The sequence below is a fragment of the Nelumbo lutea genome, chromosome 1 (assembly GCF_056320005.1).
Source record: "Nelumbo lutea isolate HS-2025 chromosome 1, American lotus-T2T, whole genome shotgun sequence".
Lineage (NCBI taxonomy): Eukaryota > Viridiplantae > Streptophyta > Magnoliopsida > Proteales > Nelumbonaceae > Nelumbo > Nelumbo lutea.
This window is the reverse complement of record NC_142684.1, coordinates 31,891,461-31,945,707: the sequence shown is the minus strand read 5'-3', so window position 1 is coordinate 31,945,707 and position 54,247 is coordinate 31,891,461. Positions and strand designations below refer to the sequence as shown.

The 54,247-nt window shown below is 36.0% G+C and overlaps 2 protein-coding genes and 1 long non-coding RNA gene across 4 annotated transcripts; all 3 read right to left on the bottom strand.

Annotated features, from left to right (window-relative positions):
• Window positions 1-15,216: 15,216 nt before the first annotated feature.
• LOC148874174 (uncharacterized) lies at window positions 15,217-16,861 on the bottom strand. Its single transcript, XM_088966900.1, has 2 exons — window positions 15,986-16,861; window positions 15,217-15,704 (listed from the first exon to the last, which is right to left on the bottom strand). Exons 1-2 carry the CDS (start codon window positions 16,628-16,630, stop codon window positions 15,618-15,620), a joined length of 732 nt encoding a protein of 243 aa, XP_088823026.1. The 5' UTR covers window positions 16,631-16,861; the 3' UTR covers window positions 15,217-15,617.
• An 8,700-nt stretch (window positions 16,862-25,561) lies between these two features.
• LOC148874173 (uncharacterized) lies at window positions 25,562-27,708 on the bottom strand. The gene is made up of 2 exons (XR_016105892.1): window positions 27,585-27,708; window positions 25,562-25,761 (listed from the first exon to the last, which is right to left on the bottom strand). It is a non-coding gene; the product is annotated as an uncharacterized LOC148874173 (long non-coding RNA).
• Window positions 27,709-28,108: 400 nt separating this feature from the next.
• Window positions 28,109-41,916, bottom strand: LOC148874172 (uncharacterized). 2 transcript variants are annotated; one of them, XM_088966699.1, is made up of 11 exons: window positions 41,662-41,910; window positions 41,465-41,578; window positions 41,310-41,375; window positions 41,037-41,228; window positions 40,825-40,935; window positions 33,983-34,054; window positions 31,454-31,537; window positions 31,230-31,330; window positions 31,098-31,129; window positions 30,831-30,915; window positions 28,109-28,765 (listed from the first exon to the last, which is right to left on the bottom strand). In XM_088966699.1, the coding sequence occupies exons 1-11, from the start codon at window positions 41,737-41,739 to the stop codon at window positions 28,756-28,758; spliced, it is 945 nt and encodes a 314-aa protein (XP_088822825.1). In that variant the 5' UTR covers window positions 41,740-41,910; the 3' UTR covers window positions 28,109-28,755. The 2 variants fall into 2 exon arrangements, with proteins under 2 accessions (XP_088822825.1, XP_088822824.1); XM_088966698.1 differs by lacking the exon at window positions 31,098-31,129 and having other exon boundaries at window positions 41,662-41,916.
• Between the last annotated feature and the right edge of the window lie 12,331 nt (window positions 41,917-54,247).

Sequence of the window (54,247 nt, the reverse complement as noted above, 5' to 3'; positions counted from 1 at the left end):
TGTTTAAGATAGCTGTATTTCAGTGCCGAGTGCTAATGTGGCAAGTTAAACAAAACTGCAACGATAAAAACGCAGCTGCCAAATGGGTGGATTACTTGAGATAGCTAAGTCTGTAAGCAGGCAAATGGGTTTAGTCCAAGGGGAAATGGGAAAATACTTGACTACTACCCTGTTCGTTTTTGGGGAACCCACTTACCTAGGTAAGTATTTCTCAAGAAACACTTATATGGTAAGTGCATTTACCCATGTTCTTTTATTTCCCATGTAAATAAGACAATGACCATTTTAGTCATAGAAATATATTATTAAAAGGGAGAATTTTGTCCCAACCAAGTATTGGCAACTTTCCAGGTGGGAAAGTTATTTACCCACCTAGGAGATGGGTATAGCTTACCCAATAGGGAAAATGAATTTTTTGTGAACCTCATATAAATTTGAAAAAAATATGAGTATATCAATCAATGAGATTTTGAATCTGAATGGACCCTTATGTTTTAGGGTTTAAATCTGAAAATCAAGAGGCAGTAGGATGCATGTCCCCCAATGGAGTAGTAGCCAAATATTCCCATTAGTGGAGAAGCACCTCCTAAAGAGCCTGGTGGATGGACTGGATAGTCATGGCCAGCTCCTGCAAGATGGGTCCAGCAACTTGAGGCATCAACCCAAGTGCATATGTGCGGTATATATTATTTTGTCTTCTCTGGCTTTATAATAAATTGCCTATTGATAAAGAGTTTCATACAAGGTTTTAAAAATCAATCTGGAATCGGAACTGTTTCAGCCACCAGTTTCTGGTTTGACGGTTCAACTGTCCGGTTTGAATGGATGACTCATTTCAATTGAAAAAAGAAACTAAAAACTAAAAAAAGGCCAAAACTATCAAATGGGTTGAATGGGTCAATGTATCGCTGACCGAATCAACTGTTTTTGGCTAAAGATTGGTTAAAGGAAAAATGGAACTGGTTGCCTGAACAGTTCTTGGGGTAAACAGTTTGACCATCAGGTCAATGGCGGTTTGAAAACAATGGTTCCATATCTCCAAGCCTATTTCATTTCTATGGGTTGGCAATGTGTTTAGCTATATTATGCCAAGTTCTCATCAATTGTGATTACACCAATCGAATAACACTGTCGAAATTGTTCCTAGTACACCCCTACTCACATAGCACTATCATCTATAGGCGATCAAGAAAAAAAAAATGAACTGAACTGAAAATCTGGTTAATCAAACCGGTCAGTTTGATATTTTTAAAAAACTGAAGGTACCGGTTTAATGGTTTTGGTTAATTAATATAGAAAACCAATGGATAATCCAACCGACTGGTATACATATATTTTTATATTTTGTGTATATTTATTTTCTATATTATAAATTAATAAATATGCATTATATATATAAATATATTTATAATATATAATATATTATTTATTATTTAAAATATAATATATATTTTTAGTTTTTTATGATATATTTATATATTTTTTATAATATATATTGTAAATATAAAAGAACCAAAAAACTGACAAACTGAATTGGCCAATCAATTAACCGATCATCTTTAGTTTGATTTTGGTTACTAGTTTTCTAAAAATTGATAATAATCATTCGGTTTCAAAAATAACCCTACGATTGGATTAACCCCTACTATCACTGTGTATTGGGAATATGTCTCGCAAATGACAACGGAGATGTCCCCAATACGCAGGTGTAATGTTTTATAGGTAGATGTGAGACATCTTGTGGATAAAAGATCAGAGCCGATCAAATAGAACCCGGAATTGAAAACCTAACAGGAAGGGCTTTAAGCTTTTGATAACAATTGCCTTTAAAATCATAACAATGTGAAACAAAAACACTTTTAATTCATCCCTGAAGAAGAAAGTCGAGGTACCTATCAGGAAGGGCTTTCAGATGGTAGCTTTTGACTTTATAAGGTGGGCCCAGCCAAACAACCTATATATAATGTTTGTTGAAAAATCCCGAAAGCCCAAATATGGTGTGATTCAGCCTAAAGTGGCTTTATGTTCAAGCTAATCTTAGAGCCCCTTTGGGAAGGCTTCGGCTTTGATTAACTTAGCTATTAAAAAGTAGCTTCAGTGAAAAGTCAATTGGTTAGTAGAAATGAAGTGTATTAGGCTTTATGCGGTTTTTGTCAACCAGGCTTCCTGTGTAGGGCCTACCTTACAGATCCAAAAATAGCTGCACTAAATTTTTGCCGAATGGACAGGTAATAGCATTTTTAAAGTGGTTCAATAAAAGCAGCTCAATCAAACTTATTAGTGCTTTGTCCTTGTGGTCTTTTAATGTAGAAAACCTTGTACTAATCACTGCTTGACACTTCATTAGGGGTTGTTACTCTTCAAGTGAGTAATACAACATTACATTCACAGCTTTTTTTTAAGACAATTTTTTGCCCTAATATTAATAAAAGTAATTATTTAAAAAAAATAAAAAACAAGTTAACTTTTTTAAAAATAATATTAATTAAAGGTAAAAATACTGTTCATCTTCTTTCTCTTGCAATTCATTAACGCCGCCACCCGCCTCTGCGTTCACCTCCGACAACATTGGTAGAAGTGGGTGAAGGCAGAGGCAGCGGCGGCAGCGTTGGGTAGAGGAATGACCACCAGCGCCGCCGCCTCTGCCTCAGCCCACCTCCGGCAACATTGCCAGAGGCAGCGGTGGGCGGTGGCGCTGATGAATGGATTGCAAGAGGAAGAAGATGAACAATGTTTTTGCCCTTAATTGATATTATTTTTAAAAAATTAACTTATTTTTGAAATTTTTTTAAAAGTATTACTTTTATTGATATTAGGGCCCTAAAGTTACTCTTTTATGTTATAATCCCTTTTTTCTTTGATAATAGTGGGGTTCAAAATCACACCACTGCTGGACCAATTCATTCAGCCCACCGACTGGGCTACCCCTCAGTTAAATGCACAAACCCTGAAGCTTATCCAAAAGCAACCTAATGCTATGTTGTTCCAACACTGCTGATCAGATGAATTTTCTGGGTCCCGTGATTTTTAAACTGCGCTCACTCCTCTATTCATGAAGAGCCAAGGTAGCTCGACGAACAATAGCCATTCTTGACAGGCAAATCAGATACTTGGATTCGGTAGATCTGTACATCTTAATATAAAGTTGAATATTTTAGTACTTAAAAGGCTAGTATAAATATAAATATATAAAGTAAAAAACCTTATATTTTGTATGTATTTATATTATACATTAGGCTTAATTTAAAAAGATTATATGTAGAATACAAATACACACAAAATAATACTAAATATAAGGTTTTGCATGTTATATATTTGCATTTGTACTCAAACTGAGACTAATGTACAATATAAATACATACAGAGTACAGAATCTACAGATACAAATATATACAGCAAAACCTTATTTACTGCATTTTCATTGTACATGTTTATATTTGTACTATTTCCAAATTGAGCCTAAGAAATGCTGTATTTGTACTCCTTCCTTTACACTTTCCTGAATTCTTTGTATTCTTTTATATGGGTCATTTTCTTAGGTAAATATTTCTCTCCTCCAAAGAGGGTAAATCACTTCTCTAGGGACTTGACCAATTGTGGGATTAAAATGCTCTTACTAGCACAAAAAAAAAAAGGACTCTTTTGAGATACTATCTGCTAGAATTTTCTAACAAAAGAATTCTCAATGAGAAATTAGTATAATAGGTTGGGTTTGGATTGCTGATCTAATTGGGTTGACATACAACAGTTGCTGAGGGGAACTGACCTCCATCTTAGGATGACTTATCGGTTACTGATTTCCTTGATAATAGCCTAATTGGTGATAGTGAAAATGGACTTTATGTTATCCTTATTTTAGGGTTTTTTTTTTTTTTTTCTTCTGATCAGTGTTTCTTGTCGAGTTCAGATCCAGGTTGTTGTTACTTTCCGCATCTATACTTATTTAATTCAAAGTCCATAGTTTCTTGCCATATCTGTCTGTATGTATGTCTGTTTTGCACTGAGTCTGAGAGAAAGTTATTGCTACTTTCCACATGTACACCTATTTAAATCAAAATCCATTCTTTCTGTGTCTGTCTGTTTCCTCTTCAAACTCCTCTTCTTCCCACGTCATGTGCATGTGAATAAAGAAACAGAGAAAAAGGCGTAGAGATAAAGTCCCACCATTAATCCTTGATTTACGCATTCCACGATTGCAAATCTTGCTAATGCTATAAGATCTATAAATTGCTCTCAACTAAGTCTTATATACGTGCATGCATGTGAAGACATTTACAGGGAAGCTTCCGCTTATCTGCAGGTTGCAGTCATGCATCTGTGTATATATTGGGTTTGAGTGGAATGACGTCTATATCCAAGTTCACTTTTTAGACCTACCAAATCTCAAACTCGGTTCATGGTTCTACCGTTTTTAAGAAAAACAACAATCAAGTTTGAACTTCTTTTTCCCACTCAAAGTTGGTTTGGCTGTTAATCTGTGGGTTTTTCCTCAGATTTAAGGGTTTTCGATTCTAAGTGGTTTGTGTGCTTACATCCCCATCTCCATCGATAAAAGTTATTAATTTTTAATTGTATGGGTAGATAGAGGTGAGAATTCCATTTATTTGGTGTTTTATGTATATATATATATATATATGTATGATTAATCAAGTTTATCAAGTTTTTTATTCTAAAAGCTGAGATCAATAACTAATACCTAAAAATAGAATTTACAGAACTGAAATTTCTTAAAATTAAAAAAAAAACCAAAACCAAAATTTTTTATTCAATTTTAACCAAATAATGCTTGTCTAGTTGCCTCTAAGTACATCGTGGGTTTATAAATTTATTCAGTTTTTTCTTTTTTCCTTTTTTTCTCTATCAATTGAGAGTCAAGATAAGGCATTATTGGTGAAATTATTATATAATATCTATATGCATTGCTTATTGTTATCCAAAAAATATGTCTTGATCGCTTGTTATATTGTAATGTTTTGCTTTGTTTTTTGACATAGAAATGTTTAGTTTTATACGTACTATTTAAGTACTAGTAAGTGTGTGTATGCTTTATATGTTATGGTTTTAGATGATGATAATGGTAATAATAATATATCTAAAATTTTTTATAAAATTTATATATTATTTAATTATGACATCATAGGTTGGCCCATTTGATGACTTGTGTGGTTGAATTGCTTTGCCACATGACAAAAGAAGGTTTTATTTTTGGGTCATTTTTATAAATATGAGTTTTATATTATTAAAAGTATTAGATGTAAATCTAATTAAGAAAATTTATTTATGAGAAAAATACCTTAAATAGAGAGAGAACAAGATTTAATATCTCATATGGAAGGGTGGAAATGACACCATTTTTTAAAATATTAAAAGAAATATCCATTGCATTCTAAGAAAAAATAGGAAAGCTTGCCAAATGTTTTTTTTTTCTTAACATTTCGCTAAACCTACTCATATTATACCCTAAAATGTTAGACTTCTAAATGAATGTTGTATATGAGAGAGCCCCCTCTTGTAGGGCTATAAATGAATCAGATTTGGATGGAATTGAGAAGAATCCAAATCTGCAAATCTGATTATTGAAAACTTGCATCTGAATCAGATAAGCTATTGAAAGCTTGCATTTGAATCCAATCTGGGTTTGATTTTAATTTGACATTGCGCTCATTTATAAAATTAAAAATAAAAAGTTTATTACTTTTCAACATTTATATAAAATAAATTAATATAAATAATTCATATATAATATAATTTATAAAAATATAAGTTTTAAAATTTTAAGTATAATTATATAAACATTATATATTAAAACCAATAAATATTACAATATAATTGGATTTAGATTTTAATTCGTGATTGGACAGAGTTGAATTTGAATTTGATTCAACTATTAATCAGATGCAAATTGGAAAATCTGAATTATAGATGTGTTCAATTTTTTCTATATTTTTAAAATTTTTATGTGCGCAAAAATAATTCTGATATGTTGCACTTATTTGTTTTGTTTAATATGATAAATATACGATATTATGCACATGCTCAATTTTGTTTTGCAAAATTTGTGTATTTTTTGTCCTATTATCTTTTATTAATGTTTATTATTTAATTATGACATTAAAGGTCAACACTTGATCCAAAAGTAAAATTATTAATTTTCACCAAACAATAAAATAATTTCATTTTTGGTTAATTTTAGATTATTTATTTCATTTTCATTGTCAATAAAAATAATTTTCATTTATCACCCCTATTTTTTAATTTGATTAATAAAATTGTAATAAATATGCCCAAATTTTTTCACATTTTTTGTAATTTTCTATATTTATTTCTATTTTAAATTTTTTATTATCAAACTATGATTTCATGGATTAACCAATTTTATTCAGATGTTTAAATTGCTTAGCCACCACTTAGATGAAAGAATGGTTTAAATTGCTTAGTCATTTTATTAAATGCCAAAAATACCCCAAAAAATTCTCCCAAATTGCCAACTTCAACTTGAGACACTTGCAGCTTGTTCAAGTGTCTCAAATTGAAGTTGACAATTTGGGAGGCTTAATAACATTGCATTCAAGTTGAAAAACTGAACTAGCAGATCAGAGGCAGACTCCAAAGTGTGATTACCATGTTAGTTGGATCTTTGTTTTATAAATTTTATATTTTAGTATTTATTAAAATAACTGGTTCTACTCAAACCCCCTTTCAATTTGTTGGCTTTGATGAGTTCCAATCCCAATCACATTATGATAACACTGATGTCAGAATTGGTGTTAGCACTATTGAATATTACAACCAAAATGATGCTAGTGTCCTAGTGATTCTAACGCACCAAATAAAAAACAAATCAGCAATTGTTGGGAAAATCTTTACACTCAAAAAATTAGCAAGAAAGAGATTGAGACCTAAGAGCAATATGCAGTGGTGGCACTGGCCATTTAAGAAGACATATTCTAAAATATATTAAACAAACTCAAAATGAATCAATCCAAACCCAATTGATTTTGGGTCCAAATCATATACTAATTTTCATTATTCCCTAGACAAAATGAAACAAGCATTAGCTAGGTATATAGAACATGTTGAACAACCATTTATATTTTCCAAATATGCTAGATTTGAAAAAATTGCACAAACATCAATAAATCCTACATAAAGAAAAGCTTTTAGGAATACAAAAAATTTTTGAATTATATAAACAATTTTTTTTTTTGGGAAATCTTTCTTCTAAAATTGTTCTTGCGTTAGATATTTGGTCTTCTAGGTATAATATTAGTTGTATATTTGTGCAACTAATCATTTTATTGACAACACATGAGTTTTACATAAAAGAATTGTAAGTTTTACATGATTAGAATGGCCACATATACTGGCCCAGCTATTGTAACTATTATTTTAAATACTATACATAATTATGGTATAGAAAATAATTTATTTTTTCAATTACTTCAGATAATGCTAGTAATAACGGTCTAGCTATAAGTATTTTAAAATATCAATTAAAACATATTTTAGAAGGAAATTTATTAGATGTTCTTTCCATATTTTAAATTTATGTGTACAAATATGGATTAGACATTATTTTGCAATATATTCAAAAAATTAGAAATTGTATTTTATATATAAGATCTTCAAGTATAAGAAAATAGGATTTAAAAAGTTATATTATCAATAAGGAAAGAATTATAAAATTTTCCGTTAGATGTCCAACATAGATGGAATTCCACTTATATTATGTTAAAAAACACTATACCACATTGAAAAGATATAACAAACTTTTATAATGTAAGAATTCCAAAGAATATAATAATTGATTTTGATTGGGGTGAAGGAATTTGTAGAAAATATTTTTTACAAATGACTGTACAAAATTTTTCTGGTACTTATTATCTAATTTCATTTATTTCAATTAATCACTTATATGTAATTAGTGGGTGTTTTGCAAAACATAGAAAAGAAGAATATTTTGAAAATATTATTGAAGAAATGGAATCAACATTAAAAATATTGGAACATATTTCTTTTTTTTATTTTAATAAAACCATGCAGTGCTACACAAGTCGGGGATTAGCACAACCCCACAAGTCGCTCCAGCAAATAAAGTCTAATTCTAGAGGGAAATTACAAAGATTTAAAGATATACAACCATTAAGAACTAAATAAGCTTCATTAGCAAGCCAGTCTGCTGCCTGATTAGCTTCTATGTAGACATGTCTATACCACACACCATGCACCAGCTGGTCCTTGATCCACAAGCAATCTTGCACAATATTCCTAAGATTCCAAGGATGGGTGACTTGGCCATTAAGATAAGAAATGATGAACTTCAAGTCCCTTTCAATAATAATCGTTTGATCTCTAAGTTGCAGCCAGATTATGTGCCTCCCACACAGCCCATGTTTTCACAACATTGATGGTAGAGATGCCAAGAGTGTAGCCTTTGAAGTCCATTGTTCTAACATGGTGATTCCTAGCAATCGTAGCCACCGAACACGTCCCATTGCTTGAGCAAGATGCATCAAAATTCATTTTGATCAATCCAGGATCGGGGGGAAGCCATGTAAAACCTATCCACTTTTTCCTTTCTCCTAAAGTTCCCGGGTCTTGCAAAGTATCAAAAAACTCAACCAAATTCTTTGAAATTTTTTTCCACAACGAATTGAGGAGGGGCTGAGTTATTGAAAAAAGTTTTCTGATGTCAATTTTTCCAAATTTGCCAAAGGATATTAATACACTTTTCCATCATATTGATTTTACTTTTCAAATCTGTCTCATATAAAATTGACCACTATGCCATTAAATCCGGATCTAACTCATTGGGGCCCAACACACTCTGGTTTACAACAACCCAAACCTGTTTAGCCACCTCACACATCTCTTAAAGACATGGTCTAAATCTTCCTCTTCCCCGCAAAAACTACAATCTCCATCTATATTTAAACCCCTAGCCCTCATTAGGATTTTTGAAGGGAGATTGTTTTTCAGTAGTAAGAAAAGAAAGACCTTGAGCTTAGGATGGCATTTCAAGTTCCATACGAGAGCTCTCCGGTTGACACTATTTTCTCTATTGGAAGACAAACTGCATTTCAATTTATAAGCTAACTTCAACGAAAATTCACCACTTGAATTCAATCTCCATATCAATTTGTCATCAACTTCTCCTGATGGAATGGAAATAGATTTTATCTTGTTCCATACAATAATAGGGACAAGTCTATGGATTTTATCCTCCCTCTAGTCACTCACACACAGATTATCTGACTCACCCTGGCTTATACTTAAACTTTCAGCAATAGATGTAATGCTACTCAATCCGAGGTGGTGCACAAACTGAGGAGAGCAATCAGATAGTCCTTACTGGTAGGGGGGTGAGCTACAAGGATAAGGTCGTGCTTCAAGACTTGTGATCAAGGAAACTGGGTGGCCACGTGTCTCACAAGGCCAGCTCAGCCATGAACCGAATAAGATGAATCATCCATCCATCTATCATTCCAAAAGTTAATGGATTTACCATTCCCAACTTCCCAAGAAATCCATCCATCTATCACTGATGATACCCCTCCAAGCCCAAGAAATCCTCTTATTACTTTTTGCACTCCATAAATTCTCCTTTCTCAAATACTTTACCTAACCACTTTGACCCATAGATTACTATCCTCATTAAGGACTTTCTGTCCTAGCTTAGCCAAGTTGGTTTCATTAACCCATTAATAAAGATTCAAAAGAATCGATCAAAATTAAGATACAATATTAGATCTAGGATCAAAATAGGTGTAAATATAATACATAATTCATATAATGAAAATATGCAAATAGATAATGGTAAACAAAAAGAAAAAAAAAATAAAAAAATATATTATTTGATATGCATAATATTTATGAATCTAGAATTTAAAAAAACAAAAATAAACTAGTTTAGTGCTATCAACTGAACCTAGTAGTAATAGTAGCAGCAGTAGTAGCAATAGCAGTAGCAGCAACAACAACAGCAATAGTAGTAGTACTAGTAGTAGTAGTAGTAGTAGTAGTAGTAATAGTATGACATCAAGTATAGTTGAGGTGTGGGTCTTTAATAAGTAGAGGCATTGCTTCTTCATTTTGTTTTTCTTCTACCTCAAGTTCATCAATAAACTAAATTTTTATTTGCAAAATAATTTTTTTACCTTTCTCACATTAGAGGAAATAGATAATTTTAATATTTAGCTTGGTGGAAAACACAGGAAAATACTTATCTTGCGTTTGTTGTCATGGCACATGATCTAACCCCTTCAATGTCCTTAATAGCATCATAATCTTGTTCTAGTATAGGAACCAAAGTGGTTTGATGAGAACATGAACCAAATGATAGATGAAACATTAGAGATGTGTACTTGTCTAAAAAAATTGGTTAAATGAAGAAGATAAGTTGCAAGATAAAGGGGGACATGGCACATCATCCAATCTATCACTAGAAGATCAAAGTGGAACTTGGAATTGAAGAAAATTTTTGAGATTATTGTAAATCTTGATTTTTTTATTTTATTTGTAATTTGTAAGTTATTTGTATTTTTTTTCATTTCCATTGTATTTTTTCAATTTACTAAAGTATTTTTATAATGTTATTGTAATTTTTTTTTTCAATTTCATTTAATCATTTTATTGTGTGAATTGATTATTCATATGGAATAAAATTATAAGATGTTTTTTTTTCAAATTGTTCTTGCAATGTTGCAATCTTTCAATTTTATTGTAATTTTTTTTTTATTATTTTTTCAAATTTTCTTAAAAAATGCGTTGGTCCATAGCTCGGCTTAATTAGGCTAGCTGGCTAGGCTCAATCTAGCCCATAGCCTATTGGGCTTAAAGCCTTGGGCCGTGCTAGGCTTCCCTCTTGACAAATTCATGCCAATCAGGCATGGCCCCGACATGACGTGAAGATAGAAAGAGTTTTGACCAATCAAAACCCACCCATGAATTTTGATAAAAAAAAAACCCTTATTTTCTATCACATTTATGATTCCACTTTATTGGTCAGTTGTTTTTCAGATATAATATCGGTGGCACCCATATTTTTTTTTATCATATTCAAGTTTTACTTGACATATCTTAATGCATCTCTTGAAATTACCCTCCTCCTTTTCCTGGTCGTTATGAAGATGATGCTTTAAACCTTGTCAATAACCTACGTGGATCCTAGAGATTATATGGCATTGTTATTTACTCTTCTTTCTTTCTCTTTTGGGGGAGAGAGCATCACAAATTCGAACTAGTGAAGGTGCACCAGGTTATAAGAATAGGTTAGGCTTGAAGGTCGTACTGGTATGCATTCTCTACATATTAAATATCAAAAGTAAATACATATGAATTACAAAACTTATTAAGAATGACTATTAAAAACCAAACTACATAAGTAAGAGGGAATGTCACCCATAAAAAGGGTTAATTGTTAAAACCTCGCTTGAAGTTTGGTAATTGCAATCGCTTCCCTTAAACTTTCTGACACAGTTGCAAGTAGATCACCTCTATTAAATCCTCTAATAAGAGGCACAAAAATGTCCAAAACCCCCATGTAGTTACTATTGAAGCTGTTTTTAGAGAAAAGCATATACAAACTTTATAAACAAAAAAAAAAAAGAAAGAGAATTTAAAGTTGCAGATTTGCCATTAAGGCTCAGTTTGGAAGGAGTACAAATACAAATATGTAGAGTGCAAATACAAACAAAATAATACAAAATTTAAGGTTTTGTGCTCTATAAATTCATATTTGTACTCCTTCCAAACTGAGCCTTGGAAAGAGTACAAATGCAAATGTGTACAGTACAAATACATAAAAGTCATACAAAATACAAGATTTTGCATTCTACATATTTGTATTTGTACTCCTTCCAAATGGAGTCTAAATGATTGATATGAAGGCAAATTTAGAAAATAAATCAATTTCAGAAAAGAGATTGAAAGAGTTTGGGCTAGAGATTCATATGAAGAGAAAAGTAGGAAAATAAACATTTTGGTCAAAAGTTACTATATGAGTATTTTGGACATTTTCGTAACTCTCTTTAGAGGATTTTAATTGCAACTCTGCTAGAAAGCTCAAGGGAGATAACTGTAATTACCAAATTTCAAGGGAGTTTCAGCAATTTACTCTAAGGGGGGTTCTTTTTTCGGATTTTGAGAGAGAGGAAAGTTGGCCAATGGGATTTTGGTTCCCATTAATCAAGAATCACATATTCTTTTTTTAGATTTATGTGGGGATTAGGGAAAGTTTATTTTCCTACGTACCACTTACCTAGGTAAGTGATACCCATCTCCTAGGTAGGTAAATAACTTTTTCACCTAGGGGGAAAGTTTCCAATACTTGAATAGGACAAAAATGCCCATTTTAATTTTTATGGCTAAAATGTCTAATGCCTTATTTACATGAAAAATAAAAGAACATGGGTAAATGCACTTACCCGGATAAGTGTTTCCCAATAAAAACTTACCTAGGTAAACTGTATTTACTTGGGTAAATAACTCACTAAAGCTCAATTTTGAAAGGTTGCAAATATAAATATGTACAACACAAATACATACAAAATAATATAAAATATAAAATTTTACACTATATATTTATATTTGTATTCTTTCCGAATTGAGCAAATAAAACATAAATACATATTACAAATTAGATATGATAGAAGAGATGGTCATTTGGCGTCCACTTGATCCTTGAATATATATGGCTTCGCAGGTCAAACCTACACGATAAAACTACACATGTAGACATCAGTCACAGATTCAATGGAAGTGCACAACAAATGTAGTAGATCCGGACTCATATATAGTATTTACTTTTGTTGGAAGAATGGATTCAATTACACCTGAGGAGCAATAACCATTATAAAGATGTTGGAAAATTGATGTTGCTGCTGGAGTGGTGGTGGAAGGCTGTTTGGTTTTGTGGGTGTTTATTGAAAAAACATTGTTACATCAGTATTACATAGGTATCGGTGTTTATTGCATATAAAATCACTGTTTGGTTTTATTGTTTATCACATGGTTTTTAAAATTGGCCCGGTGATTGAACCGGTTAGGGGTTCGATTACCGAGTCAAATGGTCCAACCATTCAAACCGAATGTATGGCCCATTCTAATAAAAAAATAAAAAATAAATAAATAAATAATAAAAAATGGTCAAAACCGTTCGAACAATTAACTGCCCAATTCAGAAGTCTACTAATCAAAATCAACGGTTTGAAGGGGAAATCTGGTTTTTGAGGAAAATGGAACCGGTTCCTGATTTTTCCAGTCCGTCTTGTCCAATCCAATTTTAAAAACCATGGTTTATCAAATAAACAATAGAAAACTAAAACCCTTTGATTTATCTATATGGGGCATTTGGGAAAATGTCAAGTTCATATTTCCCCCAATGCCTGATTTGACGCTGAGGTCAAAAACAACTTTATGGAGTGTTACACGAAATGCCCAAAACGTCCAACTAAATAAAAAAAAAAAAAAAGCAAAAAAATGCTTAAAGTACCATTTTTCAGAAAAAGGTTTACGCCTCTCAGAAAACTACCACAAAACCAAACATACGCAATCAATATATAGGTCAACCTTAATCAAGTTTCAGGATGAGGTGAACCCGTTTTAAGTCTGACAGTTGGTGTCTTGGTTTTGAAAATCGGATTAGATCTGATGGTTGGACCGGTTGATTCAGGAACGGTTATGAATTTGGGACCAGTTTTGAACCTCAAAACTGTATAATTGGGATTCGGACTGAACGATCAGATCATTTGACCTAGTTGACTCAGGAACGGTCATGAGTTTGGGACCAGTTTTGGACCTAAAAACTGTCCAATCGGGATTCGGACTGAATGATCAGATTATTTGACCGGGAAACTAGTCGTCAAATCAGTTCTTTTCCGGTACCATTTACGAAACCTTGATTCGTATTATATAGCATTTAAATATTTGTAAATTTAGACATGATTGAGTATAGCTGTATTATATAAAAATAGGGTCAGATTTGATACGCAATTATTCTCAGATCGTGTAACCCCGTTTTTTTTTCTTATTTGTAGAATTCTGATTTTTTATGCAGATCTATAACATTTTAAAATATCAATTACCTCCACCTTATGCATCAATGCCTGCCCGTGAATTAGCATCAATTTCAGCCGGTATCTACCCCAGCTATACTTTGTGCTTATGAATTCTGACCCTGTGCTAAACCGTCCTACACACCTCCTACAGCCCATTCCAGCTGTGTATTGGAAAGATCTCACCATGATAAATACGAGAAAATATGGAAGATGTTCTCAATGCATGATGAGATGTACATGTAAAAGTAGAACCTCTATGGAGTGCCAATCTGACCTCCCTTTATGACTTTCTGGTTCTATGTTTTAGTTCCAACTTCCAATTAATAATTGGTTCGGGGCTAATTCTTGCTGCTTAAGACCTTAAACTATTATTTAGTTAATAATATATAAAAATCTCATCTTTTATAATTTTTGTTATATTTAATGTTTAATATGGTAAATTTCATAACTAGTATATAAAACAATTATGATTAAAAATAACATTTTATCAACCGTTAAATATTTTACTTCAGTTTTATTAAGATTATATTGTCAAAATGAGATTTTAGTAAGTAATTCTAGATACCGAGTATAATCTGGTCTATTGGGTTGTGTTTGATTTGAAGGAAAAGGTTTTCCTTCCTTTTCCTACCTTTTCCTTCTTTTCTCTACTTTTTTTTTCAAACCAAACATACCATTGGGTCAGACCCGATTGTGACGATTAATAATTGGTCCGGTTCCAAATATCAGATTGTCCAGATTACAATTTGGAGTAGCCCTGTCACGAACCAGATCCAACCCATTGACAGCTTTAAAGATCTTACATTCCGAATGGTCGGACCAACCGACCCACAAGGCACAAGCCACAACCCAGTTGTACAACCTGGTCAGACACTCAGACCAGGTTGGGCATTTCCATAATTCCATTGGTGGTGATGACGAGTGAATAGGTGCTTTTCCATTCAAGTATTGTATTGATAACAATAGGTTCCGCTCAATGTGGAAAATGCCCGATCAGAGTTGGGAAGAAATTTATAATCCGACCAATCTTCTACCATTTAAGCGTCTTTGAGAGTAACACCATTAGAAGAAAACATGATTCTGTAGTTCGTTTCATAGAAGAAAACTTCACAAGGAATAGAAGAGGAAAAAAAAAACAAGAGACTGTTATCTCCAGACATTAATTATTAATTTATGCAGACTGATCTCATTCCCTTTAAAAAAAAACAGTGTTCAATAAAGATCCAGTAATGGAAAGGAATGAATTAGAATCAACTCTTGGCTACCACAGCAATAGTACATACCAGGATAGAAAGTAATAAGCTCTGCTCTACTCAATTCTCTCCATTCACAATCAAAACAATGAAAATTGGCATTTGATTGTAAACAAAATTTTTCCATACAGAGGAGTGAATGCAATTGGGTAAGGTTTTTCTTTCTCTTTCTCCATCTTCTCTCAATGGGGTTTCCTCCCTCTCCAAAATAAACCAAATTCCTTGTCTGGAGTGTGAGTCCAGGTTGTATAGATTCAGGATTTCCCAGTTAAATAAAATGGGACACCAGGAGAACAGGAGTTCTCTTTCAGACGCTCACGCTATCCGCTCCACATTGCTTGTATGTCAGTGACTGTTTTCTTGGACTTATCACTATTGCACAATCCACAGCAACCTGTCACCACAAACCCATTCATATTTCATTTATATTTTACTGAGAAAACAGATAACAGAACCTTGCAAGCATCTCAATGGCGGAGCTAAAACAAAATGACAAAACCAGACAAGAACTTAAAAACCCTATTGCACTTTCTGCAACCGGGTACATGAAGGAGCATGTTAGCAAAGAATTAGACCAGTAGCAAAGTAGCAACGGGGAATGTGGTCACTTTAGCACAGAGAAAAGAAGATTGAGGATAAGAGCTAAAATATAGAGGGTAGCTACTAAGGGCTAACCTGAACCCTGGGAGAATTGAAATCTAAAATTCGGATCTTCGCCCCAACATCACCAGTAATCCTGAGCTCCACGCGATCATTGAGAGAAGCATCTTTAACCAAATCAGCGGCGTCTCCCTCAGTCAAGTAGACTCTGTCCACACCAACGGTGGTCTCCACTTGCCTGACACTGTGTGCCGGCTGATAAAATCCCGGCACCGCCGCCAAGCCGAGTGGAACCCCTCTGTACATCACGTAGAACCTCGACTCGCTATACTTGATACTCACCTTGTTCGGGTTCACCGCCGTGAACAGCATTCTTATGCTAAGCGACAGCGACGCCGCCGTCGTTGTCGGCGACGGGCCGGCCGTGACGCCCACGTACTGGACGGCTACCTGCTCGAGGTTGAACTGGGGCTTCTTGGGTTTCACCGCGAGGATGATTATAAGGACCACGGCGAGGACGAGGAGAGCTAAGAAGGTCATGAGCAAGAAGAGGCAGCAACAGCAGCCCTTGAGGGAGGCGGCCGAGGAAGAGGAGCTGGGATAGTGGTAGAAGTCGTCTTGGTGGTGGCGCCGCTGCTGGGTATGGTGAAGGTGGTGGTTCTGCGACGGGCCCGGTGGATGTGAGGCGTTCTCACAGTTCATGTTAATCCTGGTCGCCATGTTATGCTACTCTGCGCAGGCTGAGCTTGTTGAAGAGTTGAACCTTCTCAGCAAAATAAACAAATTGATATATGTACACGCCCTTCCTCTTCTCTCCTTCTTCACAGAAAATGGAGAGAAGAAGAAGAAGAAAATGGAGAGAAGAAGAAGAAAATGATTTGTAGATTTTGAGGTCTGTTTTTCCTGCTTTTTCTACCATGAAAAATCTCTTTTTCCTGCTCTCATTAGTATATTAAAATAACTAAAAGAGGGGTAATTATTGAGTACTTTTGGCTTCATTGCCCTTACAATCAAGACCATAAAATTATTGTGGGGCTCACTGGTTTTATGGCATACAATCGATTGCTTTCTGTCTCTCACTCTCTCTTCCATTCATAAAAGGGTTGTCTCTAATCTGCGCCGTACGTAGAGGTGGATCATGGATGTTAGTGAGACGCACTGAGGTGGAGTCCGGATAACCTGCCAACGCAAGGCGTTCCAACCCTCTATCAACATGATTTTACATCACACGGCGGATCCCACTTTTATAGTGGGTTGCAGTTTTATAGTGAAATATGGGAACGGGATTTGCTTCTCACACATGGGCGCCTCATGTGAGATCGGTGTGAGGCGCCCGGAGGAGGGCTTCGGTCTCTCCTCTCAAATATGCAGTATCAGATCAAATTGCTCGTGTTGGTTTTGTTTGGCTGTCTTCTTGCTTTTAACCTTTTGGGGTTTTGGCGGTTTCGGTGGTGTTTTGGGAAAAGATAAAAATGAAAAGAGGAGCAAATGTGGGAATGTGGCGCGCGTTATTGCATTAAAATGCCACCAACTTTCAGAGTTGGAATATTCTAATTGCTAAATCCACATGGACCAAGGATAATGCTACTCCTAAGGCTATTGGTGTGAGGAGTAGATCCGGACTCCCCGTACTATGTATTATGATATTTTTTATTATAATTATAAAGCTATTTGTACTATGGTGTCCCACTAAGTTTTTATTTGCGATAAAGACCACCTAAAGTTTCACTGTGACAGATGCTGCTCCCCTCTATTAGAATTTCATCAATTAACTTCAAAAAAGATTTTTATTCAGCTTTTTATTTTTTTTAAACCTCAAACTAATGTTTTCTTATTTATTTGAATTATGTATGATTTGACTACTTTTCTAAATACAATATTGAAGTTCTCTCATTTGCTCTAATACATCCTTAGTTAGATTAAATATTTAAATGGAATGGCTTAGAGGTTTCTTTCTGAATATATAAATTTAAGGTTTCATTATTTGGTTTCTCTTAATTTAGAGAAATGAGTGGATAGTTTTTTTTTCTATTTTAAGATGAAGAGAGGCATTCATGCCAATGATATGAAACAAGAATTTAAAGAAACTTGTTTTTCTATGTCATTGAAATGATTCTTGATATTTTAACTAGTTTCATTTGGAGAAAATAGAGGTAGTTTTAGGTCAATTAAGGTTTAAGAGAAAAAGGTGAGAAAAGAAAATAAGAAAAGTTTATGTGGATATTTTGGTAATTTAACACATTCCCATTACTTGACTTAATGACCAAGAGGTGTCACAAAGTGAAAGTTCAAGGGGTCATTATCATAAATGAAATTTCAAAAGGGTAATTGTCACTAATTGTCACAAAGTGAAAGTTCAGGGGGGTCATTATCATACCTGTAGGTCTCATTACCGTAGCATTAGACTCGATAGTAGTTTATGCATCAAAGGAAATAATCACTAGGCATCGATGCTGTAGATACAACACTTCTGATGTATGGGTTGGAAGCACCATTTTCTAGGAAAACAGTGCCTTTTTTTTTTTTTGAAAACGTTGCTGTCAGGTAGGACATTTCTTGGAGCAACAACAGTAACACATTCTGTTTGGTACTAGTGCTCCATATCTATTTTCAGCACTGATACTCATTATAGGAATTCCACGTCACTGCCACACCATATCCTCGTTGACAGCAACAAGCTCCAATCTAAAAAAACGTTGAATTCGGCATTGATCTAAACCACGCCTTCTCGATTTCCAAGACATGCTTGGAGCACCTTTTTTTTATGAAAAAACGGTTCCAAACATATTGACATTTCCTGGAGCACCATTTTTTCCAATATGGTGTTGATGTGTCACCGTTTTCTGGAGCAACAGCTTCGATGCCAAACAAACGCTAGGCGGCAGCCTTGAAGCAACAACTTCACTAGTTCAGTTTTCTTTGAACTAGTGAAGTTGGTTTCTTCTCCTTATCATTAGTTTTCTTTGAACTTTTCTAATTTTCTATATTTTTCCTATAGTCTACCGCTGCATGCCCTATTTTGTAACAAGTCTCACAATAGTGTGGTAGGTTTTCATAAACCACTTTTGCCAAAAACTTTCCTTTCCAAATCTGATCCAAACTCTATGGGGGCAGGGGTTCAAGAAATCTACTTCGATGCAAGCCCTAGCCTCCATAGTCTTTGAGAGCGTGACAGTGGTTTGATCAAACTTTAGTACCAGGTCGATTGCACGTGCAATCAATCCAAGTAGTCCCTCTACATAAAAGTTCATCGGTAGGAATGGGAAATTGATCTAGAGATTAGAATGATGAAAAGTTCCTAGCCTAGTTCGAAATCAAAAACCCACTTGAATAGTCTAATGATAAAACATCAAACTTTGAAACCTCTATTAGCCATACCTTAGCTATGTTTGTTTGAAGGAAAAGGTAAGAAAAGGAAGGGAAATGTAAGGAAACCTATACAAAATTTGTAACGGTTTCCTTACATTTCCCTACTTTTCCCTTCAAATCAAACATAGCTTAAGATAATCTTCCTCCTATACAAAACAAATTAGAATATGCTTGGAGTCTAAGGCAATAACCTAGATTTCGCTCTTTGATGCAAAAGATTTGCAGATAAAATCTTTGAACTCCAGAAGAGAATATCAGTTATGCATACATTTAGGGGTGAGTATGGGTCGGTTCGTTTTGGTCCCATGGCAGAACCTGGAACCTACCTTGTAGGGGTCAGTTCTAGGTTTTTGGAATCAGAACCTACCCTGTGAAAGTTAGTTCTAGGGTCAGTTCCAAGGTCTACCCATGGGACTTGTTCTTTCTTTACTCCCCTTTCAAAAAAGAAAAAGAAAAGAAACATTTTCTTTAAAAACTTGATTTTTCAATAAATGTAATATATAGTTTAAAAATTATATTATCTTTATTGATTAAATTGAATAATTTAGTGCGTAGATTATCATTATATAGTTCAAAACTTATAATTTAAATTTAAATTTTGTAAATATTACCTTTTATATTACTTATTGTACACATTCAAATATTAAAATGAAAACAAATGATCAAATAACTTAAGACTTAAGTAGCTCAATGGTCAAGTGAGACCATGGCCTCTGTAACTATGAGTGCTTGGGTTTATGGGTGTCAATCAAGGTTTTGGATGGGATCCAATCCAATCCAAAACCTTATCAAATCGGATTTGGATGGTTCATTATAATTATTGGATTAGGCCAATCCAAAATAAATATGTATATATTCTCATTAGTCTAAATTGGACTTAAACCAAATTCCCAATAATTTGATCATGAGGCCAAACCGAATTTGAAACCAATCAAAACTGAACCAACAAAAAATCCCTTTTATGAAAGCACTTTTAAGAAAATACTATTACAAAAGCACTTTTGTAAAAGTACAAAAACACTTATAAAGTACTTTTATGAAATCACTTTTACAAAAAAACTTACGGAAGTATTTTTATAAAAGCACTTTTACAAAAGTACTATAAAAGTGATTTTACGAAAGCACTTTTATAAAAGAACTTATATGAAAGAACTTTTACGGAAATACTTTTGCGAAAGTACTTTTGTAAAAGCACTTATATGAAAGTACTTTTATAAAAGTATTTTTACAAAAACATTTTTACAAAAACGCTTACCGAAGCACTTTTGTAAAAGCACCTTTTTGAAAGTACTTTTACAAAAGCATTTATACGTATGTACTTGTATAAAAGCACTTCTACATAAGTACTTTTATAAAAGTACTTTTATGAAGTACTTTCATAAAATTGCTTTTTCAATACCAAAAGGGTATATTTTTGTAATTTTCATATTTTTTTCATTTTAATATATTTTTGTAATTCTTTATATGTTCTGGCTTTTTATACAATTTTTTATATTTCATTTGGTTTGGATTGAATCCAGTCTAGTCTATTTACATTTTAATGGATTGGATTGGATTTGGTTTATATTGGATTTGGATTGGATTGAGTCTAGTCCATTTGCAAGTGAACTTACAATGGACTGGATCGGGTTGGACCAAATCCAATCCAATTGACACCTCTACTTGGGTTCAAATATTCACATCCCCAAAAGCATTTTGGGGTTTATTTTAAGGCAAGTCCAATTCCAAGGTAGGTTCCACCAAGGCCAACCAAGGTTGGTTCATCAAGTCGGTTCGGGTAAGGTAAACACTCAGACCCTGAAACTAGCCTAGGTAGGGGTCAGTTCCAAGAATTTGGAGCCAAACCCTACCCTATAACAGATTGGGTAGGGTCAATTCAACACCGATTTGATGTCGGTTTCATTTGGTTCCAAGTAGAACCTACCCATTTGCTCACCCCTACATATAGTTGTCAATCAAAGCCTAACAAAAGAGATCATAGGATTGGCGTAAAACATCTTCAAGGAAAAATATAGCAGGTTCTCTCTACTTGAGAGTAATGTTAACAAGTGGAACCTAGAGCGAAGGTCTAGAAAGAGGTGAGAGCTTTGAGAGGATGGAGGTGAACGTGGACTTCTCCTTATTATGATTCATCATGAGAATAGGAAGGAGGAGAAGGTGCCTAGGGTTTTATGCCATCAAAAGTAGCTTTGTTGGATATCCAACTGGGTACCATTATCAAGTCAAGGATTACAAGCAATGGTTCAGCTATTCCACCTATCCAAAAGTCCAAGAATAATTTGAAACTTTTGGCCTGATTCATTGTTTTGGATAAACACCCATTAACACTTTGTGTCACAAACCCAGCAGATGAGATAGTCTATTTCATCACTTAAACCACCCAAGTTTATTCACTAGTTAAGAACATTTTGATAACAATCTAAATATGGTGTCTCAAACATAATCCTAAAATGTAGTACCAGGGTTAATTTAGCATAAACAAACCACAATACATGAAATAATTGCACTTTTATTCACAATAATAGTCAATTACAAACACCATTGAATATGAAGGCATACACTATCTAAATACTCCCACTTGCATTTAGTTCCAATTATGTACAAACTAAAAACATGTACTCTTTACATGTTTCTCAAACACTTTCTACTAAAGTGGTTTACTTAATGGATCTGTCACATTATCCATTGATGCTACATTTTGAATCATGGCATTCCCACACTTCACAATCTCATTAATGATACGATACTTATGCTCAAAGCACTTAAATTTCAAGTGTGTTATAAGCTCCTCATTGAAACTATTGAAGCTCTATTTGGCGAAAATCCAAAAGGCTAATATGGGCGTTCCAAACGCAAGAATCGTGAATATAACACGAAGCTACTCTTCGTAACTTATTTGAAACATAAGTGGTCGACCAAAGCATCTCAGTTAATGTAGCTCACCCTAATCAGAAACCACAAATCCCTTTCTTTAAATGTCCTTTCTCAAGGGCAATTTGGTGCTAGGCACAACTAAATAGATCTGAATCCAGCTACTTCACATCCAAGACCTCTGGCATCAAATTGTACTAGCTTGGCTAAGTCATATTAGCATCACTCTCAGCCAACAGGAAATGAACAGGTTCTTTGGCAGATTTTGCATGTTCTTATGTCTCATTGGGAAGCAACGAATAAGAAGCTTTTTGACCGTTTGCAGCAATCACCTTGGGATATTATTTGCAGAGAAAAATGTTATTTTTAGAACCTTTCCAACTAAGGGTCCGTTTGGTTTGTAGTTGAAATTGGAATCGAAATCCTCCAAAATCGGAATCGGAATGATCCATTCCCATAGGAATTGATTTTATTCCCAAGGGAGGGGCAAGGAATGGCCATTCCCTCAAATGGGGGAAGCCATTCCAGCACAAGCCATTCTGATTCCGATTCCAGACCCCTATTACTGCAAACCAAAGGACCCTAAATTTATCATATCACCAAAAGTTGGTATGCATTCCTGCAGACCATGAATTGATATACATGCATTGGTTCATATGATCCAGTTACAGGTATTGCAGGACTAGCTTTCATCATCGGACGTTACAACCGCAGATCTTTAGTTGCAGAAGGGAAGCCATATATCGGGCTAGCGGAGGTTATGATGTAGAAATTCGGGCCTTGATCTGCTTTGAATCAGCTTCAGCGACTATTCTATCATAATATAATAGTACTGCCCGATAGTACGAAATTGATAAATCCCACAACATAAAGCAACTGTGATTATTATTATTTTTTTATTCATCTTTTTTGTTCATGTAAATAGGCACCTTAATTAGCTTGCAAAGGTCAAGTAATTCTCTTAAAATTGAATAGTCTCAAATCCTTGTCTCATCTATTTAAGAAAGTTGGGGTTACGTCTTAATGGGCATTCTGGGGACTCCAACTTTCTTGAACAGGAGGCAAAGGATTTGGGACTATTCATTTTTTGTCAACGTTTGAATGATTGATAAAGAGAATTAGATGACCCTCAAAGGGTATTTTTGTCTTTTCCAATGACACTTAACGACTGGTTAATGGCAAGTGCTAGGTTGACGCATTTTAAAAATCCGGGTACTAAATTATCACATTTTAAAGTTTGGGGATCAAAGTGGCACTAGACCCAAAGTACAGGGTGCTAATCTGAAATTTTCCCTAGAATAAACCATATAATTATCAAGAGGTGGTTCTTCTTCTCTTACCATAAGTAGCACAAAGTCCAGAAACAAGCTAAAAAATGAAGCCCACCCATCATTTAACATGTATGCACTTCTTATGAATCAAGCTAACAAAACCAGATCAGTCACTGATCCATCCATGAATACCTAGAGACAAAATCACAAGCAAAAAAGAAAAAGAAAAAGAATAGTATATAAAAATTCAGTATTCAATGAAAAATATACCGGCCAGTGCCGGTATTCAAGGTTACAACATATATAGTAATAACCATCATTCATAGTTCCTCTCGCTAAATGGCGGTATTCAGTATTTATGAAAAATGTATATACTACTCTCAATTGCATCACTTCTGGGTACTCTCACTATGGCCTTCCCCACCAAGTCAAGGAGAAAAGAGAAAATGGTGATCTTACATTACATAACAAAGCCAAAAGATAAGAAAAAACAAACAAAATAATAAAAATAAAATAAAAGGGATTGACGCATCATGTGTATATGTAGATAACTAAAACCTGTTACTCAATCACTTCTCTCTAAAAACTTAAAAAGAAGGAAAAAAGTGTTTCTCAAATACTTTAAAAGGAAAACAAAAACAAAGCAAAAAAGTCACATTATTTCAATCCAATTCCCACAATCAACGCATGCAAATTATTATAAAATAGTGATAGAAATTCTTCACTATTTTTAAGGGAAGTAACAAAGGTTCATGATAAAAAATGCAAAATGATGACAATAATGGGAAAAAAAGAAGAACAGGATATATTTGTAGTAGTGCATGGCCAATGTTGCGAAGGATCAGATCAGTCTTGTTAAACCAAAAAGTCAACAGTTCAAGTCCTAGAACCGGATCAGTCTTGTTAAACCCAAGAGAATCGGATCAATCTAGTTAAACCAAAAAGAATCAACATGCAGATCCAAAAAAGAAAAGAATAGGCAAATACAAAATGCCAACAAATCTAGCAACCTTCCATGGCAAATATTGCAAATGCTCTTGATCATAAAACCACGTAGGTTTAAATTCAGTATCTAACTAATAATCGAACAAGAAACCTATAATATAAGTTCAAACCTAGAAATTGTTGAACTAGGAAATTACTATGAAGCTCAACAAGTTTCACCTAATGAAGTCTAAGTACCACTTAGTGGTGCATGCCTAGGAGTTGGAAGTACACTAAAATGGTTTAGTCACATGCAGAAAAACCCATCTGCAGAACCACTAAGAGGTGATTCATTACATGCATGAGGTCTAGTTTTCATTGAAGTGGACCCGGTTCAAGCAAGGTAGCTGCCTCCATATAATTTGGCTGCTCAACCTCAAAACTATCAAAACAGGTCAGTTTTCATTGAAGTGAACCTAGTTGATCAAACAGATCAGCCTTGTTTCAGTACAGGTTGGTTTTCACCTTTTTTTGTGAAAACACCAAATATCATATCCACCATGATCAGTCTTGGTGAATATGATCAAAACACAAAATATCATATTCACCAAATCAGTCTTGTTTCAGAACATTGGTTTAATCTGTATATCAAACTTTGGATATTATAATGCCAGAAATATAACAACTTCTGCATGAGTCATTTCCCCCATCAATTGGCCAATCCTCCCAAATTCTAGTATTTTCATATTCTCTTTAGATTATACCTACATACATCATGGAGTTCAACAATCTAAAGACATTTATCTGGAGTATAATTTTTAGAGAAAAATACAATAAAAATAATTCAACAATCTGAAAGGTGGGCTTTTCTTCATGGAGTTCAACAAGTTCACCAACTAAAGTTCAAGGCACTAGCAATATTTTTTGACTTAGCAAAGATTATCAAAGATCAGATCCTAAATTAATGTATTTTGGTAGATTTGAACAAGGAAATCACAAGTTCCAAGAGACCTCACACGATTTGCTTTGACAATTCTTGCAATTGGCATATACAAAAAGAGATGTTGAAAAAAAGTTTAGATTTACAGACCAATATAAAATTTGGTAGATTTAAACAAGAAAATCATAAGGTATAGGGGTGTTACCTCACCACTATCAATTTTCCTCCCAAGACCCATGCACCACAAAAATATATATATACAAAAGAATGTGCATGAGTAATACAATGTGTTATACTAGTCTATCTATCAAAACTTTTGTACACCACAAACAAAATACAAAAAAGAGGTGCATGCACAAGTAATCTTTACAGCTCAAAACACTTTGTAAAAACTAAGATAGCCAAGATCCAAATTTAAAAATAAACAAAAAACACTTTGTAAGCTTACCTTGACTTTTTAATACCTGCAAAGGACCCTGCCAAAGACTTTTATTTATAAGATACATACCTTCCAATAATGGCTATGAGAAGTGGTTCACATACACCGCCAAGTGTTTTATTTAATGACAAAATTAGCCCTATTCAATCAATAAAATCATTAACTAGCTATCTATCTATCTATCTATCCATCTATTAGGAGAAATTTTAGGAGAGATTATTTAGGTTATTGGGAATGTGTGGAAGAGAGAGAGAGAGAGAGAGAGAGAGAGAGAGAGATTTTAGGTAATTTTTTATGGGGAAGGAGAGCATCTCATTTGTTGTTTCAAAAAATGAGAAAATTCCTAAACTTCCTTCTTTTTAATATATATATATATATATATATATATATATATATATATATATATATATATATATATATATATTTTTTAATATTTTAAAGTTATTATATATATTTTTTAAAATATTTAAATAATTCTTAAATTTTTTAATTTAAACTTTCTTTAGGTAGATATAGATAAAAACTAGGGGAGAGTCTTGGTTATCATATTATCTATTTATATTAATTATCATATTTTTTTATTATAAAATAAGTATACATTATTTTTAACAATTATCATATTCTGTCCATTTCTACTAATTTATGACAACTTTTTGTAATTAAATGTAATTTTCTGATATTTAAAATATAATTTTTGGAAATTGTGACATTTTGTTAATTATTGGTAATTTTGTGTATTTCCATTAATTTCCGGAAATTATCATATTTTTAGAAATATTGGTAATATATTTTTAGTTATTTTCTTGGCTAATTTCTGTCCACTTCTACTAATTTATGACAATTTTTGGTAATTAAATGTAATTTTATGCTACTTAAAACATAATTAAATATATATTCAAATATGATTACTATTAATAATGTAGTTATAGTTTCGAAATAATAATTGATGAGGTTTATGTAATTGCTGTTAATTACAATTTGAAAGGGCCATATGGAATTTTCTGTGCCATTTAAAACATTATTAAATATATAAATATCATCTATTTAAATATTTAAAGAATATATAAAATATTTAAAAATTTTCTTAAAAGTATAAAAATAATTATAACATAATATTCAAATTAATAATAATTTATTATTTTACAAAATTAATTATAAAATTATGTAATAATAGTATAAATTATAATTTTATGGATTATTAAATTCAATAAATAATTAATATTTTAAAATTTAAATATAAGTTATGACTTTCCAGATTATTCAATTTAAATGTTTTTCAAATAATAAAATTTAACATTAAAAAAATAAAATATTATTTAAATATTTCAATAACTAAATATCTTAAATAACAAAATACTAAAAATAGCTAAATAATTATATAACCACATATTTAATATTATATAATAACTTTAAAATAAATAAAATTCAAATAACGAAATTTTTTAAATATTTTATATTTTAAGCATTGTAAAAGAATCAAACTCCATTAAATCCTATTTCCCGGTGTATTTTATATTTATACAAATATTTATGCTCTTTTTGTTTGCAGTGTAAATCTAAACCAGATGGGCAGATACAAATTTTGCACTCTATTCAGTTTAGCATTTATTTATTTGTTAAAATGATTTGCACTGCCACCTGACACAAAAATTGTACTTTTATCTCATTTGCATTTACTGACAGTGCTAATTTTGTACCAAAAACTGATACAAAATTTGCACCACCATCTTGCTTCCCATCTCAGTCCCAAACAAATAATCCTCCCATCTCCATCCATTTTCATATAAATTGGGAACCACTTCATTTTATTTCTATTAAATAAATAAGACAAATCTAAATCAAAAGAAAAGCAGAACTTACACAGCCCATTTGCAGCCCCATTCATTTACACCAGTGCAAATGACAATCACATTGCAAACAAGCTGAGCCTTTGAGTCCTTAATAATATCCATTTGAGTATCTGTAAGAATTTGTATTAAAGCTCTTCTACAACTAGTCAACTTCTTATTTTCCAGTAAATTCGCATGTTTTTTCTTGAAATAATGAGGTCTCACGAAATATAAGCTTCAAACATTGAGGCTTACGCCTGTAAAAAGATCATTGTGCCTCGCCTTGGCAAGCCCATGTGTTGAACCCTGCCCCAGAAATGTAGGCAATGCCAATTATCCAGAGCCCAAAATGAGGTCCAATAGGGGACGGACTTCCTGACAGCCCCAACTAGAGACAGTCTAATTGAATTCCAAGTTCAGCATGTGTTCAAGGCATGCTGTGATTTCACAAATCACAACACCAAAAAGAAGGTAATCAGGGACACGCTCATATGTTTAGGCTAGAAAGATCAGAATGGGACCACATACTATCAAAAATGAGCATCAAACCAATGGTCAATGGAAAACCCACGTTCTGGTATATTCAGAAATTAAACCACGATCACTCTTGACCAACAATAAAACTCAGAAGGAAAAAGATAATCTAAATATCCATCATCTACAGATAGAAGCTGGATGGAAAACAATAATAATAATAAAAAAAAAAAAGAGATCATAACCGATAAAATATAACATTACAATATCAGAAAACAACCTATCTAAAGCTAAAATTGTTCTAACATATACTAGAACAAACAACAGATATATTGAGTATGAGATAATTCATTACTACTGATCCATATTGCCAGGACTTTCATTGCCATTACCTTCTACCAGCTTGGCTGCATCGTCAACCCTCCTGCTCTCATCAACTACAAGAACATCATCCATCATATCATCATCTCCAACATTGATGTCTTCCACATCCTCCTCATCATCATTGTTGGCAGTTTCAGGGATCTTCCTGGTCTTGGGCCCATGTTCCAGCCTGTGGGTCTCCAGCTCCTTGTCCATTGTCTCTTGTAGGTTCATATTGTTGTTCGCTTTTCTTGAATTCCTAGCATTTTGCCACCTCTCGAGTTCCATTTCCACATTTGCAATATATTGCTCTGATATCTGCATCTGATACCCAGACAACTCCTCCCTTCTGGCAGCCTTCCATTCTAGAAAAGCCTAACACGCAGCAAATTTGAAGGCATATTAATCTAAACCTTGGTCTTCTGCAACAGCTTAATGGGCCATTACAATTCCAGCACAAGTCTCAAATATATTCAATATTAATTCATTTGACACTATTTTACAAGAAATGGTCCATGCCCCCTCCTCAAATAGAAACATCTAGGTGTGTGCAACCAGTATGAGAACTGCAACAGAGTAACTGTGAGAGAAGACATCTGCAACTCTGTTTAACAAAATTCCAAAAACATGTACATTTATCTAGTTTTCCGATCAATAGCTTAAATCCAAATAGCACCTACTATATATCCAATTAAAAACCTACAAAGCATCTATAATGTGTCTCCAACCATGAATAGCAGTACTTGTAAAGATATACATTTTATGGTTAAAAGGAAACCCTTCCTTAAGTGCTTCCTGCTAAACCCTTGTTAACTTTTTTCCTTGTCATCTAGTAAATGGTAACTAACATCTTCAATAGCCTGTTAAACTCCATCATTTCTTTCTGTATCTGGCATTCCTGCTTTTGAGCAAAAAAGAAAACGAAACTATTTTGTTTGGCAAGTTTTAAGCAAGAATTTGAATGTTCTTTATATAGCCTTAATACCAAAACCAGCCTAAAATATACTTTAACTCAGCCTTATTTTCAACTATTTGAGATCAGATAAATCCTGTTCTTCCATTGTGCTCTACTAAAAGCAGATTTTCTCTAAAACTATAAGCCTTTAGATGATATTTTACCACTTCAGACCATATTTTCTTTAGCCTTTTCCTTTGCTCTTTCAGAACCTTCTACTTGCACCAACCATTCCTAACTGGTGCTATTGGCCATTCATACACATGGCCAAGACATCTCAGTCAACTTTCCCTCATTTTGTGAAAGAAGCCATCTGTAACTCTGTTAGACAAATATCCAAAGCATATGTACATTGATCCAGTTTTCCAACCATAGCTGAAACCCAAGTTGCACCTATTATTAATCCAATTAAAAACCTACAAGCCATCCATAATGTGTCCCCAAGACCCTCCAACTATGAATAGCAGCAATTGTATAGTTATACATTTTATGGTTAAAAGGAATCCCACCCTTAAGAGTATTTCCTGCGAAACCCTTGTTAACTTTTTCTCCTTGTCATCTGGTAAATAATATCATTCAATTACCCAGTGAACCCTATTATTGATTCATTTCTCTCTGTATCTGACTTTCCTGGCTTTTGAGCAAAAAGAAAACAAACGTTTTTTTTTCTTTGTTTGCTAATGTTAAGCAAGAAGCTGAGATTTCTTTATATAGCCTTAATCGCAAACCCAGCCTAAAATATACTTCACTCAGCCTTATATCCAACTATTTGAGTTTGGCTACACAAGTCCAGTGACTCCAGTTCTGCCACTTTGCTCCAAAGGCAGTTTTTTCTCTCAAATTATAAGCATTTAAATAATTTTTTACCACTTCAGGTCATATTTTCTTTAGTCTTTCCCTTGCTCTTTTAGTACCTTCTATTTACACCAATCCACACCTCATTAATGCTATTGGTCGTCTATATCAATGTTTTAAAACGTGGAGTGTGACGGAAGGTGTTCCACTACCTAGAGGTGTGAGGCGTAGTTCAGAACGTAAGAGGCACAAGCCTCCCAAACACAAGGAGGTGTAAGCCTCCTTAAGAAGAGGGGGTGGGGAGGGAGGAGGAAGGGGAGGAAGAAGAGGAAGGAGGCTCTCATTTTTCTTTATATTTAATAAATATCTTTTATATTAAGAAGAATGAAGATGCATAGCACAAGTTGGAAGGGGGGGGGGGGGGGGGGGGGGCGTCTTGTTGAAGCAGAGCCAAGCAATTAACCAACTAATAGATCTCTACCTAGATTAACCAACGAAAGCAGAAAATCCAACTAATAGATTTACAGAAGCTAAGAAATAGTTGTAAGGTCAGATAAGGAAAATAATGCTACTAGTTTATAGACTGTTAATGAAAACACAAAAGGCCCCTTACCCATTGTTGAAAAGAGCACATATTTACTCCTCTGTCAGCAGAAAAGAAAATCTAGTTTGAAAGGGCATTAATTCTACCTGTTCTTTACGCTCCTCAACCAAGGTTGCATCATCATCCAGTGGTTTGACAGGCAAATAATATATTGGAGGTTCTGTCTTAGTCCTGACAAAAATACATCCAAAAACCAATCAAACATGAGTGAGAAATTATCCAAATAAAACAATTTTTTCCTCTATTATCCTGCAAAGCAGGAAGCATCCAACATTATGCTCACGAACAGAAACTTATCTTTGTCTCAATAAAATTGTGAATATGGATACTTTTGGACCAAAATTAAAAATAACCTGCAGGCGAACAACCAGATTGTGCTTGTAAGCTACAAATGACAATGAGGGAAATATGTATCAATTGTACAGTTGAGGAAGAAGAAGATGCTCTGCTTTTTTTTTCTTTTTTGAATTCCTATTTATATGTACCTTAGAAAATTGCAAAGCTTTTTATGGTGCTCACTCCACTGAAGGAACAGCAGCTCCAGCTTTTTTTCTTCTGCCTTGGCAGCAACCCTAGCTCGCAGAGTCTGACAAGAAAGATTAAAACATAAAGATAAGAGGGTGAAGCACTAGCACTCATGTTATCATATGAACTAAACATCAACATTCAAGCTTGAACCATAGACAAATCTAAGCTTAAGCAAGCACACCAGATCCCGCTTTCGTTTTTCTGCAATTTGTTCACGCTCCTGCAGACGTAGTCTTTCACTTTCTTCACGTGCCCTTTGCTCAGCCTGAGTACAGTTTAGTCAATCAATTATCACCCAAGAAATACAATGTAGTTAATTATAATTTCATTAAAAAAACTAGCTTAACAGCCTTAACTATAATTTATAAATTATAAATCTTAAGTTTTATGGGATGAGAAAAACCCAACTCTCCTATCCCAACCATAAAACATGCATTGGCACAAAATCTAAGTGAAAATATAATTAATAATTATTATTTATATTTTACTTTCAAAAATTAATAAAAATAAAAAATAAATAAACAATATAGATTATATTCAAAAAATAGTTATTAAAGAAGAAATTCCAATTGCTCTATTGATAATGATAGATAAATCCATATATCAAAAACATATTAAGTCTTTATAGGCAAAAAAAAATTACATTCAGAAATTTTTTGTTAATTTATATTTTCCCCAAATATCTTCCTGAAATTTCCATAGATCTACTCATAACACGAAAAAATTGTGATTTTGAATGTAAGAAATGTAGATCAACATAGATTTAAACATTCAAGAAAAAAAAAAAGAAATCACATGATATTATAAAAAATTGAAAAAACTTATCTATTTTTGCCATTTTTTTCAAAATTTGAAAAATCTTCAAAAAAAAAAAAGAATTCACGCTTGTTTCTTGCAAATTTCTGCATATCTAGCACTCTAGGATTGAGGTTTGGAGTTTTAGAATCATTTGGGGGTGAAAGAAGGCATATTTCAAGGGGAAAGAAACTTGATTTCCTCCTTTATTTTTTTTTCAGTTTTGGTCGTATCTTTTTTGTAGCGTATCAGTCGATACGTCCTGATACTCCCCCGATACGGCCTAATACAATCCAAGACGGGTCCGATATGGTGGAAAAAAAGATGAAACTGATGATTTTCAACCATATTTCGTATCAGACTTTTAAAGATACACCCCGTATTGTGCGTATCGTATCGAAGTTTGAAACTCGAAGAAGGTAACAAAAAATTTGAGAAAATCAACATGTTTAGGCAAAGTGTTGCATGTTTAATTGAACATACATTCTAAAGAAAGATGTTTTCCCTCTTTTTTTGTGAAAATATATTCTACAATTTGGCATAACCCAACAATTAGCCACAAAACAAAATTCGAAGTCCCAGGTCCCAACAACTTCAATTAGCTAGCTAGCAAGAAATTTTTTGACAATAAATAATAAAGTTTTATTAATAAAGAAAAAAGAAATACATCAAATATGGTGATAAGGGATCACCAAATTTGATGTACTTTTCTCTTTATTAATAAAGTTTTCTTCTTTATTTATTTATTTTTTATCAATAACTCAGAGAATTGATTTCATTAAAAATAAACAAGGCAGTACAACCAGAAGTTGTGAAGGATACAAAAAGGACAACGAATGTCCAAACCCCCAAATATTACATATAGGCCCAAAACATAATGTCTTTACACCACTTGTTTAGCTAAACAATCTGCCAAACTGTTGGCTGATCTTCTAACCCAAAAAATTTGAATCAGCATGTCCCTAGAGAACCTTTTGAACCTCCTAAGGCCATTCCTTAGGTTCCAAGAGACTCCTTTCACTTTCCTTACCCAGTCTACAATTGTTTTGGAATCACCTACAATAATTAGCCTTCAATAATTTTCTTCTTTATTTATTACCAAAAGTATATTCTTCCAGCTAATTAACTAGCAAAAATATTGACCACCGATCTGGACATTTAGTATCCAATGAGCAACATCGTACACCATGTTCACCCACCCCTCCTTTAGAAAAATTCCCCCTTCTTTTTGGGTAAACTACAAGTTAGTCAATTAAAATTCAAATAGAGGATATGGGCCAGAGACCATTCATATCAGAGTTCAATATACATTCTTAATGCAAACTGGGACGTCAGCAATACAATATTACAATGCACCTTGCACAACACACCATACATGGTAGGCTGCAAGGGACAGTATTGAACGACATGCCAAGATTAATTTGCAACAATCACAGGGGTGGTAACCTGACATCTAAATGGATCATACTAACAAGCATAAATACAATTGTTTATTGTCCTTCCCCATTCATTTTCCCTTTTTCTGTTTTGATAGGCCCTTTGCTTTGTCCTTTGTGAACCATTATTCTAAAATTTTCTGTAGGCAGGTTTGAGGTAAGACCTTTGTAGTAACATTTGAACCATCTCCTATATATTTTCCTTTGAGATGCTTTCAAGCATTTGCCAGGATTCACCAAATTTTACCCTGGTTTGTGGAGAAGACTGACTATTAGAACATATAAATGGTCATTCTTTACCTATACACCATAGAAGTTTTTAGGATCAAAAGACACTTTGATGGAAAACTGATAAATCTACCACAAGGGGACTTGTTTATTACATTTTCTTCCAACCTTCCACCTGAAGAATAATTTAACATTTTAACTGTAGATTAGTTGTTATGTGATAAAAGGTTTATAAGCTAACAAATACTCACTCTTTGCAAAGAATTAGACCGACGCATGTATGCCTCAGTTGCTGAGAGATGCATGTCTTCTTTCCGGAATTTCTGAAACAACAGAAGAAAATCAGGTCAATAGTAACACAGTAACCAATAAAACAAGCCCACAATCAATGCTTGTCAATAATAATTTTATATGATAGAAGATCTGAAAATTTGGAATTAAGGTTATTGGTACTGCCTTAGATAGCTGTGGTAAATATGAACTTAAAAATGACAGAAATCTGCTCCATTAACGTTCTATTCCAAAATAATATTTCCCCTGGCAAATGGCCTTTTATTGCCTTACAACTTAATCACTCCTTTAATGCAGGAATTATCAATTGCTTCATTGTTCATAACGCTAAAGAATTCAAACTCACGTGTGAAGCTGGGTGATCAAGGGAAAAACAAAACCCGTGATCTAAGTTATTAGTAGTACACTGACAGTAGTAGTAAAATGGAACATCATTTAAATAGCCAGTAACCATCACATGAAGCATGCATGCACATGGGGAAACAGATGATGAACATTCTCCAATGTTATCAGCTCGATCACATTTGAGGGCAGACAACAGAAGCTACAAACTATTAACAGAAAGATATTTCAAATCTTATTGCATTAGAATTGTTTGACCTGTATAAAACTATTAACAGAAAGACATTTTGAAGCTTATAGAAAAAGAATTCTCTCATTTTGCAGGCTATATGGATCAATACTTAGGGTACTTTCAGCTATATAATGGAGAAAGGATAAAATTTCAAAGGCATGACAGTAGTCAATCCATCCAAAGTGCAGGCCTCTGCAAGGGGTATCCAATACATCATGCCACTTAATGAAGTGAAAAAAGTGATTTTATGGCAAGGGAATCTGCCATTATTATATTCTATTTTGCATGGTAACTGATATTGCTGTTTTACCTGAAGTCTTTCCTCCAGTTGTGCATGGCTATACCAACAAGATTTACAGGTCAGCATCAGTCTCTAGATAGAATTTTGGAACAGTGGATTCTTCCCAATAAAACAAGCCACTTAACCTAAACAGCACCAACTTATGATTCAGAGATTCATCTCCACTTTTTCCCTCCCCCCATTATGGGGCATGCCATTTCTTCCCTTGCTTCCCTCTCTAATACTTGATTACTTCTTCCTTTGATCCCATCTTACACACTTGTAAATTTTGGTTTCATCCAAGAACAATAAAACCTGTCAAATACCTTATGAGGGTATTCAGTCATCAAGAAATCTCTCTTGTCAACTATTGACTATTTTAAGGCAACTGATTCACATAGGTGTCTAATCTCACTTCATTGAATGTTTATCTTGAGTACAATGACGAGAGGAGTTTCTCATGTAAACATAGGATGCAATTCATAGAAGCAACCCTTAAATGACTAAATACCAAATTGTGACCTTACATATTTTGAAGAACCATACTAATTTCCCTTGTCAACTTCTAAACCACCACTTTCCATAGATCAAAAGGCAAGTTCATAAATAACTTGCTTCAAATAACCACATTTTCATATGATTCCAAAACAAAACAAAACAACAAAAAAAACAAGGGTAAATTACAAAGACCCCCCTGTACTATGGGGTTTGTGACAAAGACCCCCTCGTACTATGACCGTGAGACAAAGACCCCATTCCCCATTAACTCGGCTAACAAAAAATGTCATTTAACGAAAATACCCTCCACAAGTCGAGTTAACATTTTCAAAATGGCGAAATAGACACCCACCGAAAACCCTCATGTAAAACCCTACCTGAAACCCTAAATACTGCCTAAAACCCAGCTGAAACCCCTTGTGTAGTCGTGTAATCCATCCTAGTGTCCGTTCTCTATTGGAGATCGCACCAATGCCACACCGAACGTAGAGGAAAGCGAGTGTCATCGTCACTAGAAAAGAAGATCTTGTCGCCGTCACCGTCGGCAAAGAAGATAATCTATTTTCGTTGTTGCCGGAGAAGAAGGCCTCTTATCGCTGTAGCCCATAGCCGAAGCAACACTATGTGGGGCTCAGGTGGTTGATAAATGATAGTAATTCCATGATTCCATCTAGGGGTGATAAAAAAAAAAAACCAAAAAACCAAACCGACCGAAATCGAACAAAAAAATCGGTTAACCGAACCAATCGATTCTGTGTTTTCAAAATACCGACAGTTTCGGTTCGGTTTTGGTTAACCATTTAAAAAAATTGGCAATTAACTGAACCGACCAATATATATACAATAATATATTTATATAATACTATATATATATATATATATATATATATATATATATATATATTATTATATTATATATTGTTTATTTTTTTTGAAAATCGAATAAAAAAGTTCGATTTTCAACCTCTCTTCAAAAATCAAACCTGTCACTACTGCCAGTCTGGCTTGTTTGCCTGTCTGGCCTTTCCAGAATGCTCAGACTGGTTTTCACTTTTCAGCCTTGTGCTTGAATCAAAGAACATTTGGCGGTGACCACCACTGGCGACCACAATTATCCCGCCTAAATCAAATTCAAGCACAAGACTGCTTAGTCCAATGAACATTAAGCATGGACAGAGACCTAGAAGGCAAGAAATAAAATTTGTCCTATTCAAATACAGACCCAACGAAATGTTGACCACCCGAAGCAGCCAATACGCAACAGCCAAATGTTGCCATGAATTCTACTCAGACTGGCAGATAGGTTCGAACCTGAAGCAGCCAATACTTGCCCTATTCAAATACAGACCCAACAAAATGTTGACCACCCGAAGCAGCCAATACGCAACAGCCAAATGTTGCCATGAATTCTGCTCAGACTGGCAGATAGGTTCGAACCTAAAGCAGCCAATACCACCACTTATCAATCACCATCATCAATCCCGCCTTTCCAGTTTGGTGTTCAAGACTTACTTCAATACCTGAACCGCCTTTCCGATTTTCATCGAACATAGGAACACCTTTGGTTGCTTCAGGTATGACTTCTCCGTCTATTCTGCCACGATCGAGAGATGCTAAGAGAAGGTCGACCGAAAGGAGGAGAATCTAGGCACTCTGTAGTCGGCTAAAGTTGTTGTTCATCTTAACAACTGCCTCACACTCTATTCCCTCTCTCTCAGACTCTTCTTCCCCAACGGGCCAGACCTACTCTTTGTTCTCTCTCTCTCTCTCACTCGACTCTTCTCTCTTAGTCTCAGACTCAGTCACCCATCTCTCTCAAACTCTTTTTATCTTTTTTTTTATTTTCAATGAAAAAACAACTGAAATACTAAACCACGGTTAACCGATGGACTGCATCAGTTCGATTAAATTTAAAAACCAAACAAGTCGGTTAGGTCTAGAAAATCACCCCACGGTTCGGTTAATCGAACCATGAGCACCCCTAATTCCATTTGTACGTTGAAAGATGTTATCGTAGGTCCGTGTGGGTAGCACTATGCTAAAATTAAGAATAACTCTGTTGTCTGCAGCCTACAATCTACGTCCTCCTCTCCCAGACCATAAGTCAAGTCAAAGAGAGGATTCCTTTTCACCCAATATCTAACCATTAGAGATGAGTACATGTCGCCCAACTACGATATGATGCCCTTCCCCGTCTAGTCAAATTCCTTTGGATCCTCGCCTTCGAATTCCCCTAGTCGTCTTCTTGTGTTCTAAGCAAAGAAAGACAAGAGCAGTAATAAATTATTAAAAGACATTACTGTCGAAGTGTCAACCAATCGCCTGTGATCGATTGTTCTATATAGCTTGAAGAAAAGAATATCTTTCTTTTGCAGTAAAGGATCGTCGGATAGATTAGCAATGTTGTTTTCGAACGAGATTCCCTTTGGCATCTGCCTTTACTTGCTTCTCCCTCTTTGTTTTTTCGACGATGCAGTTGATTATCAATCAACGCAATTTAATCTTGGAACTTAACTCTAAACAGTCTGAAGCTTCTTAGAGATGCTCATTTGAGTAATGGCAGCTTGCGTCTCACTCGTAATTTGTTCGTCCCTAATTCCGGCACTGAGAGGATCTTGTACAGTAAGCCCGTCAGGTTTTGCCAACCAGAGACTCCTCCGGCTTCTTTCTCGACTTTTTTCTCATTCTCAGTCACTAATCTCAACCCATCTTCCAACGGTGGAGGACTCACTTTTCTAATCTTGCCGGATGACGAGACGGTCGACGGCGCTGGTGGGTTCCTTGGCCTATTGGAAGAAATGTGGTGTTTGGATTCATTGTGGTTGAATTCGACACATTAATGGACGTAGAATCCAAGGCCATTAATGGGAACCATGTGGGTTTGGATCTGAACAGCTTGCTTACTACTCAGGTGGGTGGTTTGGGTGCAGTTAATGTGGAGCTAAAAAGCAGAGATCCCGTGAATGCTTGGATCGATTATGATGGCCCGACTCGATCATTTAATATCTATGTTTCATACTCAAATCTCCGGCCAACCGATCCACTTTTGTCATTCAATCTTGACCTGGAACAATTCGTCAACGATTTCATGAACATGGGTTTCACTGGTTCGACTCAGGGGAGTACAGAGACTCACAGCATTGAACAATGGAGTTTTGGTTCTTCATTTGGCGGAGCTTCATCTTTTGCCTCCTCGTCCCCATCCTCTGCAACGGCTAACGCACCAAATTCGACAACTCCTTCCTCAGCTCCTACCATCTCTGCTTCCAACTCCAACAAGTCATCATGCCATAACCAGCTCTATAAGCAAAGACCCGACGCAGTGGGGGGTGGTAATAGCTGGAGCTTTTTTCTTGCCATTTTTGTCGGTGTTCTCATTTGTAGGGTGTCATAACCCTAATAAAACTACAGACAGAGTGAAAACAGATACTAATAGTGATAACCCCTAATATTGATCACTCACCGAAGTAGGACAAGGTATTTCGCCCTTGCGACTGGAACTCGTGAGGGAAAAGACTCTTGCTACTGTAACTCAGAGCTTGCGACTAAAACTCATGAGGAAGAAATCTCGTGCGGCTGAAACTCGTGAGGGAGATGTCCCTTGCTACTGTAACTCGTAACTTGATCACGAAGGAGCTTGGTTACAAAGGAGAAATCCCTTGATTGCAATGGAGAAATAAGGTGAGAAAACATATAACTCAAAAAAGGGTTAAAATTGTCTGAATAGTTATTACAAGGGTAGTATGGGGATTAAAAAATATTGCAACGGCGGATTTTGGACGGAAGGCTAACAGAAGGGGGTCTTTGTCTCACAGTCATAATATGGGGGGGTCTTTGTTGCAAAACAAAGTACAGGGGGGTCTTTGTCACAAACCCCATAGTACAGGGGGGTCTTCTCACCAACAATATCGGCTACCCCTGTTGTGTAACCCCATGGAGATAAAAAAATAAATAAATGAAGCTACAACAACAAATGTTGCTAGAAGCTAAAAACATGCATCTCCTAGATTCTTTTTTTATGAGTAACAGTAGCTTTCATTAATAATAATAGTTATAGGTTACAATAGTCACCATCCAAAGGCCGGATGGACAGCCCTTTGACAAAATCAAACTTACAAACAAGCCCAAAACAACGCATACCTATTAACTCCTTGCTTAGCTAAAGCATCAGCCATTCCATTTGCTGATCTTCTTGCCCATTCAAACTGCACCCCAACCTCTCTTGCTAAGCTCAAGATTTCTCTAAGCTGTTGTCTGAAAAGCAGCGTGCCCAAGCTTCTTGCTTGTATCCATCCTATTACCAGTTTGGAATTTCCCTCCACTTCTAATTGTTGCAATCCCCATTGTTTGGCCAACCTGAGACCTTGGAACAAGGTGAAAACTTCTGCCCTTAAGGAATCTCCAACCCCTAAAGGGCCTGACTCCTGAGTAAAAGGCCAACACTCTACCCTCCTCATCTCTAAAGCCACCCCCTATACCTGAGAGGCCTGGGTTTCCTAGAGAGCTTCCATCAAAATTCAGTTTCACTCTAAAGCAAGGGAATGGGGTTCAACTTTCCTGTACCGTAGGAGAAAAAGGATGAGGATCCGGCTATGGCACTCCATCCTCTAGTGAAGTCAGTATAAGAGAAGTCTTTGAAAAGTTCCAAACCTTTCAGCCAATACATCTCCAAGATTCTAAAAAAGTACAAACCATTCAATTCAAATTAGACAAAGTACAAGGTGGTGATTTCTCTCCCACTTCTGCTAATGGGTAAGTTAAGTTTTCCAGCTTCCACTGAAGCTTTTCTTCATGGACAATGAACCTTCGTGCTAAGCTAAAGTAATGTTGGGCTAATTAATTTTTCCTCTATCTACATACAAACAAATCAAAAGAAAATAATTTTATCACTATGCCCCATGAAAGCCATTAACAAGGGATGTCATCAACAAAAAAGAACTAGCAACTAGTTCGCAGCTGTCCCAAAGTACAAGTAGTAAAATTGTTCCATTTCCTCTCAAAGTAACATTTGAACATAACATCATTTCACATGCAAAACACGATTCTTTATATTCAAATATCAAGCTTCCACCAAGTCATGCAAAGTTGCAAATATCTTTGTTTCTCTTTTTGGTAATTGGTGCCAACTCATAGTTTCTATCCTCAATTTCTCAAAGAGCCTTCAAAAAGTATAACAAGACAGTATGAATTATGCATAAGTTCGAAAGTCATACATATTTGCTGATCTTGTTAACCAATTAAAAAAAAAAAACAATGAAGAGTATATGCATCCAAATCCGCACTATACACTTGCTAGAAATTCTAAATCTCATAATCAGCTACCAAAAGTAACCATTCGGAAAGAAACATTACGAGGATCAGCATACACTATTTGTTTCTCAGAAAATTAAATCGTCAAGATGTGCATAGAACCGCAAATCTACAATACCACAGAGATCATCTAAACATACCTCCAGTGTCCCCAAAAGCTGACCCAACATTCTCTTGTTCCTATTAACCAGACTTGGGTCCTCATCTTTCGGCAAAACCCTGGGAATCTGTTGTGTCGGAATATCAAAATCCTAAATACCCAAAAATAAGTATATGAGATATCAGTCCCCAAATAGCATTCCATGAAAGAAAAAAGGAAAACAAAATACACGATGAGAACTCTCCATTCTACCTTCTTAGCTGTTCCTCGATTACCATCTCTCCTAAATCCACCGCGCTGATTCGGCCGTTGTGGGTCCGATAACCTTTTCTCTGTCTCATTCTCAGTAGCATTCTTGGCATCGCTGCCATCTTCTGCAGCTGAATCATTTTCTTTCACATCTTTCGCTCCTTCCAAATCCTCAGTGACCTCCCCATCTTCAATCTACATAAATACACAAGAAAAGAAAATCAACATCAAAGCTTCATCTTTTATGGAACCAGAAGTGCAGAGAAGCATCCGTACCTTGACGACAGCCGAAGATAGTCGTCTTTTCGGAGGAGGTTGATCTTCAGAATCAACCCTATCGGCCTGAAATCGATGAACCGGAACTCAATAAACAAATTACACATAAGAAGCTAATGAAAAGCCAAAAAGAAGGAGATGAGGTGGGTGGTTACCGGTCTGACAAATCCTCGTGGACGACCTGCTCCGTTGGCGCCAATGTTTCTAGGTCCATTTCCGGCCAATCCTCCTCGGCGGAGTCCCCTTGGGTCTCGAAGGCGCTCGGTGATCTGCATCATAGAAACTGATCAAATAATAAAAAAAAAAAAAAAAAACGCTTAAAGAAATATCACGAAGAGAGAGGAAGACGAACCTCCCATTGTTGACGGTGAAGCTCTTCGATCTCTTTACGGAGTTCTTCTGCAGTCTTCTCTACTGCGGTGGTTCCCATTACTGTTTCTTCACGTTAGGCCGCAACGGATGACGAAGGAGAGGAGAAAACTACAAAACCCTCAAGATTGTGTTGCGAGGCTCTGCTACACACTATATAGTATTAATTTCATGATTTACAGCGATCTTGGCTGAATTCTCTGTTTGGTTTATGAGAAAATTAGAGAGAAACAGATTCATGAATGAACTCTGAAATTCATTTTAGCCTTCGACTCCTATGAACACGTGTACCGATACGCCCCTATTACATCTCATCTTAACACGTGTACACTTTAAATAGGATCGGAACCATGGTTCAAAATATCGATACCCTATTGGTACTTAAAAACACACGCTCAATGGTTTATTTTTTTTTTTTTTCAAAATGTGATTTTTAAAGATGTTTTTAATGATTTTTTATTAAAATAAATCAGGGTCCGAAACACCTGTAAATAAGGTGTATCAAGACCAAAAGATATGATACAATATGCCTGATACAGGGCATTATCGTATCGATACTTTGAACCTTGATCGGAAGTTGCATCTTAGTGGATTTGTATGTACTAGTAATTAAGCAATGCTTGTACGTGAGAAAATTTTTTTCATATTAATTACTTGAATTTTAGATATATCATAGTTAAGATATAAATTGAAAATTAACAAAAGTAACAATATGATTAAAAATAAACTTTAATAGTTATTATTCAATTATGACATCATGGGTTTCTTTGAAAAGTTAGATCATTGATCCACCATCTAGATAATAAAATAGTTTTGCTTTTGGATTAGTTTTAAATTAAGAAAATTATAGTCAGAGCTACCTGTACATTTAAAATTAGGCTACAAGTTGGTCCATAAACCAAGAAAACTCTAACAACTAGCTCTATATTTTAAATTATAAAAACCCTCGCCATGTCATTAGAGGCTTACGTGGCTATTGCTAATATGGGACTCTTAATCCATGTTGGACACAACAAAAAGCTTATATTGAAATTGCCCTTTAATGTTGAGTGATTGGAAAATACAAAAAGGGTTTTTTGTCTCTATCTCTCTCAATCACAGTCATCTTTATCTGCTCAACGACTATGTGATTTGAAAATAAGTAAAAATGGTTTTTGGTTTTTGTATTTACGTTCTATATACCAATTTCTCTCATTCTCTCTCACTCTCTCTCTCTACCTATCGTTCTCCCTCAATCTCTCTTATTATCTTTCTTGGTCGATCTCTCATTCTCCCTTAATTTCTATCATTTTCCCTTAGTTTCTCTCCTGCTCTCTCTAGTTTTTTTTTTTTCTTACACACTTATAAGGTATTAATTAGATCATATAAAAAAACATAAGACCAACTTGGTATGGTTCAAAAACTATTACACAAATTTGATACAATTCACAAAAATCTCTTGGCTATGAAATTTACACCAACTAAATAACGATAGGGATTGAGAGAAGAAGATATTGATCGAAATGAAGAGTGAGGGAGAAGAATGAGAAAGATTTAGGGAGAACAATAGGGAGAGGGATAAAGAGGGAGAGAGAGAGATTTTGATTTGGCTACAAACCAAAGCTGAGAGAGTGGGAGAGATAGAGGGAGCGGGAGATCGAGAGATGACTGTGAGAGTAAGAGAGAAGGGAGGGAGAACAAGATATAGAGGGAGTGGATGAAAAATTGAAAATCTATTTTCGGTATAGGTTTTTTGCTATGGCCAACATGGACTAAAAGTCCCATGTTGGTTTCTAGACCAACCTGCAAATTTTAAATGTACAATCGACTTTGACTATAATTTTTCCTTAAAATTATATATCTCATTTACATTATATAAAATATTTTTTACTTATCGCACTTAATTTTTATTTGTTTATGGTATCATTTGTCTCAAACCACTAACTCACTATCTAAATATAAAAATTGTTTGATTTTTAGGTTGACATTAAATTTTGTATTATATTTCCATCATTGATAAAATTATTTCTTATGTATAAAACTTATTTTTGTTCAATATAATGAATGCACAATATTAAAGATGTACCCAATGTTTTATTTTTTTTTTTATAAATATATAACATTAAATATGTAACCAAATTTTCTCTATCTTTATTATTTGACTATGACATCATTTTATTTTTAGGTAGATCTTGAATTTGACATTCCATTTTCATCATTAATAAAAATACTTCTTACATCTCATAGTTATTTATTTTATTTTTTATTATTTAATTATGATATTATTTATTAATACATTTGACCCCAAATGGTTGAATTGCTTACCCACCACTGGGAGAGAAGAAAATGGTTTTGCTTTCAAATAACTTTTCAAAATATTTATTTTGATACTATTAAAATTAACATTATAGATTTAATTACAAGAATTTAATGATGAGAAAAATATATCTTAAATATAGGATTAATGAGAGAGAATAGAAAAATATTTTTATTTCCAATTGGTTTTAAATTTTACATTCCATTTCCATCATTAATAAAAACACTTCTTATTTATCGTACTTATTATTGTTTAATATGTATGTTAAAAATGTTTCCATTTTTTTTAATTTCTATTTTTTTATTTTATCTATTTTTAATTTTATTATTTAATCTTGACAACATGGATTAACCCATTTGACCCAAAATAATTTAATTTCTTACCACTACTTAGATGAAAATACTATTTTTGCTAGGTAGATTTTAAAAGTATAACCTTTTATGTTATTGGAATTATTAATTTATTAAGTACGAATTTAATTAATAGAACTTAATGATAAGAATAAACAAAAATGACTTAAATATATGATTCAATGAACATGAATGCAAGTTGATAACTTAAATGTTGGATTTAATGAGAGAGAATTGAATGCATTGATATCTTTAAATTACCTCTTTTCAACTCATTTAATATCAAGAACTGATTACCCTATTTGTCCTTAATTTTTCATCAACAAATTTAAATATAGAGGGGTAACTTTTGTCTTTAGAAAATTCCTGAAATATTCTTGAGGCCATTTGTGCATTTTAAAGTAGTATAGATACGTAGGGAGTGTCGCTCCGAAGGCCAATGGAAATCATCACCAATGGTGTGTCCGATTGCCAATAAAGGATGGAATGAGAAAGGGTGGGATGGGAAAAGAAAAATTTATTTTCTCATTTATATGTTTGATTGTTAAAACCAGTAGTTATCTATGGGTAGTGGTTGAAACACCCTGATTTTAAATTTTCAATATTACCCTTGGAAATGCTTGTCCCATTCTCTTACTCGGCGAACACCCTGATTTGTCCCATTCGTAATAGCAAATGCGTGTTTGTCCCATTCTCACCCCTGCAAATGCCGGTTGTCCGATTGGGTAAACCTTGATATTGGCATTGGAAAATAGCAAGTTTCTCTTCTCTAATATTTGACAAATAATTTTGGTGTTAAAAGGCAAATAAGACAGAAGTAACAAAGGGTGTTTCAGCATCAACACTTGTCACGTTGGAACTCCAAGTGTTTAGTTTGTTGGATTTCGAAAATAACCGAAATTGCCACTAATGGGAAGAAGACTAAATTGGAATGCATACTTGAAACTGAATACTTCTTAGTAGCATCAGGCTTTTCCCCATCTCAAACAAGATTATTGGTTACAGTTAAGAAAACTGAAATATGTTGTTCACCACTCCAATGCAATGTCAACAATTCACATAGCTACTCTTGAAATTGTAACCCAAACAAACCAACCTTTTATCAGAATTTAAAGATAAGCAGGAAACATATAAGACCAAAGACTAACATTAGTATGGTCCCATGTGCTAAATCTGTTCGGCGTGAGCTCGGATATCCTTGCAAATCTACAATCTCTACTGATTCTGATGAGGGTTGATTTGGCACGACCTAGTAAGTAAAGGTCACGTGGACGTGATCTGCCAGCAAGATGACAACTTGGCAAGGGGAGCCTAGTCAACAATTTGGGAGCTTGGGTGTTTGGGCACTTTAGTACAGAGTCACCTCGGCACCAAAGTCAGTTTGATATCCAGGTACCGAAGTGACACGTAATCGACTCCAAAAGCTTTTCAACGGACTCCAAATCTCTCGAGATCACGCCACATAATTGCAGGCCTTATCCTCTCCCCGCCCAGATCGGACGGTAACGATAGACTTCATTGATTGGTATGTTACTCCCCTTCTAAAGCGGAAACAGATCTCATCTACTCAGGCTGAGGATCCAAGAGTCATTTCGTGAGACCCACGACAACTCAACTATATAAGGGCATCAACCCCTCTAGCGCCCAGGTATGCGTGATTTAGTGCATTCTAGCACTCCTTATTCTCAAACTCTCAGCTTGCATATACTATTATTGACTTAAGCATCAGAGTGACCTCGCCAGGATAACCACCCCGGGTTCTCTGATACATCCCTTTCTTTGCAGTTCGAGCTACCTACTTGGCGGAAAGTGTTCGAGTTGCTTTACAACTAGGAGCATCCAGATTGTGCACCACCAATTGGTGCCGTCTGTGGAAACGATCAAAAGGTCATCCCCATCCTAGTCTCAATCTCACTTCAATCTTGGTCTCAATGGCATCCTCCAGCTACATGAATGTATTGGGGGGCAAGAACAGCAAACGGTCACTCCCTAGGGTCTCTTGGTGAACATTGGCCAGGTCACCATCCCCTGGACAGTCTCAGGGATTCCATCACTTTCCGTGCTGCACACTTCCCAATAGGTGAATGTCCTACTCCCCGGGTGAACACCATGTTCTCGGAGCCCTCTGTGATTCCCCTGGGATCGGACATTCCCAATTTAATGACCTTGTCTAGAGCATCCAGACAATGCAAATTTAAATGCAACAAATTCACCAATTCCAACAGTATTACTTCTATCAGTGGTACTAGTAGCAGTTCCCATCACTACAGCTAAATCGGCCAACAAATCAACATCAAGGATAGACTCAAAACCAGAACCAACATCGGGCCCATCAGGGTGTTCGCCAGTCTCCTCCCCGCGGTGAGAGAACTTCACAGGTGCTGCTCCCTCCCTCAGGATGAACCCCGCCATAGGGTAGAGTAGATGAATGACGTACTCCCCTAACCTCACAAAGGGGGAACTCGAAGGATAGGCCCAAACCCAGCCAGCCTAAGAGGCATAGCCAACAACTTCCACATCAGGACAACGTAGATTACTAGCTTGGGGCCCGAGGTGCGGGCTCGAGAGGAGACCCCTCGGTACTCCACAATAGCCAGCACCGACCACGCAGTGAAGAAGAAGCGGCAAGAAGGACCTCGATCCACCTTGCCCCATCATTCGAAGCAAGATCGAGATACTTGACAACACTGAGGCTGGCAGCACTAGCAAAGAAGCAGCAGTGGCAACATCGTAAGACTCTTCGTTCCTCAACAAGGAACAACCCACCAGATAAATCGAAGCCAAGAAAGAGAAGAGGTAAGCTCAGTGGCTACGAGAATGGCACCTGCTCTATTGAGTCGGCCATCCCCCTTGTCACCCCAGCACTTAGCGGCCCCTATGTCAAAAGATTTCAAGGTACCACCATTGGATAAGTATGATGGGTCTTTCGACCCCAATGATCACGTAGACGCTTTCCAGTCCCATATGCATCTTGCTGGCGCCGACAAAGCTTGCATGTGTGTGGCTTTCTCTACCACATTTAGAGGCGTAGTTTGGACCTGGTATAGTAACCTCGCGCTGGGCTCTATTAGAAGTTGGGCACAGTTTGCAGACATGTTTATGGCCCACTTCATCACTAGTAAGAAGTGCCTGAAGCCACAGGAGAGCCTTTTGAACGTGGTGCAGAAGGAAGGAGAATCAATTCAAAACTACATCAAGCGCTTTAATGAGACATGCTTGCAAATACCAGACCTTGATCCAGCGGTACGGCTCTCTGCAACTTAGAAAGGAATTACCCACAAGGAATTCATATGGCACGTCATATTAAAAAATCTAAAGAACATTAACAAGTTCCTCAGGTTGGCCGATCAGTTCATCAACACAGAAGAGGAAATTAATGAGAAGACAGACAACCAGCAAAGTGAAAAGAGAAAGAGAGAAGAAGAAGGAATGAACAACAATAAGTAGAAAAGGAAAAAGAGCAAATCCCAATGCGAAGAAGCAAGTCACCATGCTCGAGGATCAAGTCCCCCTCCCAAAATTACATGTCAGGTCGACGTTCTAGGACCCGCCAGTGGAGAGAACCAACTATACTCCCCTTAACGCGAAGCAAGGAGAGATCTTGATGACCATTAAAGACTCTTCCATCGTCAAATGGCCACCTAAGCTACCAAACGACCCAACAACCAGGAACCTGGATGTTTATTGCCATTTTCATTGAGACCATGGTCACAGCACGGAGAATTGTAGAAACCTCCGCGACAAAATCAAGGAACTCATCTGCTGTAGATTTGAAGAACTACATTTTGCATGAGGAGAAAGGACAGGGGGACCGACAAGGAGATCGGAAGAAAGATTGCCCAAAAACCGGTAGCCAGAACAAGCAGCCACTTTGCTCGCTGCTCGAAGAAAGACCCATCCAAGGGGTGATCAATATGATCACTGGTAGATCCATTGTAGCGGGGTGCATAGCAGTAGCAGAGAAGACTTCGGTCTGAGAACTGGAGCACGAGGCAGAGAACCCACCAAAGTGACCTCGGATGGAAGAACCCATTTATTTCACCAAAGACGATGCTCGTGGGATTCAGTACCCTCATGACGATGCTCGTGGGTTTCAGTACCCTCATGACGATGCCCTTGTCATAAAGTTGATCATCAATGACTTTGAGGTGAAACGTATCTTGGTGGACTTAGGCAGTTTGGCAGATCTCTTCTTCAAAGGAACTTTTGACAAACTACAACTGCAGTAGAGCGATTAGAAACCAACGGATACTCCTCTAATAGGGTTCAGTAGAGAAGAAGTCAGGCCTATTGGTCGAGTCACAATACTAGTGGAGGCGGGCACATGGTTGAACATTGTACGGTTTGAACATAAATTCCTGGTGGTCGCGACTCCGTCCCCCTACAATGCGATTATAGGTTGGCCCATCACACATGCTTTACGCGTGATTACATCGACTTACTATCTCGTGATGAAGTTTCTGACAGATTACAGAGTAGGGGTCATACAAGGCGACTAGCTTGAATCCCGTAAGTGCTACGTGGATGCCCTTAGGGAAAAGGAAAATTTGGTGGAAGACATAAAAGTGGAGCAACCAAGAGACTACACTGAGGAGCGAAGCGAGCTACCCCAACGGAAGAGACAATCCGCATACCGGTTTCTGAGACTGAGCTGACCAAGACTCTCTAGATCGGTGCCCTGATAAGCGAACTATTCCAAACACAACTAGTAAGTTTCTTACTTAATAATTTAGATGTTTTTGCCTGGTCCGCAATAGAAATGCCCGGAATTGACCCTAGTGTGATAACTCATAAACTTAATGTGGACCCTTTAGTCAAGTCAATTAGACAAAGAAAACATAACTTCGCCTTGGAGCAGTGGAGGGTAGTTGAGGAGGAGGTCGGGAAGCTCCTCGCCGTAGACTTCATCAAGGAGGTCCATTACTTGAGCTAGGTCACCAACCCCGTGCTTGTGAAGAAAGCCAATGGCAAGTGGCACATGTGCGCCGATTACACCGACCTGAACAGAGCCTGCCCAAAGGACTGCTTCCCCTTGCCCAGAATAGACCGCCTGGTAGACACGACCTTAGGGCATGAGTTGTTGAGTTTCATGAACGCTTACTCCGGCTACAACTAAATTAGGATGGACACAACCGACCAGGATAAAATTGCTTTTGTAACCGAACTCGGGCTGTACTGTTATAAAGTCATGCCCTTTGGTTTGAAAAACGCTGGAGTAACTTTCGAGCGACTTGTAAACAAAATTTTCAAGCTTTTGATTGGAAATAAAGTGGAATGCTATGTTGATGACATGGTTGTGAAGACCCAATTTTCTAGATATTTAATCAATGATTTAGATGCTTTTTTCAAAATTTAAGGAAATACATTATGAAGTTAAACCCAAATAAGTGTGTCTTCGGGGTCATGTCGGGCAAGTTCCTTGGTTACATAGTGAACCGACGTGGCATTGAAGCTAACCCGGATAAAATCAAGGTTATCTTAGATATGCGACCACCCCAAAAAATCAAGGGGGGTACAATGGCTGACTGGCTAGGTAGCTTCCCTACCATTTTTTAAGGCAATTAAAAAGAATGAAACTTTCGAATGGACTGAAGAGGGCCAACTTGCGTTTGACGATCTTAAAAGGTACCTAAGTACCGCCCCAGTTTTAACCCGACCTAAGGAAGGAGATGAGTTGAAGTTGTACCTCTCCACGAGTGACGAGGTGGTCAGCTCGGTACTGATTAGAGAAGTAGACCGGGTCCAACGACCAGTCCACTACATAAGTAAAGTGTTGTAGGACACGAAAACCAAATATCCCGACATCGAGAAGCTGGCGTATGCACTAGTAGTAGCAGCTCGGAAATTGCGCCCATACTTCCAAGCCATACAATCGTCATCCTTACTGATAGATCTCTGAGGCACATCCTACTTAAGCCCGAGGTATCAGGGAGATTGACGAAATGGTCCATCAAGTTTAGTGAGTATGACATCTGGTTCGAGCCACGACCAGCAGTCAAAGCCCAAGCCTTGGTGGACTTCTTAGCAGAATGCACGTTCAGTACGCCGACCCCTGAGCTGACTGAGCCTGCTAATATGTCAGAGTCATTAACCAGTGCAGCACCGATATCGGTCAAATCAGTACTGACCTGGGACGAGGAGCCCTGGATCCTCCACGTAGATGACTCGTCCAACTAGCGAGAAAGCGGTGCTAGGACTAATACTGTATGGCCCGAGCAAGGTGAAGCTGGAGTACGCTCTCTAGTTCGGATTCGAGGCATTGAGCAACGAGGTGGAGTATGGAGCACTAATTGCCAGGCTAAACTTAACAAAAGAAATGGGGACAAAACATCTCATTGTGTCCAGCGATTCTCAACTGGTAGTCAACTAAGTCAAAGGTGACTACGAAGCACGCGACTCAATTATGGTGGCTTACTTAATCAAAGTCAGGGAGATCCTACCAAGATTCAGTTCTTGTTTCATTAGACAAATACCGAGGTCCGAGAACACTGAGGCCGATGCCTTGTCACGACTAGGAATTACCAGCGACAACACCATGTGAACTATGTACATAGAGGACCTGTGTCGGCCCAATATTCTTGGAGGGGCAGAAGAATATTGTTTGCTCCATGGGATCCTACCTGTAGAACGCAATGCAACTCGAAGGGTAGAGCATCAATCAGCTCGATACGTCCTTATAGATGGACGACTATACAGGAGGTCCTTCATGCTCTCCTACCTACGTTGCCTACGACCCTCAGAAGTTGAGTTCGTACTTCACGATATCTATGAAGGATTATGCAGAGGACACTTGAAGGGTAGAGCGCTCGCCCAAAAGGCATTAAGGCAAGGCTATTATTGGCCCACTATGAATGTGATGAACCTACAATTTATCTATATTTTATGAGGTTTTGCATGAAATTTTATGCTGGTTTAATTAGATTTTGCCCTATTTTAGCTTGATTGCAAAAAGATTTCAGGGGGAGCCAAATCAACAAAAAGAAGGCAAAAGCAAGAAAAGAAAGCCCAAAATTTATCAAGTTCAGCCTGGCCCAGCCATGAGAGCAAGGGAGTTTCATTCGGCCCAAGTAGTGCAAGCTAACTCTTTGGAAAACCCAAGGGAAGAAGCCTAGCAAGAAGGAAATTTCGGCCCAGCCCATTTTTAGTCCAAATAACAGCCTAGAGTGTAGCCCACATGAGCTCAAAAGCAAGCTAAGTTGTAGCCCAAATAGCAGCCCAAAGGGAGCTAGGGGCGGCAACTCCTAGAAGTTTCTTGAAGAGAAGGAGGGAGCACTCTAGAAGGTTCATGAGGGGTGTAATACACCCAATTCTAGAGACTTCAAGAAGGGGGCAAGAGCCCCCTTGAAAAACTATATAAGGAGGCCTCTAGGAGGGGGGAGAGGTGTTCAATTGCTTGAGAGGAAGGCTCTTCCACTCTTAGAGGTTCGGCCACCTTGAGAGAAGAGAAGAGAAGAAGGCTAGGCGCAAGGAAGAAGAAGAAGAAGGGCTGAAGGAAGTTCAAGACAAGCAAGCTAGAAGAGAAGGTGAGTTCGAATTGAGGGTTTGTGATTCAAAGATCTTTTGTAATAAATCATTTGTAGTTTCATTCTCTTTTGATTTGAATTCAGTTTCTTTGTTATATTTTCTTTCTTCTTTCTCCTTGTTTCCATTCTTCCTTGATGTATTTCAGCTTGTAAAATTTCAGTTCAGCAATCTAATTCTTTTTGATTCATTCAAATGGTCATGAATTGTACTTGAAGTTTCTTGAATGAGGGTGTTATTGTAGATTTATTCGACCAACTAACCTTTAAAACTCAGATCTGAGATTGCAAGATCTGAATTGCTTGAAAGAGAATTCAGATCTGCAATTTTCAGATTGGCCGAATTAATCTATAGCTTGGAATTCCTAGAGTGCTTGAGAGAGACTCTAGGATTTCAGATCTATTATTCAAGAACTGAATTGAGTGCAAGGTTAGAGATAACTTGCACAATTCAGTTGGTGATCAATTCAGATTTGAATTGATGCCTTAGAAGTGTTTGAAGAAATGCATGCATGGGGATTAGATTCTTGCTAGAGATAGAAGAACCGTCACTCATGCATAGGATGAACATGCGCTTGAGAGAGGCTGTTCATGACCTTGGGGTTTCACCAAACCAAGGATCAATCATGATTTATTCGAATGATCCAAATTGATAGATTGCTGAATTCTGAGATTGGCATTTACTGCTTACTCTTCTAACCTGATTTGAAGGCAATTGGGCCAATGATTTAGATAGATTTTAATTTAGGATTTTTTTTAGCTTTCATTAAAGTTTTGATTATTTGTTGATCAGATAAGAAGTACTCAATTTAGTATTGGTAATTGTTTCCTAAATCCTCGTGGGAACGATACTTCACTCACTACTTTATTACTTGAACGGCTAGTGCACTTGCTAGTGTCACAATGAGCCACACATCAAGTTTTTGGCGCCGTTGTCGGGGATTTAGGGAAGCAATATTAGGAAACATTGGGCATTCTTAATCTGGTCTCAGTCATCATTACATTCATAGATAGTTTTAATTGCTTCATTTTATATTTTAGCTTTGAATGCAACAGCTGTACTGATTTAATTTGTTTCTTCTTTCTTTAGTAGATTACTTCCTTTCCTTGTTTCAGTTTCATTTTAATAAAGGTAGATTTGATTTCCTTTCAATCTTGGTGTTGTTACCTTCAAAAAAAAAAAAAAAAGAAGAAAAATTCATAACAACATAAGTGTTGTAGATCTGAGTTGCATTCGACACTCAGATCGGCAGAACTCAGACCTGCAGCACTCTGCCAAAAAGACCTTGTGGTTTCACCAACCCAAGGCTCAATCATGATTTATTCGAATGATCCAAATTGATAGATTGCTGAATTCTGAGATTGACATTTACTGCTTATTCTTCTAACCTGATTTGAAGGCAATTGGGCCAATGATTTAGATAGATTTTAATTTAGGATTTTTTTTAGCTTTCATTAAAGTTTTGATTATTTGTTGATCAGATAAGTACTCAATTTAGTATTGGTAATTGTTTCCTAAATCCTCATGGGAACGATACTTCACTCACTACTTTATTACTTGAACGGCTAGTGCACTTGCTAGTGTCACAATGAGCCACACATCAGAATGCAAACACACTTGAGCTCGTTAAGAAATGCAACAGATGTCAGAGGCATGCCAACATCCTTCATTAGCTTGCTGCCGATCTAAAGTACTTGACTAGCCCGTGGCCCTTCGCGTAGTGGGGAATCGACATCCTCGGTCCATTTCCATTGACAACTGGGCAAAGGAAGTTCTTAGTCATGGTAGTGGACTACTTTATGAAGTGGGTGGAAGTTGAACCATTGGTAAGCATCATAGCCCGAAATGTGCAAAATTTCTTTTGGAAAAACATTGTGTCGTTTTGGACTGCCTAGAGTTTTGATCTCGAATAACGGGAAGCAATTCGAGGATATCAGATTTTAGAACTGGTGCACTAAGATGGAGATCCAAAAAAATTTCACTTCGGTAGCACATCACCAAGCAAACAGACAGGTCGAAGTGACAAATAGGGCTATCCCCCGTGGACTAAAAGCTCGCCTTGCACGAGCTAAAGGGTTGTGGGTGGACGAGCTGCCCAGTGTCCTTTGGGCCTCTCAAACTACCATCAAGACCGCGACCGGGGAGACCCCCTTTAACCTCACATATGGGACGGAAGCTGTGATTCCAGCGGAGATTGAAGTACCGACGTTGTGGCTCGAAGCATATGACGAAGAGGCGAACAACAACGAGCTCAGAACTAACTTGGACCTCGTTGAGGAGGTATGCGATCTGGCCCACATTCAAACTGTAGCTTACTAGTAGTGAGTAGCTCAGTATTATAACTCCCAGGTCAGAAAACGACTATTCCGAGTCGGGGACCTGGTCCTTCGTAAGGTATTGGT

What these genes read in the sequence shown, in the direction of transcription:
- LOC148874174 (XM_088966900.1), bottom strand. Translation starts at nt 16,630, where the DNA reads ATGGCGACCAGGATTAACATGAACTGTGAGAACGCCTCACATCCACCG. An exon ending in TCAATTCTCCCAGGGTTCAG is followed by an intron (nt 15,705 to 15,985) that starts GTTAGCCCTTAG and finishes TTGTGGTGACAG; the next exon opens with GTTGCTGTGGATTGTGCAAT.
- LOC148874172 (XM_088966698.1), bottom strand. Translation starts at nt 41,739, where the DNA reads ATGGGAACCACCGCAGTAGAGAAGACTGCAGAAGAACTCCGTAAAGAG. An exon ending in TTCACCGTCAACAATGGGAG is followed by an intron (nt 41,579 to 41,661) that starts GTTCGTCTTCCT and finishes TCTATGATGCAG; the next exon opens with ATCACCGAGCGCCTTCGAGA. An exon ending in TATCTTCGGCTGTCGTCAAG is followed by an intron (nt 41,229 to 41,309) that starts GTACGGATGCTT and finishes GTATTTATGTAG; the next exon opens with ATTGAAGATGGGGAGGTCAC.